Below are 68,462 nucleotides of genomic sequence, written 5' to 3' on the forward strand. Positions count from 1 at the left end.
GCAATCCCCATCCCGACCACCGCCACCTCAATTTCAATACCGGCGACCTCTGCAGCAGAATTTTCAGGGACAGAATCATGCACCTGCGCAGAGACAGGATTCTCTGGGATTTCCTCCTCAGAGAAATCCAACCGCCCGGCCTCTCAGGGACCTAAACAGGCCCCAGAGAAGACTCAGAGAGATACACCAGGATGAGTCCAGCGCAGGTGAGCGCACTAGAACTTATTCAAAACATACCTGGGAGAAAGATGGGAAATTCTATGCAGATTTTAATGGTAACACATACAGACTAGACACAGGAGCAGATCGCTCGATCCAACCGAATGGAATCGAAACAGGTAATGAAATCTTCTCAGAATTAGCAGATGGCAGATTACATTTTTTGAAAGAAATTGACAACGAAGGCCTTTGTAGGCATACGCGGCCCAGACCAACTAAATGCGGTAAAAGACTTCCCCCTCTGTGAGTACATCAGTAATCATATCCCAAGAATGAGTGAAAAAGCTTCTCCACTGAACAAATTAAAAGGTAAACTCAGAAGAAAAGATGCCCCTAAAACCATTTTGTTGACCAATGAAGATCTGGCACACTATAAAACTATGAAAGATTATGTTGTTCAATCAGCCCAGCAGTTGGAAAAGCGAGAAATGGAGAAGCCTCTCGAGGTTCACCTTGAGATAGGGAACAAAAGGGGGGAGTTGAAGCTAGAAATTTCATTTCCAAGCATCCCACCATATTTTTCTCCAATGTGTGGTCCACAACAGAGGAAAAGTACTCAATTGAGGAAAAATATCTCTGTCTTGCGTATTGATTCTGGCCCACACTAAAAGAAATAGCAGGCATTGAAAATGTAATCTTTTATACCCCTCTCCCTTCAATAAAAGAAACAACAAAACAAACAGCAGATGATGATAATTGATAATTGAAAAGGTGGAGTTTCAAAATGGAGATCAGCCAAAAAAGATGCAGAAAAGAGAAGACAGATTTGCAAAAGAAACCACAAGCAAAACCAGAAATAACCCTGTTCACGGACAGCAGTTTTCAAAGTAAAAGCAAAAGGGCAGCATGGGCGTTTATTTTGAAAGGGGTGTGGCGTGATAGCTAAGAAATCAGGGATGTGTGAAGGAACGGCACAGACAGCTGAGGTTATTCTGGAGGGTCTTCTAATAGCACAAAAGAAACACATTTCTAGGCTTAAAGTTGTGACTGACAGTGATTACTCTTACAAAGCTGGTATTCAAGAGTTGGAATATTGGAGACAGAGAGAGTTTACGAATGTTAAAGGAGAGCTCATGCTCATCTGTGGGGGTTGATTTCTGAAGCAATCGGCCCTATGTATATAGAATGGATTCATGTAAATAGTCACACTGATATCAGAGATTTTGATTATGATGGAAATAGAGTTGATGTTATGGCTCAAGCCAGGCCAAAACTGACTAAACTTTCCCTGATATTTTCTCAAGAATGGATGGGAGAGGATGCACACACCCATGTGCCTCTTGAACAAGCTTCTCAAGTGGTCACTAAGGTGCAAGATGGGTTGGGTCATGTCGGACATGAAAAGATCCAGAGGTTTGTTTATGAAGCAGAACCTAGTTCGCATTCCCAACCTTAAAACACTCGAGGTGTCAACAATGTGCAATGGTCGACGGTTTTAAGAAAGCTCCACCAGAACAGCTAAAGATAGTGTGTAAAGAAGTGGGTGAGCACTTCAGTGCAGACACTGCAGGTCCTTTTCCCCATAGAACAAAATCAGGAAATAAATATTTTTTGATAATAGCAGATAATGGGTCCAGCTATAAACATGTTTACCCAGTCAGAGCCATCACAAGTAGGACAATAGCAACCCGGCTGGTGACCACCTGTGCAGATGGCCTGAAATGAAATCATTACGAATGGATAACACCACTTCATTTAAGAACAGATGGGTGGAGCAGGTGTTGACAGATCACTCAGTACAACAGTTGTGGTCCATACTATACGCCCCCTATACAAATGGGGTGGCGGAGAGAGCAGTCAGAGCAGCCAAAGAATGGATCATTAAGAACGCTTCCACAGATTGGGATGAACCTTTGGGACTGACTCGGCTGAATCTGTTCCTTAAAGAACCAAAATAAAGGGATCCAGTCATGCAAGATCCTGTAATTAACAAACCCTCTTTCTCTCCAGGAGATCGAGTGTGGGTAACCAGGAGAAGAGTTACTCCAGAGGCAGGTAATTTGAAGACCAAGCTTGAGGGGCAGGACGAGATACTTTTCCCAGGAAGGTAACGTAGTCCACCTTAAACGCTTTGAGCCTGCAGAGGAGGGTGGGTGATTTGCACCCATTTGATGCCGAAAAGTTGGGATGGAGAAGGAGAAAGGGAAGAAGGCGAGATTGGGGGATGTATACATCCACTCCAGATTTGCTGCCACACCTCTCTCCACTGCAAAACATGATTGTGACTCAGTTTCCAGTGTATGGAATAGAGCGACCAAGACTCTCCATTGGCCTAAAATGCAGCTCGGCGGTTACCCTGTATCCGAGCTTGTCCTGTGATAAATTGTTTCCACACATGCCACCAAAGAAACCACAGGAACACAAACCCATGTTAAAATTAACTCTCAACTCAGCTCTCTATTGAATCACACAAATTGTAGCTCCTCATGGTATAATATTGTCCATCTTCTTCCTCCTATCACTATGGGGACACTCACTTTACCTCAATTTACGGTTGGTTCTCTCCTGATTTTACTAATCTAATTGGTCTACTTACCATTCCCGCAGCGATATGTACACATTACGACCTCTTGAAATATTAAACAATTGCTCATTTTCAAATTACCTGAATTACACACTGCTTACAAGAACAAATCCCTTGCAATCAACGCATGTAGCGGACCAAGACATTAGTTCATTTATTAAAAAAGCACCTCAAGGCTCAAGGAGACTTGTGACCTTAGCAATGCCGGCGTCAGGAGGAATTCATGCTCAGACTCTCTGGGATGAGTTATTCCCAACCGATAGATCTGACCCAGAGCCAGAGGTAGCAATCTCTAACGCAACAGCTAATACCTGGACTGCCTTTGTCCCAGTTCCTTCGCCGGATGACCCTAATCCTATTTCCAGTGACAACAATGTCCTGCGTCGCCGTAAAAGAGTACCTATGAAAAGCAAAAGGGGCTCATCTGAAGTAAGGTGTATTTTTAAACATATTTTTGGAGGTTCAGACATACACCTACGCTATAAGAGATTCTTTCCCTGGGGTTTGCAAGTTTATTCTCACAGATATAAGCTAGTAAACTACCCACACGGCTTAGACTGGCTGCATAATATTACAGATCAGGAGTCAATAGCATACTATATGAATATTCCAAATTTTGAAACCATGAGAACAAAGACTGGCTGAATGAAAATGGGACGTTGGCCATGACTAAGTTTCTCCAGTGTGTGAATAAAACCTTGAATAATGCTAATTTAGCATGGGAAGAAAAATTGGCAGCGGCCGGTCAAGGTAGATCCTGACTAGTATCCTGGTCAGTGGCTGTTGCATTTTTGTCGGATGAAGGGGGAGGGAGGGGAATGAGGGGAAATGGGGATGGATATGGATATATCTCAAGCTTGTTAAAAAAATTAGTTATTGGGCTTGTTAACATTTTCTAATGTTAGAATCTGTATTCGACTGAATTTATTGAAAAATCGAGCTTATTAACATGAATACTTTGTAACATATTTTTTAACTCGCCTATAATGGGAACAGCGTTGCACTCAGTGGAAGCAGTGATGCTGCGCTTTGGACTGAAGGATGTTGCAGGTCAGGAGTAAGTTTGGTGTTTGAGATACGAAGGACATCACAGAGATGCTGTCGGTCATTTTATTTCTCAATCTGCTTTTGTTCAGAGTTAAGAGAGAAAATGTTTGCTCACATATTTGAGTGTGGAAGTGCGCAACATTGAAGTTGCGTAGTTGTGTTTCAAAGAGACGGAGCTTCACACAGAATGCTTTCATGTGCACAGTAGGCTCTTGTTCAGTGTTGAGATGAACAGTAAGATCAACTAAAAATGGCAGGTCTGCCAAACATGGAGGGTCACTCAGCTCATGAAGAGGTCGGTCCTTCTCTTTCAAAAACAGATCGGTTTCTGATCTCAGGGAATAAAACCGCTCCAGAACGGAGCCGCGACTCAGCCAGCGCACATCAGAACGGTGGAGTGCGTCCCCGTATTCAGCATCGACATCAGACAGGAAAGCTTGAAATTCTCTGTGGTAAAGTCCTCGTGCTCAAATTATGTTGTGCCCTTTAGACTCATAAGACCAAGCAGCTCTTCCGTAACGCAAAAGTTATCGTCAACTCCCTGCAAAAAAATGAACAGCTGTGCGGTGTCTGTCGCATGTGTGCTCTCATCACATGCAATCGAGTAAAAATGTTTTAATTAGGAACTTCGTCATCAATTGGAATAGTTTGGGGCGGTTCAGTTCTAGGAATTTGGGGAGGCGTTAAAAATTGGGTAAGTACAACTTGGGGGACAGTCAGTGGAGCTATTACAGGCCAATTCTGGTGGGCAAAGTATTTAATACCAGTAATAGTATTGATCTTGATCATTTCCATTTTGGGGGTATTGTATAGATTAGGATTACTGCCCCTAGCCCGATACTTTATGGGGATTTTGTGTACTGATAAAATGAATCTTGATTGTCAGTTTTGTTGGGTTTTGAAGCCCAAAGGGTGCTGTGATTGCCTTTCAAATGAATCCAGTAAACTTCTAGTTGATCAAGATACTTATTTATTTAAAGTGATGATGACAGCATTTCAAAAATACCCTCAGCAGCCAAGGACACTTTCACACACCAAGTCCACAGTCCGAATCAATAAAGAGCCAGTTAGCTGTCTGTTGGTAAAAGTGAAAGTGGTACAAAAACATCATAAACATTTTGCTATATTCTCTACAGAAGGGTGTCGTCGTTCCTCATTGGTCCATGTTGGCGCGGTGATGCCCCTTGGTGGGCAGTCTTGTTGTGACGAGATGGAGGTAGACCTGAAACTCTTTGAAGAGAACCTACAGTGCTTCACATTCATAACTAATATAGTGCTCATTATACATTTGTGCAGAAATACATGTTGTGCAATAATACATTTTGATTGAGGTGGACGAGTACATGTGATAATCATTAAATGTGACACAATACAATCAGGAGTTTATTTACTTCACAAAGTGTGTATATCATTCAGTAAATATAAAGCACCAATTGGTGCAAGAATACAGCATATGGTATGAAATAATACATTCTTAGTTGTTTGGTTTTTATTTCAATCAAAAACATACCTGAATTAGAGAACAATGACTATAAAATAGAGAATACCTCAGTCAAATAACATACCTGAATTTAGAGAACAATGACTTATAAAAATAAGAATAAAAATACCTTCGGTAATGTGGCTTTGTCTTTGATAGAAAATACCTTTAGTTTCACCTTTTATTCTAGTATAAAAATCTCTTTTAGCTTCACCTTTTATTCCAGTATAAAAATCTCTTTTAGCTTCACCTTTTATTCCAGTATAAAAATCCCTTTTAGCTTCACTTTTTATAAAAACACTTTTGGTATAAGACTGTAAATTTCAGTACACTTATAACCTCAATAAAAAACAGTAGAAAAACAGTAAATCTCAGTATACCTGGAACATCAGTAAAACACTGTAAATATAGGTAACTTGCAATGTCTATGTAAGACTCGCTTTTCTCGCTAAAATCCTTGAGAAAGCAGTCGCAAAACAGTTGTGTGACTTTTTACATAATAATAGTTTATTTGAGGTTTTTCAATCTGGATTTAGAGTACATCATAGCACAGAGACGGCACTGGTGAAAGTTACCAATGACCTTCTATTGGCATCAGACAAAGGACTTGTCTCTGTTCTTGTCTTGTTAGACCTCAGTGCTGCTTTCGACACTGTTGATCATGACATTCTACTACAGAGACTGGAACATTGTGTTGGCATAAAAGGAACCGCACTAAGCTGGTTCAAGTCCTATTTATCTGAGCGATCTCAATTTGTACTTGTTAACGATAAATCCTCCATGACAGCCAAAGTCAGTCTTGGAGTTCCGCAGGGTTCTGTACTTGGACCGATTCTATTCACCTTATATATGCTTCCTTTGGGCAATATTATAAGGAACCACTCTATAAACTTTCATTGTTATGCGGATGATACCCAATTATATCTATCAATTAAACCAGATGAAACCAATCAATTGGCTAAACTTCAAGCATGCCTTAAGGACATAAAAACTTGGATGTCTAGCAACTTTTTGATGTTAAACACAGACAAAACTGAAGTTATTATACTTGGCCCTAAACGCCTCCGAAACGCATTTTCTAATGACATAGAAGCTCTGGATGGCATTAACTTGGCCTCCAGCACCACTGTAAGGAATCTTGGCGTCATCTTTGATCAAGATCTGTCGTTTAACTCCCACATAAAACAAATCTCAAGGACTGCCTTCTTTCATCTACGTAACATTGCAAAAATAAGACACATCCTGTCTCAAAATGATGCAGAAAAACTAGTCCATGCATTTGTTACTTCAAGGCTGGATTACTGCAACTCATTGTTATCAGGTTGTCCCAAAAAGTCGCTTAAGACTCTTCAGTTGATCCAAAATGCAGCGGCACGTGTATTGACTAGAACAAGGAAACGGGATCATATTACTCCTGTATTAGCTGCTCTGCACTGGCTCCCGGTAAAATACAGAATAGAATTCAAAATCCTTCTCCTGACTTACAAATCAATTAAAGGTCAGGCTCCAGCATATCTTAAAGATCTATAGTACCTTATAAACCAACTAGAGCATTACGCTCCCAGACTGCAGGGTTACTTGTGGTTCCTAGAGTCTCTAAGAGTACAATGGGAGCCAGAGCCTTCAGCTATCAAGCTCCTCTCCAGTGGAACCAGCTTCCAGTTTGTGTTCGGGAGGCAGACACACTCTCCACATTTAAGAGTAGGCTAAAGACTTTCCTTTTTGATAAAGCTTATAGTTAGGGCTGGCTCAGGTTTGCCCTGGATCAGCCCCTAGTTATGCTGCTATAGGCTTAGACTGCCGGGGGACACCTCCCTGCTCTCTTCCTTCTCTCCCTCTCTCTTCTTCTCCCTCTCTATCTGTATGCATTTATGTAAATGTATGTTACTAACTCACCATCCTGGGGTATGATCCCCGGAGTGTCTGTCTCTCATGTGGCAGGTTGCCACTGATAAAGTTTACGTCAGGATCATGAATCGTGACAGCGCCTGCTGACCTGGTCCTGCTGGACACCGGGAAGCCTTATTGACATTTTCCTGGATTCATCCAAACTTTCTATTTCTTTTTTTCCAACACAACATAATTTCTGTCAAATGTTGTATTTGTACTATGTTGTTTATCCTGTACACACGACATCTATTGCACGTCTGTCCGTCCTGGGAGAGGGATCCCTCCTCAGTTGCTCTCCCTGAGGTTTCTTCCATTTTTTCCCCTTTAATTTTGGGGTTTCTTTTAGGAAGTTTTTCCTTGTGCGATGTGAGGGTCTAAGGACAGAGGATGTCGTAACCTGTACAGTCTGTAAAGCACACTGAGACAAATGTATAATTTGTGATATTGGGCTATACAAATAAATTTGATTTGATTTGATTTGAAGACTGAGGTAGCTGTATTAGACTGTACCTACAGTGTGAGACTAACTACAGTAAAATCAGTAGCTGAGGCATGGCAGGAGTGATCATTTAGTGGAATTTATTCACACGAAAGCATCTACCTGCAGGCTTTGTAGTTCCTCCTCTGTGAGATGATCTAAGAGGAACTCGCCTTCTCCGTGCATCAAAAACTGACCTGCTTCAGCTCTCTCTTTGGTCAGGGCGGTGGTGATCAGCTTAGTGGTTAGGGTGCGGATGCATGGGATGCAGCAACATCCACACAGGATTAGTATACCTATCATTATCGGTACGATCAACAGAATGCTCAACACCATCATCTTATACTGACCAAACCAACACTCCATGGAGCTTGTGAAGTAATTCTCTACCCCACTGTTTGAGGCTAGCTTTTTGCTGAGTGCGCTGAGTCCTTCCAAGGCTCTGGTAATGGATCCATCAGGGGCTGTGTTATTTGGGATGAAAGTACAACACATAGATCCAAACAATTTGCAGACACCCCCTTTTTCAGCCAACAACATGTCTAATGCAATTCTGTTCTGATATGACATCAGGCTAGTCATCCCTAATTGCTCATGCACTCCAGTGAAAGCATCTACGGTGTTGTTTACGAATCTCTGCTGGTTGTAATAAAGGTAATTAATCCAATCTACATTTTTGTTGACAGTCACTCGAACGAAAATGGACTTAAAACCCGCTGCAATTTCATTTCTAGCTTTGAATTCGTCAGGGACACCACGTGGTACTCCCATGGAGTCCATGTAAATTGAGGAGCTGAAACTTCCACTGGGAATAGAACGTTTAGCTCGACTCAGGAGCTCATTCCCACTAGACAGACCGGAGAGTTCTTCAGTAGAGATTGGCAGGATGTAGAAAGGCATTACCAACTGTACCAATGCACAGGTACCTACCCAGTCTGGCGGTAGGGCTGGATACAAAGTGTTTGTTCCACAGTACCACCATACGTCAGCTCTGGCAAATTCCATGACAGACATCTTTGCTCCAAACAACATCCCTCCGTGGGAAACCCTTAGAGTGAAATTACACCATTTCAAATGTCCTACCTGAGTGCCTGCGCCACTGGTCTTGGTGATACACTCATAATCGCCTTCATAGGCCGAAAAATGAGGTGGAATGAAGTCAATTCTGGTCACTGGATACAACAGGGCCAGAGAAGTGCATCCTGCGGGACTGACAAGAGTGTACAAAGCATACATACACTGGAGACCTGCTGGGTCATTACTCAGATTCAATGGAAATGGAATAGTAGCTAAACTAGGTCTAGCAGCGGCGCATGCAACACAGTTTGCTTGATTACTCTGTTCAACGGAGTATCTCACCCAATCCATCCATGCATTTCTGTCCTGATATCCTGTCTCCACTGCCATTGTTTCTTTAAGATTAGTGATGTTCAGATAAGTCACATTCATTTTCTTCCTTGCTAGTCCGGTGTACGTTTTCTGGGTCTTTTTCTCAAGAGGGATTAAGCTTGGCTCTATTACCTTCAACCAAAAGATGAACAGTGGGTCTTTGGGATTCTTTGATATCTCTAAATAGTACAGGCCAGAATCAGAGAGTTCAGGGTGGAAAACTGTGATGACCACAGGGTTACAATTTGTCGGATGCCCATTACCGGGCAGAGTTCTTGGATCAGGATTAGGATTAGGTGGTTCACTTTCACTGCATTTACATGGGCTTCATTTAATGATTCTCCATTTTTCAACCAAGGGGTGGTCTAGATTAATCCATCCCCCGTTTGAGTGTGCAAACACATTGTGATAATGACAGGGAGGCGTACACAGATACTTGGCTTTGTTGGAATCGCAATGTGTGTTCCATATTTCACCGTTAGCAGACATCATGGTGTTTACATCAAATTCAAACGAGGTGATCTTGTCTCTCTCTACTGTAACGGTAATCCCACCTTCCTTAATATCTACGGCTTCGTTGTTTTTCATGCGTCTCATGCGTCTCACTCATCGCGTTAGTATGGTGTTAGGGGGTGCAGTCTCATTAGGGAATCGTTCAGTCACATCTTGGATTTGTTTAGTTGTCAGATTGTCTGGTGTGTAGTAAGCTTCATTTGGGCAAAGATTAGCTACTCTATTGCTTGGTTCCTTACTTCCTACGCTCAGGCAAAACTCCCACCATGTCAAGGGGAGCACTATAACAATTGTGAGCAGTGCTAACCCAGCTATCATCCGAGGGTCTCCCCACAGAGATTTTCTGGTACACTATTACCTTCGCTTTTTTTGTCTTTTATTGGTGGTATTTTTAACTGGTTTTATCTGCTCACTTAGACGGACAAACAAATAATTGTGACAAGTGAAACTTAGATTAATCTAAGGACAATTTATCCTCTAGTGCTGATTCTAGATTCATAAATCAATTAGTCAGTACTGTTTTGTTCCAGCAGGTTCAAATCTTGACTAACTTCTGCTAAACAGCGAGAAGGCGCCAGTGCAGGTACACAATGTGTGAGGTGGTGCCAATTAGCTCCTGTTTTACCTTTTACCCGGAACGCGTGTGAAGTACGTTCTGTCACCTCCCACGGTCCAGTCCACCTAGGTTCAGACCACTTTCTTTTGTGGGCCTTGACCCTTACCCAATCACCTGGTCCAACAGGAGTCTCTGGTGGTTCGTCAGGTTTTTCTGCTGCTGCTTCCACCTGTGTAGACAAAACTTCGATGATTTTAGCCAAAGCCCTGACATATTCATCTGCCTCAATCTGCCATAGATCTAAACAGGACCGTGCCCTCCTTCGCGTGGAGGGCCAGGCATTGGTCTACCGGTTAACAGTTCATGTGGAGACAAATGTGTTTGACTGCTTTGTGAGGATCTCATTGACATGAGTGCCAAAGGTAGGGCATCTACTCACTTGTTACCATAACATGTTTTAGCAAGTTTTCTTTTGAGTGTTTGATTAGCTCGTTCTACCAAACCCTGTGATGCCGGATAATATACTGACCCAAATTTGTGTGTTGTGCCAAAATACTTTTCTACTTCTTCAAGCTTATGGCTCGTGAAGTGTGTCCCATTATCTGATCGTATGCAACGTGGAACTCCATACCTTGGTATGAGTTAATTTTTTAACCATTTGATTACAGAATTGGCATCTTCTTTTTTGCAGGGAATTGCTTCAATCCACTTAGTGAAACGATCGACCATTACCAAAACATATCTGTACCCTCTTACCACATTTTCTGCTCCCATGTCTGTATAGTCAATACATATCTCTTTGAATGGTGCATCTGGCACTGGAAAACGACCCATAGGACACTTGTATGTTCTTTTATTGTTAAATTTACAACAGGTATCACATTCTGTTACAAAGTTTTCAACCATCTCTTTCATAAATGGGTGCCACCATTCTACCTCTATGTCCCTTGTTGTTCTTAGTTTTCCAACATGCGTGGGGCCATGGGCTTGTTTGATCAACAGGTGACATAGTTTAGCTGGTGCCACGAGTCTGCCATCATGAGCTCTCCAGATTCCTTCAGTCTTGGTGGCTCCCTTATGAGCCCATTGATTATGCTCATAGACTCCTGCTTGTGCTTGCATTTCTTTGATGCTCTCCAAAGTGAGTCGCTCTTGATTTTCACTGTTCAAACAAATCATTTGCTGAGTGTAGCCGCCTGCTACTTTAGCTGCCTTGTCTGCTGCATCATTTCCTTTTGCCACTGCTGTATCAGTTTTCTGATGACCTTTGCATTTCATTATAGCAACATGTGATGGCAGCAGTGCCGCTTTCAGTAGGGCTCTTAATGCTTCAGCATGTTTGACAGGATTTTTGGATGAAGTCAGGAAACCTCTTCTCATCCACTGGGGGCCGTCAATATGGACAGCGCCATATGCATAAGCAGAGTTTGTGTATACATTTATTCTCTGGCCTTCTCCGTGTTTCAATGCTTGTGTTAACGCGACTATTTCTGCAAGTTGCATAGGCTGGCTGTGGAATGATGTGTGCTTCCAAAGTATGTGTGTTTTCTCCACTTTGTTGCACTACAGCATAGGAAGCTACATTTCCTTCATCTCCTTTGTAGCAGCAGCCATCCTGTATAGAATTTTATCTGGATTATTCAATGGTTCGGTTTCCAAATCTGATCTAATTTTTAGATCTTGTTGTGAGACAAATGCACAGTCATGTGGATCGTGGTTTTCTGAATTCAGTCCTGTTGCCATGTTGATTGTCCCTGCCACATATGTGATGTGGGGCTTAGTTAGTGTTTCTTCTATCTTTACTTTTCTGACTGGAGAAAAAGTGAACGCTTGTGAGTTTAGAAACGCCACTACACCATGTGTAGTGTTTACTTTGAGAGGGTGGCACATCACCACGTGTGCAGTCTTTTGAATTGTCTTTGCTAGAGCAGCCAGGTGTCTTGCACAACCTGTTTGTCCTTGTTCAACATTGTCCAATTTTGAGCTGTGGTACATCAGTATATGTCTTTCTCCCCCTTTTTTCTGAAACAGGACTCCATTTACCATCCCTCCTGTTTCAGAAACATCCAAATGAAAATCATCATTGTAGTCTGGGGAGCATAGATGTGCAGCTTGTCCCAAGGCTTGTTTAGTCTTAGTGAAAGCTTCTTCGCCTTCTGTAGTCCAGATGAGCTCAGCAGTGAGGTTTCTGTTTCCTGCTTCTGAGAGCATATCTCTGAGTGGTTGAGTCAGAGTTCCATAATCTGGTACATGAGTCCTACTGTAACTCGTCAATCCAAGAAATGCCAACATGTGTTGTACTGTCTTTGGTTTTCCATGTATTAGGATTGAGGTCCTTTGTGCATTGGTTAGAGTCAGGCTGTTTGCAGAAATGAGTCTTCCCAAGAAAGTGACTGATCTTCTTGCAACTTGAGTTTTTTCTTTCTTGACTTTGTATCCTTCTTCTGCAAGTAGTGTGAGGAGATTTGCTGTGGCTTCCAGGCAGGATTCAGCACTAGTGCCTGCGAGCAGCAAATCATCAACGTACTGTATCAGAGTTACACCTGGTGGCAGTTGTAAGCTGCTTAAGTTTTTTTTCAGAGCTTGATTGAACAGTCCTGGGCTGTCTTTGTAGCCTTGTGGCATTCTGTTGTAGGTGTATTTCTGTCCTTTATATGTGAAAGAAAATATGTCTTGTACTTCAGGGTCCAATGGTAGACAAAAGAAAGCATTAGCCAGATCTATGACTGTGAAGTATTGGTGTTCAGGATTCAGATTTTGAAGTGCCACATATGGGTCTGGAACAGGTATATTTTGTGACACCGTAGCAGAGTTGATTTTTCTTAGATCATGAACCATTCTCCAGCCTTTGTTGCCAGCTTTTGGGACTGGCAAAATGGGTGTGTTCCAGATGGAGTTTGAGTGTCTGATTACTCCAGCTTCTAGGAGTCTATTGATTGTTGCTCCTATTCCTTCAACCTGCTCTCTTTTTAGGTTATATTGCGGTAACCAACATGATGATTGTTCTGTTTTGAGAGTCACTGAGACCTCATGATGAGGCACAAAACCTACATCATAGTCTCCAGTTGTCCACAAATATGATGGGATATCTTTGAGTGTTTCTTCTGTGTCAGGATGGTTGGTGTGTTCTCTTCCATGGTCTCTTTCCAATTCTTGTTCTTCCAAGATGCCAACATCCATACTGTGGTGAGTGATTTTCCACATTGTCTCATCTTCTGCTCTCCATACGCAGGCAATATTGGTTGGGAGCCAGTTGATTGACAAGGCTCTCTTTATCATGGGACCTAGGGACCTTGCTTCAGATCCTATTGCCAATGCCAGTGTGATATGTGGCACTGCTTCAGCTGATAATGCATACCATTGCAGTTGTTCTTTAGTGAGAGCACAGAATGCAGCTACACCTTGAGGTCCCACGTAGATGTCCTTGACTTCTATTTGCTCCTTTTTCATGTTTCTTTCTTCCTCCCAGGCTTGTTGATACTCTTCGTCAGGTTGACGCAAGTAGTTATAGGTGCAGTGTAAAGGATCAAGTGGAGGTCCATATGGAGCTAATGTGTTGATCCAAGGCTTCCATTCCATGTAAGTCTTCTGGACTCCTGGAGTGTCTTGACCTTCTGTCAACAGGCGGCTCCAATACACTGTTGTGGTAGTTTCTTCAATGTCTTGGGTAGGGCTTGATGTCATCACCAAGATCCTTTGATCTGTTTGATACTGTCCATGCAGAGGTATTTGTCCAGGAAACTGTAGAATCTGTCCATCACTGGAACATAAAATTCGTGCTCCAGTTTTAACCAGCAGGTCTCTACCCATCAGGTTTACAGGACACTTTGGGGAGAAGAGGAAAGGGTGTAGCAGGGATTGTTTACCAAGTACAGTGACCAATGGCATGGTGTACTTTTGTTCTTCTGTTCTTCCCGAGTATCCAACGGTTCGAAGGGTCTTTGTAGAGAGAGGTGGTGTTTTTCCTTTCAAGGAAGTTATACAGGACGCTGTTGCTCCTGTGTCCACCATCAGTTCCATTTTTTCTCCTTCTATCGTACAGGTGACTATTGGTTAATTCTGAGCTGGAATAGCTTCACCTGCAGTTGGATCCTCTGGGCATCCTCATTGTGAGGAGCCATCCCATTCCTGGGAATGTTCCCATGCAGAGAGAGGCATTTGGTGAGTGTTGGGAGGATTTCTTCCTCTTCCTCTACCAAAACTTTGCTGTCCTCTTCCTCCTGCAGGACCTTGCTGTCCTCTTCCTCCTCTTCCATAGGTGGGATATCCTCCTCCTCTACTGTTAGGGAATCCTCCTCCTCCTTGGTAGGAGTTTCCTCCTCCTTGTTGCCCATACTGGTAGCAATCTTTGACCCAGTGAGATGCGCTTCCACAATTAAAGCATCCCTGTAGCGGAGCTCTTTCATAATTTCTGTAGCGGTTGTTACCCCCTCTCCATGCTCCTCTGTTTGGTACTTGCCATGGAGGTCCATTCTGAGGAACTTGTTGCTGTGTATGAGTCTGTATTGTTGTTTCTGGGAATTCTTCAGCATCATACTGTCCCATTAAAATCTGTCTCTTCTCTTTCTTATTTCTTGAAGCATCAGTGTCTTTCTCAGCCATTTGAGCCTTTGCCAATCTTCTGGTGATTGTCAGATGTTCTTCTTCCTTCTGCACTTCTGTTTACCTGTGTTGCTCGTCATGATGCACAAGGTGCTCTCTCCAAAGTGCATTAGGCATTGTGTCTAGTCCCACCACACTCTTCAGACAGTTTTGGACATGAGTAGATAGGGCCTTTATCACTGCATTTCTCCACAACATGGTAGCTGATGCAGAGGAGTCATATCTTTCTCCAGTGCTGTCTAACCAGACGCCTTCGCTTCTCTTCAGGAAAGCATGCATTTCTTCATCATTTCCTTTCTTTAGGCCTGTCACTGCTGTTATGCTGCGGGTGGTGGGAAAAGCGTCTCTCATAGCATCCCAGTAATGATTCCTGTGAGGATTGAAGGATTTTTCATCGTCCTCGTTATTGTATCCAGCGGTGAGATCCATGTCTAGCATCCTCTTTTTTCCTTCCAGTCTGCCCATGAGAATCCTCAAATCTCCCACACACACACGGTCTCCTGCTGTGTATTTCTCAAATTCATTAATCCATTTCTGTCCTCCTGAGGTGAGGGGAAGCAATTTGGCCGCCAAACTCTCCAAATCACGATGACTCCAAGCGTGGTATATCATGTGTCCTCCTGTTCTTTCATCTTCAGTCGTCCTTCTACAAAGTATGTATTGAAGTCACTCTTTTCTTCTGGGGAAATCGTGCTGAGACTCCTTTCAGAATTCCTTAAGCTTCTTCCAGCTTGTTCAAATTCTTCTTCATCCTCATCAGTTTTATCTTCTTCATACTCTGGTCCCTCCTCGCTTGTTGCTTCTTCCTCCAGTTTTTCCAGGCTGTCATAGCCTGTTCTTTGGCGTGTACCATCATGTTTGATGATTTCTCCCCCTTCTTATTGCATCTTCTTTGCGTCTTTTATCCATTTGTACTGCTTCAGCTACCAGTATTTGCTGTTTGTTTGAAATGGTGTAATCATGGGAAACTGAGTATGAATCTGGGGTGCGTAGTACCTCTTTATGTGGATTTGGAGCAGGGTGAGCAGCAAAATGAGAGGGAGAGTGGGCGTTGAGTAGCTTTTCCTCAAATTTTTCCTCGAGTAGTTGGACATGTTTCATCAGGTGCTCTAGTCGTTTCTCTGTTTCTCCCTCCTCTACTTCCAGACATCCTCCCTTTATGCCCATCATGGGTACCTGTATTGGAGTGGGATTAACATCATTGTGACTGGGTGCGTATGCTGGAGGGGCGGAGGCTTGTGTCAAATCTGGGTAGAGTTGAGGTGTAGGCTGGATAGGTGTAGTTTCTTCATGTTTGGTGCCTTTTTCTTCTTCTTTTGCTTCCCTGATTACACAAATTGTCTCAGGTGCGGTCTGAGGTATGTTCTTGAAGAGTAGAAGATATGATACTGAAATTGCTCTCAGACGCCCTTGAGCTTTTTCTATTTAGTAACTGTTCTTTCTCTTCATGGTATCTTTCTTAATTTTTGCTGTCTGTCTTGTTTATTTTTTCTTTCTCAAGTATTTCCTGGACCATCACGATTCATTGCTCTGGATTTTCTGTTTCCAGCTTCCATTGCTGCTTTCTTTGCAGTTCCAAATCTTTGTTTTTCTCCTGTCTTCTCCCATGCTGCCATCTTTTGTTGATATTCGCCATTTTCAAAGTCGTAAACTGCCCTTCTTTGGTCCTCACTTGGACCTGGTTGATCATCAGTTGGAAACAATCCTCTTTCTTGCCATGCGAGTAGTAGCTTTTCTGTCTTTGCTCGAACCTTCTTTCTTTCACTCAGTTTGGTGCAGGCATCCAATCGTTGGTACATTTGTTCTTTGTACCGTGCTGTGGACACAACTTTGACTTGCTTTGAGCTTTCAGATGGATCCATCATGTTGAAAATTTGAAATTCCTCAAATGTTGTTCAGTCAGTGGAGATACTCAAAATTCAAATTAATTGAGCGAGAAATAAAATTAAAAATCAAAAAATGTTTACGTTTAAATCTGAAATAGAAAATAAAAATTGGAAGTGTAAATCTCCCAAGTTTAAATCTGAAATCAGAAATAAAAAGAAAACATGGAAATCAAAACCATAAAATGTAAATCTGAAATATAAGTATAATCAAAGGTAAATCAAAGGCAGGACTTATTCAAACTTTTTCTCTAATGGGCAATTTATGACAATTATTATAATTATAACTCTTAGTAGTTATTTGAATTTTGGGTGTAAATTCAATTTTGTCCACCAGATGGAGGCATATATCCACAACAAGAGATTCAAAGTTCAACTTAAGTTTACTCGGTCAAAGGTCAATAGTACAGGAAACCAAAAAACATTTTACTCCTTGTGGAGAACTTACGGAATTACAAAAACAGGAAATGGACTACAAGTCAAATCAATGAAACTACAAATTTTTCTTGCGGCTTTGTCCCTTTGGAACTCCTAGTGGAGAACTTACTGTATTACAAAAACAGGAAATGGACTTCAAATCAATGAAACTACTTTTGCAGGGAGCACATTCCTTAGTAGGAGTACATTCCCTGGAGCTGGAGCTTTGTATTTGTTACTTTTTATCAATACACAAATTCTTCGTTTTAATTCCCACCCCCAAATGTTTTCAGCGTGAGACTCAAGGTTCTGTTTGTTCCAGCTTCTTGCCGTTTTTACACGCTCGAGTTGCTGGCCTTGTTAAGCACTCGTACCAACTAGTTCCTTCTGGTGAGACTTTTTCAACTTTTAATAACACCAACACCTTCCCGTGATTCCCCTTTATCTATCGATAGTCAAACAGTCAGTTTGCATGGTTAATTCTTCCGCTACAAACGTAAATGTATCACAAAACAAGCGTTAGCTCCACCTTAGCTTCAGGCGGGCGCCCGGAGCTGTATAGCCGTTAGCTCTAAAATAGCTTGACTTTAACGTCTCAATTCATTCACTTACAAACAACATTGCTTTTCAACAACTCACACACACATTCATCAATATATAGTTTCCAAACCACACTGCATTGATACTCGTTTTATGCCGTTATCGTTGGATTAAATAGGGTTTTTATAGCCCCCGCTAAGAGAAGCTCACTCTTCTCTCACACAGCCGAATTCCGCAATCTTTTTAAACCACTTCAAAATCCTTTACTTACTTTAATTATGTGTCTATGGTCGTCTACGGAAGATGAATAAATATATAGTGAGACAATGGGGAATTCGTCAACCTCCACCACGCAGTCACATCAAAATATTCACTGTTAAGGCTCTCTCTTTTTAGCCAGAACAGGCCGCTTTGGTCTTTTCCTCCACAGACTCCCATCAGTCACTCAGACTGCGCTTTCTCCCAAAGACTTGATATTTTAACTTACACTATTAAATCGAGCGCTACTCGAAAACCTTATTTCTTACACCGGAGTCACTTTTAAAACCTTTTCTGTGCACAGTTTCATGTAGTATTTTTCAAAACTTTGTCACCATCACTTTATTATATGCAAACTTAGCATGGATAGTATATTTTATGAGACAGCGTTCAGAGTGTGTTCTTTGATACTTACAAGTACTATTATCCTACAGTAAACTAATGCAATTTCGTTTAAAACAGGTTTGCTTACCTTATCTTTTGTTTTCAGGCCTGTTATAAGTATCATTAAACGCTCTCCTCTGGCTTCTCTTCCAGTCGCCCTCGTGTCCAGAACTTTCAGATCATCACGTCAGGGTCACCAGGTTTTGTTGGGTTTTGAAGCCCAAAGGGCGCTGTGATTGCCTTTCAAATGAATCCAGTAAACTTCTAGTTGATCAAGATACTTATTTATTTAAAATGATGATGACAGCATTTCAAAAATACCCTCAGCTTTTTCAACACTTTCACACACCAAGTCCACAGTCCGAATCAATAAAGAGCCAGTTAGCTGTCTGTTGGTAAAAGTGAAAGTGGTACAAAAACATCATAAACATTTTGCTATATTTTCTACAGAAGGGTGTCGTCGTCCCTCATTGGTCCATGTTGGCGCGGTTATGCCCCTTGGTGGGCAGTCTTGTTGTGACGAGATGGAGGTAGACCTGAAACTCTTTGAAGAGAACCTACAGTGCTTCACATTCATAACTAATATAGTGCTCATTATACATTTGTGCAGAAATACATGTTGTGCAATAATACATTTTGATTGAGGTGGACGAGTACATGTGATAATCATTAAATGTGACACAATACAATCAGGAGTTTATTTACTTCACAGTTTCAAGTTTGTGTAGTGGCCCTGTTTAAATTGTTGACCGCAGGTAACAAACCTAGAGGCCGCACCGCTGCAACAAAAAGGAAAAGGACCAGGGCGTGACTACTTGTGATTCTAAACAAGTATGGCTGAGGGACCGTCCATGACCGTCCATGATGGAAGTAGGAGGGGAGTCACCTCCAGTTAAGTGGTGCTGTCTCCCCAAGAGTCTTGACACCTCGAACCCGTTTGCAGAACTGGTAGGATCATTATCAGACTAAACTTTAACTTTAGCTCCGCTTAGACTTTGACTTTGACTTGTGTTTTACTTTACTTTTGACTTTGAATTCAAAACATTTTAATTCTTTTATCCTTTTTATTTTTGTTGTTTGTTGAGACTATTGATCATTGTTTGGTGCTCATGTTAATATAAGTATATTTATTTTGCTTTATTTTGAACTTTTATTATAAAAGCAGTTTATTTTACTACCTTACTCTTAGTTTATTCCCACCCAAAGGGGTAGACCTGCTTTGCAGAAATGATCCTTTTTGTAATCTTTGAAACTTTAAATTTAAATTGTTGGTAACTTCTAAAGTTTTTATTTAACAAACTTTAATTACTTCACGATTGAGTGGAAGTTTATGACTTTGACCGTTTTGGTCTTGGGTCTCTTTGAGGTATTGTCCATATACCCTCTGTTAAAGGTTTTAATCCCAACCGAGAACTTTATATTTTGATCGTTTTTTATTCTTGTTATACCTTAGTTGAAAATGTTTCTGGTTATTTTTTAAAAGCCTTTTATCGAGGCTTTTAGCGCTCAAGAGAGGGTGGAGTCACCTTCAAGAATTTGGGTTTTATTTTAAGGATTTTAAATATTTTTTCTCAAATACCTTACCTATACTCTTATTATCAAGTTTTTATTAATATTTCTGTGTGCAAAACTTGAGTGTGACGCCGTTTTCTTTTAGTATTTAGTATTTTACGTTAAATATGAGTTATGTCAGAAAATAATAGCTCACACCCCACGGACGAAGATGTTTGTATTTCCATAATTATGTTATTGTGGCTTACTCAGAGATGGGGCTACCCCCTTAGTAGTGGATTAATATTGGGTTTTTTGTACACTTTACTGAATATAAAAAGGGGATTCCATGGGATTGCGACTTCCTCTGGGTGGATTTTACCTGTCTACCTGGCAATTTTTTTATTTACTGCATAAACAACAGTTGGCAGTCTTGCAGGTATAGTGGCCTCGGTAGCCGTTTCATGGATACCTAGTTCATACGCCGTGGCGCTTTCTTTTACCGACTGTGTGGTCATGTTCGGTGCCTTACTGAAAATGTGGAAAGTAATTTTACATCAGGTTACAGGTGTAGCAAGATAAACATTGCAGGATTTAATTAAAATAATACCTGTCAACATTGGAATTTCAAAATAAGGGATTTTTTTGCCGGACTCCGCCCATACTTTAACAGCTCTCAGCCACCAATGTAAACGTAAACACATAAGGGACGGGTATATACATTCAGGAAATACATGTTAATTTAAAGTATGTATTACTTGTACAGACATGTTTATAAGATTTATGTATTTTATTTGATGAGTTATTAGCAATTTATTTGATGATTGATGAGTTGTGTGGCTTTTGTTTCCCCCGACGAGGACTTCCTTGCAATGGCAGAGTCGGGAAACAATTCCGCTACACTGCGACTGAAATCAACGCAGAAGCTGAAGGCTACATTATTTTTAACGCAAAGCATCAACATCTTTCCCTCAGCTTTGGTCACTTGGTTTGCCTCCAAAACAGTTCTTGTCACAAATGAAGTCATTGACAGTGTATGTTTTTGTGCCTCTTGGCGTGATTGTGCTTGGACGATTTTTCTTGCTGGCGAACATCGCTTATTCCGCCATGTGCGATGCTAACATCTGAATGGCACACTTTACAAAAAGCACGAGTTTGCCCGACTCTGCTTTTAATAAATAAGGGAAGGTATCCTCCCATTTGGCCAGGTACTTACATAAAGTTTTAACTTGTTTGGCAGGTACAACTGCGTCTCCATCTATCTCCCGTTCACTGTGACTCATCCATATGTTTTCGTCTTCTTCTTCTGTGTTATTGTTCCTGTTTTCTTCTTCTGTATATTTACTGGCGGATAACCTTTTTCAGCTAAAGTTAAACATAATACTGCCATCTGCTCTACCGGTGGCCACTTTACACCTTTTTTTAATTAGGCCTATTTTGTTTTTTTGAAAGGTTAATAATACGGAATAATTACGGGAAAATATTTTAACGGGAGAAAAACGGGATAGAAGTAAAAATACGGGATAATCCCGAGAAAAACGGGAGGGTTGAAAGGTATGAATTAAATCCTTAACAGTTTTTTCGGTCGGCATTATCACACTCAGGTTGTTAGAAGGGTTCTTTTCAATAGGCAAACCCAGCATCTTTGTAGTGTGCACCTATATGTGGTACACAAAGGGGATGGGCGGACAAGGCCGAGGAAACATATTTATGCGGGCCAAAAATTTAGAAATGATCAATAGGGATCAGATCCTCGGTATGATCATGAAGCTATCTGCTAGTATTACGAGTTTTTTGCTATACATTTTCGGCATTTACCGTTTACTAGAGCCCCTTTGCATTTTGCGTTTTTCATTTATTTTTAATCCCTTTCATGGATTAGCTGTATAGCGTCTCAACAGAGTTTTCAAAACACAAGTCAGAACCTACCACACACCACATAACAGCTTTCCTGGTACACCCTAAGGTTCTGTGTGTCTCATTGTAGCTGATTCCAATGTTGAGTTACAATTCTAGAATGTGAAGTTGCAGAATGTATAATGCTAATTTACAGTTCTAGAATGTGAAGCTGCAAGTCTATAATGCTAAATTCGAGAATTTTAATGTACAGATCTAGAATGTTGAGTTTAATTTCTAGCGTGTTTAGTTACATTTCAAGAAAGTTAACTTACAATCCTAGAATGTGAAGTTGCAAGTCTACAATCTTAAATTCTAGTTTTAGAATGTTAAGATACAAGTAGGTTAGGTTCCAGTTCTAGAATGTTGAGCTAGCATGTTAAGATACCGTTCTAGAAAGTTAAGTTGTTATTCTAGAATGTGAAGTTGCAGTACTATAATGTTAAGTTCAATTCTAGAAGGTAATGTACATTTCAAGCATGTTTAGTTACTATTCAAGAACGTTAAATTAAGAAAATGATAAGTTACAGTTCTACAATTTTAAGTTGCAAGTCAAGAAGGTTATGTTACAATTCTAGAATGATGAGTTTCAATGCTAGCATGTTAAGTTATAGTTCAAGCATCACACGTTGCAATTTGTGGAAAGGACTATTGCCAAAGAAATGAAAGCCCAGTTGCATTGGCCGGGAATCGGACCCGGGCCTCCCACGTGGCAGGCGGGAATTCTACCACTGAACCACCAATGCTGACATGTTACAACTAGTTACCATTTTGCTGACTTGTCCAATAGCACGGCCAGAACAAATGGTTCCGAATGGGCAAACGCTTCTTTATTTCTTTATTTGCTATCTGTCCTTGCAGCAGGGATACATTCCGGTTAAACTCCCTTACATGGATTTGCTATCTCACCAGAGTTTTCAAAACACAAGGAGTCAGAACCTACCACACACCACATAACATCTTTCCTGGTACACCCTAAGGTTCTGTGTGTCTCATTGTAGCTGATTCCAATGTTGAGTATCATTTCTAGAATGTTGAGTTACAATTCTAGAATGTGAAGTTGCAGAATGTATAATGCTAATTTACATTTCTAGAATGTTGAGTTACAGTTCTAGAAAGTGAAGTTGCAAGTCTATAATGCTAAGTTCTAGAATTTTAATGTACAGATCTAGAATGTTGAGTTTAATTTCTAGCGTGTTTAGTTACATTTCTAAAAAGTTAACTTACAATCCTAGAATGTGAAGTTGCAAGTCTACAATCTTAAATTATAGTTTTAGAATGTTAAGATACAAGTAGGTTAGGTTCCAGTTCTAGAATGTTGAGCTAGCATGTTAAGATACCGTTCTAGAAAGTTAAGTTGTTATTCTAAAATGTGAAGTTGCAGTCTATAATGTTAAGTTACAATTCTAGAAGGTAATGTACATTTCAAGCATGTTTAGTTACTATTCAAGAACGTTAAGTTACAATTCTAGAATTTTAAGTTGCAAGTCAAGAAGGTTATGTTACAATTCTAGAATGATGAGTTTCAATGCTAGCATGTTAAGTTATAGTTCAAGCATCACACGTTGCAATTTGCGGAAAGGACTATTGCCAAAGAAATGAAAGCCCAGTTGCATTGGCCGGGAATCGGACCCGGGCCTCCCGCGTGGCAGGCGAGAATTCTACCACTGAACCACCAATGCTAACATGACACAACTTGTTACCATTTTGCTGACTTGTCCAATAGCATGGCCAGAATAAATGGTTCCGAATGGGCAAACGCTTCTATATTTCTTTATTTGCTATCTGTCCTTGCAGCAGGGATACATTCCGGTTAAACTCCCTTACATGGATTTGCTGTATAGCATCTCACCAGAGTTTTCAAATCACAAGGAGTCAGAACCTACCACACACCACATAACATCTTTCCTGGTACACCCTAAGGTTCTGTGTGTCTCATTGTAGCTGATTCCAATGTTGAGTTACATTTCTAGAATGTTGAGTTACAATTCTAGAATGTGAAGTTGCAAGTCTATAATGCTAAGTTTGAGATTTTTAATGTACAGATCTAGAATGTTGAGTTTAATTTCTAGCGTGTTTAGTTACATTTCTAGAAAGTTAAGTTACAATCCTACAATGTGAAGTTGCAAGTCTACAATCTTAAATTATAGTTTTAGAATGTTAAGATACAAGTAGGTTAGGTTCCAGTTCTAGAATGTTGAGCTAGCATGTTAAGATACCGTTCTAGAAAGTTAAGTTGTTATTCTAGAATGTGAAGTTGCAAGTCTATAATGTTAAGTTACAGTTCTAGAAGGTAATGTACATTTCAAGCATGTTTAGTTACTATTCAAGAACGTTAAATTAAGAAAATGATAAGTTACAGTTCTACAATTTTAAGTTGCAAGTCAAGAAGGTTATGTTACAATTCTAGAATGATGAGTTTCAATGCTAGCATGTTAAGTTATAGTTCAAGCATCACACGTTGCAATTTGTGGAAAGGACTATTGCCAAAGAAATGAAAGCCCAGTTGCATTGGCCGGGAATCGGACCCGGGCCTCCCGCGTGGCAGGCGAGAATTCTACCACTTTTCTAGAAGGTAATGTACATTTCAAGCATGTTTAGTTACTATTCCATCCATCCATCGTCTACCGCTTATCCGGGATCGGGTCGCGGGGGCAGCAGCTCCAGTAAGGAACCCCAATCTTCCCTTCTCCGGGCCACATCCTCCAGCTCCGACTGGGGGATCCTGAGGCGTTCCCAGGCCAGTGAGGAGATATAATCTCTCCACCGAGTCCTTGGTCTTCCCCGGGGTCTCCTCCCAGCTGGACGTGCCTGGAACACCTCCCTAGGGAGGCGCCCAGGTGGCATCCTTACTAGATGCCCGAACCACCTCAACTGGCTCCTTTCAACGTAAAGGAGCAGCGGCTCTACTCCGAGTCTCTCACGGATGGCTGAGCTTCTCACCCTATCTCTAAGGGAGACGCCAGCCACCCGTCTGAGAAAACCCATTTCGGCCGCTTGTACCCGTGATCTCGTTCTTTCGGTCATGACCCAGCCTTCATGACCATAGGTGAGGGTAGGAACGAATATCGACCGGTATATTGAGAGCTTTGCCTTCTGGCTCAGCTCTCTTTTCGTCACAACGGTGCGTATTTTGCGTTATTCAAGAACGTTAAATTAAGAAAATGATAAGTTACAGTTCTAGAATTTTAAGTTGCAAGTCAAGAAGGTTATGTTACAATTCTAGAATGATGAGTTTCAATGCTAGCATGTTAAGTTATAGTTCAAGCATCACACGTTGCAATTTGCGGAAAGGACTATTGCCAAAGAAATGAAAGCCCAGTTGCATTGGCCGGGAATCGGACACGGGCCTCCCGCGTGGCAGGCGAGAATTCTACCACTGAACCACCAATGCTAACATGACACAACTAGTTACCATTTTGCTGACTTGTCCAATAGCATGGCCAGAATAAATGGTTCCGAATGGGCAAACGCTTCTTTATTTCTTTATTTGCTATCTGTCCTTGCAGCAGGGATACATTCCGGTTAAACTCCCTTACATGGATTTGCTATATCCAAGTAGGTTAGGTTCCAGTTCTAGAATGTTGAGCTAGCATGTTAAGGTACCGTTCTAGAAAGTTAAGTTGTTATTCTAGAATGTGAAGTTGCAAGTCTATAATGTTAAGTTACAGTTCTAGAATGTAATGTACATTTCAAGCATGTTTAGTTACTATTCAAGAACGTTAAATTAAGAAAATGTTAAGTTACAGTTCTACAATTTTAAGTTGCAAGTCAAGAAGGTTATGTTACAATTCTAGAATGTTGAGTTACAATGCTAGCATGTTAAGTTATAGTTCAAGCATCATCTCATTGTAGCTGATTCCAATGTTGAGTTACATTTCTAGAATATTGAGAAGACCCAGGACTCGATGGAGAGATTATATCTCATCACTGGCCTGGGAACGCCTCGGGATCCCCCAGTTGAAGCTGCCGGATGTGTCCCGGAGAAGGGAAGTTTGGGGTTCCTTACTGGAGCTTCCGCCCCCGCGACCCGACCCCAGATAAGTGGTAGACGATGAATGGATGGATGGAATGTTAAGATACAAGTCAAGTAGGTTAGGTTCCAGTTCTAGAATGTTGAGTTACAATGCTAGCATGTTAAGATACCGTACTAGAAAGTTAAGTTATTATTCTAGAATGTGAAGTTGCAAGTCTATAATGTTAAGTTTCAGTTCTATAAGGTAATGTACATTTCAAGCATGTTTAGTTACTATTCAAGAACATTAAATTATAATTAAAAAAATGTTAAGTTGCTGAGTTGTCCAATAGCACGGCCAAATTAAATGGTTCCGAATAGGAAAACACTTCTTTATTTGCAATCTGTCCTTGCAGCAGGGATACATTCCGGTTAAACTCCCTTACTGGCTTTTAGTCCGGATTTTTCTATTTCAATTATATTGTCTTTTGGTTGTTATTAATTTTATTCAATATCATTATTTTAATTTTACATTTTAATTAAAAAAAAATTCTTTAATTTTGGTTACAATTTTAATTTTTTTTTTATTATTATAATTTTTATTTTTTTTTATTTTTTATTGAGACGTTGGAGAACATCACCCTTACCAGTAGTAGTGTTTAACCTTAACCCTGACACATCGTTACAGATCGAAGCTAATGCAAAATACGTTGTATGAGACGTATTCAGAGTCGAGTTCGACCTTCCCGACTACGGGTTGGGGGAAGCAGTGTCCCCGGAGTGGTGAGTCCAGAATTACAGGCAGGTAATGGCGAAGAGCTTCCTAGCTCCTTGACCGACCTGGCTTCCTTAGCCAACCAGTTGGGTGAATCTTCCAGGTCTCCAGATGAGTTCAACTGGGCGACCTTGTCCACCAAAGACAAGAGTGACCAACCTGGCTCAGACGATGGCAGTGATCTGGATGGCAGGGCGATGTCCGGATGGGAGAGTCCTCAGCTACCGGTAGTGTCCCCACAGACGAATTTCCCTGCTGACGACACCCCTGTGAACATCAATCAATGTGCAATTCCGCATGGTGAGGATCCAGAGTATGAATCTACCCTATCATCGCCTCTAGGAGACGACTCGCCTAAAATGGAGTCTCCTGGTTCAGAGACGTTGGACCGCCCTGACCAGCCAGAGACCCCAGGCCCCTTGTTCACCGCTTTGGGGTATGTGGACCCCTGTGGGGACAAAAGGAGACACTATTGCTGCGGTGGGGGGCCCACTCATCGAGGGGGTAAGTCCCTCACCTTTTACAACACTGAGGGCCACAGAATGAAATTCAGGTTCCTGAGATATGGCGGACTTTGAGCTTGGTGAGAATGGGCATTAACCTTTACCAAATAGATTGAACTTTGGGACTGGGCAGTGCGGGGTGTGGTTGCCATGCCCTGGATGCTGCCCACAAGTACTTTGTTGGACCATTTCCGTCCTATCGAATATGAGACTTTGATTATTCACCGGAAGCATGGGGGTACTCAAACCCGATGCACAGTGGGGATTTATGGTCATATTCATGGCAAGTGGGCGTGGATTCGATGCCTGAGCAGAAATAACGAGTGGGCTGGGGAGTTCATAATATGGGAAGCTGCAGCCCCAATATTCAGCACATAAACTGACTTAGAGGGTATCTGGGTGGACCTGGGATGTGTTACTAAGGTGATTTGATGCAATGTGGTGTGAAATTTTAAATCTGTGACATTGAGAGGATTCTTCAAATCCTATCTTTCCTTTAGTAGGACAGGGTTAATTATATTCAAGATGTGTGTGTCTGTAGGCTTCTCCTGCAAAAAGGGTGATGGTTTGTTTCTCAGTTCTTTGGATATCTCTGGGATTTAGTTTTTGTTTATTTCTTATTATTTTATTTTGGTTTTTATCTTTGGGCATTTCTTCTGTTTCTTTCAGTTAAGTATTTGTCTGTGTTTTTCGTCCATACTGTATGTATTGTCCTGATACATTAATGCTATGTGGTGTATTCAGTGGCGGGTCATATTCAGGGCCAGCAAGGCCTTCTCTGCTGGCTTAAACATCATCAGAATATAAATTTAATTTAGAAATATTTCTTTCCACAAATATGTATTAAATTATTCCCCATAGTCTATTCTCTTCATTTCATAGCTTTCCTCTTGGTTGCGCTGCTTCCAGCCTCAGATCGAGATTTGGAGGTCTGGCCTTTATGTTAGAGCTTTTATCCAATCATATTTCAGCCATAATATGTTGCCATGGTCCACGAAATCTGCCCTTAGGCCTTCAGAATCAACAGTGCGGGCGCCTGTAGCTTAAAGTGAATGGAGACAAAACTGTGCCGTTAACCAATCAGACTTTGAGTTGGCGACATCGTGGCCAGCTAGAAGGCGTACGATAACGTCAGTACATCCACGTCTTTTGATTGGATACGCACTATTGAGAGGCAGAACTATGCAGAGCTAGCAACTGACCTTGAACGAGCTAGTTTGTGTAGATTTCTATAAGCTGTTTTTTCAACCCCCAATGGCTGAAGGAGGAGAAGATATCTATTTGGTCGCAGATATAATTACAACGCCATTTTCGAGACAAACTTTTCAAGAAAAGCTAGATATCGTTAGAAGAGAAAGGCCAACTCCGACGCTAGAGAGTCTATCCCTGTGTCCACGGCTTCTGCCGAGCGGTCATTTTCGGCCTTAAAGCAAATTAAAACTTATGGCAGAAATGCTACTGGACAGACTCAGCTTTCAGCATTAGCCTCCATGTCTATAGAAAAGGACTTATTGGTGGAACTGAAACGCACAGATAAACTGTACAACAGAGTCATTGAAGTCTTCTTGAGGAAAGAAAGGAGGATGGATTTTGTGTTCAAATAATCAGTTGTTTTGGTGAGTAACAAGCATTTTGTTTTTTGACAAATATATAAAATGTTTGATGCTTCTGCAAGAGATGTAGAGATGTGTGTGGCGCACTGGCTCAGCTGTGCAGTAAAAGTACTCAAGGAGACTTGTTGAATTATTTTGGTTTAACCTTTATCAAAGTGGACTTTCAAGACTTGGAATACACTTTCACCACTGTCGCAAATATATCCTCATGAACAAATGCAAATTATTTGTTTGTTTTATTTTATTATTTATTGCTTTAGGTGCGACAATGCGCTGTTTAGTGAACACACTTGTTAAATCACACATACTTGGACTTAATAAAACTTTGCAGACTAATCCCTTAAAAGCGCCTTTTATTTTTAAGTTTTGACAGTATCCTAGCGATCTTAAAGCTGGTAGTTTAACACTCTTAATTGTAAATGCGGATTTATTGATTATAAAGGCTTCGGAAATATTAATATAACTCTGTTGTACTTGACTAATTTAAGGTGATGCAACGCCCGGTTATACTACGTTTCTGTCTAAATGTATAGTTTTTATAGCCATGGCGTCATAATGATGGTATTAAGAGGGGGAATAATTCAGGTAGGACTGTGTATGACATCACTGAAGGCCTAGGTGTGAAATGCACGGCCCTCCACTGGGTGTATTACATTTACACGGCATGTATCTTTATGATTGTATGATGGTGTGGGTTCCAGGTTCTCATGAAATGTATTCTGTGATAACTGGAGCTTACAATTTTTTTGTTGTTATCTGCTCTCACTGCACAAGAGAGGGTGTTGGGGCAGTTTGGCTCCAGTTAGGTAAACTTATTTGAGTATGTGTGTCCAGTGGAGCAGGTAATTTAGTGCTGCCTTCGGGTGGCAGGTTGCGACGTAAAACGAATGACGTGCAGAATTGCATGAGAGGGTGTAGAGAGAAGTGGATAATGGTGCAATTCACATATTCATGCGTTTATTCTTTACGCTGTTGTGACGGCATGATCCGTCGATGAGTGTTAGGGTGTACAGGCACTCCAAAAATAGGCACAAAAATTTAAGAAAAAAATGAGAAAAACAAAAAGGCTAGTACAGCCTAAGGAGAGGTTTTACCCACTGTAAGATATAGGTGCAGACTATATTTATATTAATATATTTATGGTCAGGATAACATATGGATGAAGTATTTTTCATTACCGCAGAAGAAGTGTGTCACTTACATAGAATGAACTTAAATAATCTATGGGTTATCTTAAAGTAAAATATGTTATCTTTTACCGTTTATTTGCTTGCTGAAGTACTGATATATAGTAGTACTTGTGTTAAAGTTAAATTAGAGTACAGGAATCTTTAGTACTCATAGTCGCCTTATTATAACCATTATTTTCTTCCATCGATTGGAACTGTGTGTGTGAAGGGGAGGTACAGGTTAATTTGAACAACTCCTAAGAGAAAATAAAATAAATATTGTATTTGTATCTGTTATAATTGTGATTATGTTTTATGCATTGTAATGACATGGGTTTAAAGTCTTCTTCTTTTTATGAGTTTACAAAGTTCATGCCTTATGAATAGGGGACATAACAGGTTTATGGTCAACTGAGATCTACTGCATTGCTGAGGCCGGTAAGACACCACTTCCTCTGTCAATAGGGGCTACTTTCGGTGACAGCTGATGGAAGGGATGTATGTAGAACAAGATAAGCGTTACGTAAACTTTTGACCTCTGATATATGGTTTAACTGCTACTCACAGGTTTTGGTTTTTGGAAGAAACAATATAAAAAATGTTCGAGAACGCGCTTGCATGTTCTGTGCAAGATGTGCAAGAATGAGCCTAATGTAACGGTACGATCAAGACAGAAGGGAGGTGGCACTCAATTGCACGACACAGAGGCAGATAAATGTTGAATGGAAATGGTCTTTACTGAAAACTTTGCAGTTGCTATGGTACACGCATAGACAGTTGAACATACAAAGTATCAAGGGGTAATCCAGGAGCAGAGTCGGGTCACGGAAACAGGTTTGGTACACGGGCAGATACTCAGCGTAACAGCACAGAAGACAAGGATCAGGCAAGGGCAGAATCGAGTCACGGAAACAAGGTTGAGGAAGCTGGGGAATCAAACGCTTGGGAAACAGGAAGACGGGACTAATACTGGAACTCTTGATATCGAAATACGAAGACAAACTGGCAACGAGAGACAAACAAAACAGACTCTATATACACACCAAGAAGTGAGAGGGAACGAGACACAGGTGAGGACACTAACGAACAGATTGGGAACACCTGGGGCTAGGAAGTAACAACTAGGAAACAACAGAGAATAGGTAATTAACAAAATAAAACAGGAAGTACAAACACAACACAAAACATCTAACGAACAGGCCGAGACCTAATAGTACCCCCCCCCCCTCTAGGGATGGCACCTGACATCAGCATGCTGGCGGTGGAAATCCTGGATCAGAGTATGGTCCACAATGTTCTTGGTAGCCACCCACTGTCTCTCCTCAGGACCATACCCCTCCCAATCCACCAGGTATTGATGACCCCTGCCCCTCTTTCTCACCGCCAGGAGACGCTTGACCGTGTAGACGTTCCCCCCCTCAAAGAACCGGGGGGGAGGTGGGGGTTTGGTTGTGGAAACCAAATTACTCTCCTTCACAGGTTTTATTCTAGACACATGAAAGGTGGGGTCTCACTGCTACAGGGTTGATGACCCTGGAGATCGGGAACGGGCCCACAAACCGTGGAGCCATTTTGCGTGACTCCACCCGTAGAGGAAGGTCCTTGGTGGACAACCACACCCTCTGTCCTGGAGCATAACTGGGTGCAGGGATAGGTTAGTGTGAACTTGAAGCGGGTGAAAAACAAAGCCCATCGGGCTTGCCGGGAATTCAGTCTCTTCGCCGACTGAATGTACTGCAAGTTCTTGTGGTCCGTAAGAACCAGGAATGGCTGCTCTGCTGCTTCCAGCCAGTGTCGCCACTCCTCGAGCGCCACCTTAATGGCAAGTAACTCCCTGTTGCCGACTTCGTAATTTCTTTCTGCTGGTGACAGCTTCTTGGACAAAAATGCACATGGATGGAATTTATTGTCCGAAACAGATCGTTGGGACAGAACTGCTCCCACCCCCACATCTGACGCGTCCACCTCCACCACAAACTGTCTCTGGGGGTCTGGCAAGGTCAGGATGGGAGCGGAAACGAAGCTTGTCTTCAGTCGTTGAAATGCCTTCTCAGCCCCCTCTTTCCAACAGAACTTGACAGAAAGCGAGGTTTAGACGTGTAGAGGCGCTGCGACAGTGCTGTAATTCCTAATGAATCTTCGATAAAAGTTTGAAAACCCCGGGAACCTTTGCACCAGCTTCCGACTGGTGGGGGTAGGCCACTGAGTGACCGCACTGACCTTCGCCTCATCCATTCGAATGCTATCCTCAGCGATGATAAATCCCAGAAACGAAACAGTCTTAACGTGGAACTCACATTTCTCCGCCTTGACAAACAGCAGGTTGTCGAAAAGGCATCGTAACACTTGACCGACGTGCTGTATGAGGGTTTCCTCATCTGGTGAAAAAATGAGGATGTCATCCAGATACACGAACACAAATCGATTAAGCATATCCCGGAGAACGTCATTAACCAGGGCCTGGAACACCGCTGGAGCATTGGTCAATCCAAAAGGCATTACAAGGTATTCGTAGTGTCCACTGGGAGTATTGAATGCGGTCTTCCACTCATCACCCTCCCTTATCCTCACCAAATGATACGCGTTGCGTAGGTCCAGTTTGGTGAATATCTTGGCCCCTTGTAACAGCTCAAATGCCGAAGAAATAAGTGGAAGGGGATACCGATTCTTCACAGTGATTTTGTTCAAACCTTGATAGTCAATACAGGGTCGTAGGGACTTGTCCTTCTTCTCCACGAAAAAGAATCCCGCACCAGCGGGTGAAGACGAAGGACGAATAATCCCAGCTTTCAAGGCTCCCTCGATGTACTCCCTCATAGTCTCTCTCTCTGGCGCAGACAGGGAATACAAATGACCCTTCGGAGGTGCAGCACCCGGAAGTAGGCCAACCGGGCAGTCAGACTCTCGGTGAGGTGGCAGAGCAGTGGCCCGGGTCTTACTGAAGACCTCTTTAAGCCCCAAGTAGCACGCCGGAACCTTGGCCAAATCTGGAAAGTCCCTCTCCAGACTTCCACTGGGTCTTTTGTCCAAAGTAGTCATTCCCAGACCTCGTTCCTTGCAGCCTGGAAAACACGTGGTTGAACACCTCTGGTGCCATCCCAATACCTCTCCTCCGGCCCAGTCCATGTGAGGGTTGTGCTGGACTAGTCACTGATACCCCAGAATTATCGGGTGTGTGGGAGCTTCAAACACATGGAACTCAATCTGTTCCGAATGTCCATTAGCCATGACCAGTTGCACAGGTTGAGTGATATGGGAAACTCGACACAGTACTCTGTCGTCTAGATCCTTGGCTTCCAACACCTCGGGTAATGAGTGCAACTTCAAACCCAACCTCTTAGCCATTCCCTCATTCATAAAACTCTCGTCTGCTCCGGAATCGATCAACACGGGATGAATCATGGTCTCTGACGACGAGATGAGTGTGGCAGATGTCAGCGCTCGAGAGGGTCTTCCTCCAGAAACTGCTTGGCTCACCAGTGCCCTCTTTACTGGTGAGCCTTGGCTTTTACTGGACATTTATTAACAAAATGTCCAAACTCAGCGCAATAGATGCAACGACCCTCTCTCATCCGGTGCTGTCTCTCCGCTTGAGACAGTCTGGTGCGGCCCAACTGCATCTCCTCGTCTGATGAGGTTACTGTCGCCGAATAAGGTGGTCTCTGAATCCGAGAATACCCTGGACCTTGGGCGAAAGTGTGACCGGAACCAGAGCTGCGAGTACCAACAAGCCTGGGAGGAAGAAAAGAACATGAAAAAGGAGCAAATATAAGTCAAAGACATCTACGTGGAACCTCAAGGTGTAGCTGCACTCTGTGCTCTCACCGAAGAACAACAGAAATGGTATGCATTATCAGCTGAAACAGTGCCACATGTCACACTGGCATTGGCAGTAGAGTCTGAAGCAAGATCCCTAGGTCCCATGATCAAGAGAGCTCTGTCAATCAACTGGCTCCCAACCAATATTTCTTGTGTATGGAGAGCAGAAGATGAGACAACGTGGAAACTCACTCACCACAGTATGGATGTTGGCATCTTGGAAGAACAAGAACTGGAAAGAGACCATGGAAGAGAACACACCAACCATCCTGACACAGAAGAAACACTCAACGCAATACCATCATATTTGTGGACAACTGGAGACTGTGATGTAGGGTTTGTGCCTCATCATCTGTTCTCAGTCACCCTAAAAACAGAACAACCACCATGTTGGTTACCTCAATATAAGCTCAAGAATGAACAGGTTGAAGAAATAGGAGCAACAATCACGGGACTCCTAGAAGCTTACCATCCGCTCTCTCCTCTCCAACTCCGCTGCTCTGCCAGTCCCGACTGTCAACCCCCAGCACGGACCTACCCAGCCTCTTTGCCGCTTCACTGACATCTCGCAGCAAGAGGTTGAGGCCATCATCAAAAAGATGAAACCCTCCACCTGTGCCCTGGACCCTTTCCCACAGCCCTGGTCAAATTTAACATTTGTGCCATAAGTCCCCTCATCACTACAGTGATAAACCACTCCCTCCATTTCTATCCAAGGTGCTGGAAAAAGTAGTTGCCACTCAGATTCAGGACCATCTCAACTTCAATAACCTCTTTAAAAAATTCCAGTCTGGTTTTCGCCCTGGCCACAGTACAGAAACTGCCCTGGTTAGGGTCACCAACGATCTGCTGATGACAGCTGACGCTGGATCTCCATCTCTCCTCATCCTCCTTGATCTAACTGCAGCATTTGATACCGTTGATCATGACATCCTCCTCAACCTCAATCGGACACACAACTCTACATCAGAACTAACCCAACCCCGTCTGCACCTCTGCCATCATCCACATTAACCACCTGCCTAGAGGAGATAGAGGCGTGGATGAAGCACAATTTCCTCCAAATAAACAACACTAAAACTGAAGCCCTTCTAGTTGGCAAACCACATCAGGTTCAGTCCTCCTCCATAACCTGCATCACCTTCTCCGGTCAGGACATTCCACTCTCATCAACAGTCACCAATCTGGTTGTTAAAATGGATCCTCACCTGACCTTTGAGGCCCACATCAGACAGACATGCAAGAACTCCTTCTACCACCTTAAAAATATTGCCAAACTCCGCTCTGTCAGATGCTGAAAAGCTCTTCCATGCCTTTGTCTCCTCAAGACTTGACTACTGCAATGCACTTCTCATCGGGATTCCTAGCAAAAACATCCAGAAGCTGAAATACATCCAGAACAGCGCTGCTAGGATCCTGATGAGAGTGCGAAAGTACGAACACATCACACCCATACTCAAATCACAGCACTGGCTCCCGGTCTCACTCAGGATTGATTATAAAATCTCCCTTTACACCCATCAGTGCATTCACGGAAATGCTCCATCCTACCTTAGAGAACTTGCTCACCCCACAAACCTCCACAAGAAATCTCCGTTCTGTAAAGGCTAACCTCCTCCTTCCCCCCAGGACCAAGCTCAAAACCATCGGAGATCGAAGGAAATGCCAGATACTGCTCTCTTATCGTTAGATGCCGAGAAGGCATTCGATAGGGTCGAATGGCCATATCTTTTTGATGTCCTTGAACGCTTTGGATGTGGTAACATTTTTTGTAAATGGGTTAAATTGTTGTACACTAACCCTGTTGCAGAAATACTTACAAATAATACAACCTCGAAACAAATTAAGATCTACAAAGGGTGCCGTCAGGGGTGTCCTCTAACACCACTTTTGTTTATAATGGCAATAGAACCGCTGGCCATAGCTGTTCGGTCTCATCCAAAGATCTATGGTATAACTATAGGTCAAACAGACCACCGCTTAGCTTTAAATGCTGATGATGTCATAGTGTTTCTCAGGGAGTTGGAGAGATCAATTCCAGTATTATTAGAAGTGATTGGAAAGTTTGGTGAATTTTCCGGTTACAAAATGAATCATTCCAAATCTTCCATAATGTTATTAAATTCCAAAAAGAGAAGTAGACCGACTGCACCAGTCTCCCAGTTTAAAGTTGCAGATAACTTTACATATTTGGGTGTCAAAATAGTGCCCAATATAACAGATGTGGTGAATTCTAATTACGATCCTATTATGGAGTCAATTACCAGTACAATTGATAGATGGAAGCCTATGTCGATCTCCTTAATTGGGAGAATTAATATATTAAAAATGAACATACTCCCCAAGTTGCTGTATCTATTCCAAAACATCCCCCTGCCTCCTCCAAACTTATTTTCAAAGTTAAGGAAATTATTTTTAAATTTTTTGTGCCTTGCGCTTAGCTCTCCTGTCTATGATAGAGGGGGCCTTGCGTGTCCTAATCCTCTCTGGTACTACCGGGCAACTCAGTTAAGGACTACTATGTTTTATTTTGCAAACGACAACCTCCCTGCCTGGAGAGAGATGGAGTCCCAATTCTTAGAGCTACCTCTTCCCATGTATTTGTACTCAACTAGTCTTAAGAAACTTACAAAAAAAAACACTAACCCTATTACTAGGAACATGATTAGATTCTGGCATGAAGTGAGGAAGTACTTCTCTCTCACGTTTTAGTTCCAATTTGGGGAAATGATGACTTCACTCCAGGCAGAGCTGATAGTGGGTTTACGGTTTGGTCAGATAAGGGTGTACAGAAAATTCAGGATCTATATAGGCTCAATGATGATAAACTGATGTCGTTTAAGGTGCTTGCAAGTAAACACAACATTCTACAGAAACATTTTTTCACATTTTTACAAATTAGAAGCTTTATTGGAGCAGACCAAAAACAATTATTATCTATACCTCCATAATCACCATTAGAGAAAATAATATTAAAGGACTGTAGGGGGAAAAACTTAATTTCTGCACTTTATAACTTGCTTATATCTGCATCCCCTAAGTCCTCCGAAGCGAAACTTAAAAATTGGAGGGAGGATTTGCAAGAAGACCTTTCAATTGATGAGTGGGAAGGTGCCTGCAAGAAAGCGCAATCACAAACTGCGAATACCCGTCTTAAGCTCTTACAATATAACTGGCTAATGCGTACATATATTACTCCAGAAATGCTAAACAAATTTAATGGCAATATCCCAGACTTATGTTTTAAATGCGGAATTTCCAAGGGAACGTTCTTCCATTGTGTTTGGGAGTGTACCAAGATAAAAATGTTTTGGGAAGAGGTTAAATGTATGATAGAAGAGATTTTATCATTGCAGTTAAGCATGGAGCCCAGGCTTTTTTTGTTAGGGTGTTACCCAAAAGAACACAACATAAGGAAGAAAGAACAAATCTTTTTTAATTTATGTCTGCTACAGGCAAAACGCATGATAGCACTGGAAAAATGTAAACAGTCCAAGTATTGGTAAATGGCTAAAAGAACTGTCTGCATGTGTCTCATTAGAGAAAATAACCTATTCAATTAAAGGAAAACAAGAACTATTTTAAAAAGTATGGGCCCGTTCCTTAACTATCTGGAACATGCGGATCTAGAGGGCACTCTGGGTCAGCAACTTGGAGATTATTAATGTTCCTATGCTGGGAGAAGGATTGAAGCCTTTCATATCTGCCTACATGTTTGTATATTTCCTTACATAGCCTACCCACATGTTTGTGTAGTTAATTTAATTTAATTACGTTATTTGTGCGACTTTTAATGTACTTCATTTTGTTATGTATTGGATGTGGAAGTTTGTGTACTGTCTTATGTAGTGTCTATATATGCTAAAAAACAATAAAGAAAATCAGATATCTTCTCATTTTCTCTTTTTTTTTTCCATGTTCAGATGTCACTGAAAAGTCTATATCCTTGATCTGTTCTGTTTGTTGCCCACACCTATGAGTCAGATTCTTTTCTTGGGGTTTATTCAATACCTGCAGTATTGAAAGAGTGGTGTGCGCATTTACGCACATAGCACAGCAGTGCAGTGTTTAATTACAGCAGGGGTGTCCAAACTCTTTTCACTGAGGGCCGCATACAGAAAAATATACGAAGGGCTGGGCCACTCATACTTTTGAGGTATATTGCCTATTGGGTCGGTCATTTTTGTTCTCAATCTGCTTTTGTTCAGAGTTAACAGAAAATGTTTGCTCACATATTTGAGTGGGGAAGTGCGCAACATTGAAGTTGCGTAGTTGTGTCTCAAAGAGACGGAGCTTCACACAGAATGCTTTCATGTGCACAGTAGGCTCTTGTTCAGTGTTGAGATGACCAGTAAGATCAACTAAAAATGCCATGTCTGCCAAACATGGAGGACCACTGAGCTCATGAAGAGGTCAGTCCTTCTCTTTCAAAAACAGATCGGCTTCTGATCTCAGGGAATAAAACCGCTGCAGCACGGAGCCGCGACTCAGCCAGCGCACATCAGAACTGTGGAGCACGTCTCCATATTCAGCATCGACATCAAACAGGAAAGCTTGAAATCCTCTATGGTAAAGTCCTCGTGCTCGAATTATGTTGTGCCCTTTAGACTCATAAGACCAAGCAGCTCTTCCATAATGCAAAAGTTATCGTCAACTCCCTGCAAAAAAAATGAACAGCTGTGCGGCGCTCATCACATGCAATCAAGTAAAAGTGTTTTAATAAGTTGACAAGTCAAAACTGTGTTTGAACAAAGACGTTCAAGCGCAAGTTTCTATCTGGGCCATATTCCATTATACTTTTAGAATTTGCTGCGAGCAAATTAAAAATGGACCGAGGGCCGCAGTTGGCCCGCGGGTCGTAGTTTGGACACCTCTGAATTACAGCTTTGAAAGTAAAGTCAAGAAGGTGTTTTACAGATGAAGTGTTATAAAATTAAAAGAAAACTGTTAGCAAGACAAGACATTCACCTAGACCAGTGTTACTCATTGCGCGGCTCGCAAGCCTCCTGCGGCTCGCCAAGCTTTAATTGGTGGCTCGCATGGCAGGAGGCTAAATAAAGGGGTGATATATATGATTATGGAGTCAATACAGATATTTCATAAAAACAAGCAGGGCTATTACATATAACCCATTAAAACACAGTGTCTGCTCTATTAGCCTACAAATAATTGATAATAATAATTGATAAAAGATGCAAATATAGACTAGAAACAAGATATTTAAACTTGCTAGGCACTACACTGACTCACTGCAGAGTTGTCAGTTTTGGCGGTCTATCCAGCACTGCAATAGCAAATGTGCTCTTGGACAGGTGGATACGTGGTGGGCTAGTATATAAATAAATAAACTTAAGGTCATTAAAAATATGTTAACATAAGCATGCTTATAAATATGGACATTTGCTAAAATATAATTTATATCGCTAAATTTGAACATTTAAATTGGAGGATACTACGACCAACCTGGCACTTCATACTTGTGTTAGCTTGGCTCCGGTCGACTCGTTTCACCATTACATGCTAGTTAGCGCGTGTTTCTACAGACGTAAAATGGATCAATTTCTTATTAAAAAATAGTTGCACACCAGTTGGACAGAAACAAAGCATGACAAACGAGGGAAATTAAGATTTGGCTTTGGAGCATCAAACCACAGCGGAATCGAGCGGAAGATGCTGGAGATGTGATTTGTGGACAGACAACAGGTGCTCCCGTTAAAAAAAGAAAGGTACGAGCCATACAAAACGAGCATAGGAAATTTCAAGACAAGTGGACAGAGGAATTTGTATTTGTCCTCCACGAGTCAAACCCTTCGTTCTTAATGTGCAAACAAACCCGCTCTGGTTTCAAGCGAAGTCATTTGGAGCGGCTTTTCCAAACGACGCATCCAAAATTCAACGAAATTTACGCACCTGGAAGAGAAATTAGTAAAAGGAAATAGAGCAGCTTTATTCTGTTTCTGGACAACAAAGGCTGTCCAGAAACTAACCCTAACAACAGCTGAACAATTAACTGAGGCATCTTTTGAGATCGCATGGATTTTGGCTGGGGCAAAAAAACCTTCTCAGACTCAATAATTGTGAAAGACTGATTTTGGCTTCAGCAGAAATATTGTTTGCAGAGTTTGACAACATCATCCCAGTATTAAGGTAATCCTGCTTTTAATGAATGCATTGGTTGGCTGTAAAGGGTAGGAAAAAGCTGAAGAACTCGGAGCTTAAAGGTCGAATCAAAACAGCAATCTCCTGATGTAATCTATATATTTATTTAACGCAATAAGTCAAACAAAGAAAATATTCTCAGCTGAGGACACATTTCGCGTCGCCGTTTCCATAGACCGCATGGCTCAAAAAGCCCCATCGTTACGGTCTCACGGCTCCGCTCCAGGTGTGCCCAAACATTTGAAAATTCGCATCTAATACATGGAGTAGGCGTTGACCTTCTCCTCATTGGTCCCAGTTTGGCGCCTACACGCTCCTCCGTCAGCAGTCCGGAAGTGATGGTTTGTTGACCTGTTACTCTTAAAGGGGAAGTGCCCCTATTATGTTTGTAATACATAGTTGTGCAGAAAATACATAATTGTGCAGAAAATACATAATAGTGCAGAAACATCTTCGTAGTGTCGTAATACATATTGATTGAGGTAGGACAAATACATGTGATAGTCTTTCCAGTGTGGATTAATGAAGATCAGGATTAATTTACCTGACAGCTGCATTGCATATTGTATGTTCTGGGTGGGATTACAGATTAATAAACAGACGTGCTTTTTATGACTGGATGTAGATTTTCATACTTTGCGGTAAAAGTGGCTCTCCTATTGACTTTGTCCTATCAATGTGGCTCTCACGTAAAAAATAGTGAAGACCACTGATCTAGACACAGAGTAGGCCTTCTTTCATCAAAGTGCAAATAGTAAAATCATTTGGAACGACAGTGTAAAATTGTGTGTTGGCAAAGGAAACGCACAGTGTGCACCCTCTATGTAACAGTGTGCCATTCTTACAGTAACTTAGCCTTTTGTTGTCCTTTTTTATTGTTTCTAGTTTCATCTGGTATAAAACAAACAAAATGCTATTTAAAAATCTTCTCGGTTTTTTGGGGGGGTGGTTGAGGATCAAATAAAATGTATTTACATAACCCAATACCACAAATTACACATTTGTCTCAGTGGGCTTTACAGACTGTACAGCATGTTAAACACGGACAAAACTAAAGTTATCATACTTGGTCCTAAACGCTTTTTCTAATGGCATTTCTGGATGGCATTAACTTGGCCTCCTGCACCACCGCAAGGAATCTCGGCATTATCTTTGATCAGGATTTGTCTTTTAACTCCATAGAACAAATCTCAAGGACTGCCTTCTTTCATCTACGTAATATTGCAAAACACATCCTGTCTCAAAACGATGCAGAAAAACTAGTCCATGTTGCGGCACGTGTATTGACAAGAACTAGGAAACAGGATCATATTACTCCTGTATTAGCTGCTCTGCACTTGCTCCCTGTAAAATACAGAATAGAATTCAAAATCCTTCTCCTGACCAACAAAACAATTAATGGTCAGGCACCAGCTTATCTTAAAGATCTCATAGTAAACCAACTAAAGCATTGTGCTCCCAGAATGCAGGGTTACTTGTGGTTCCTGGAGTCTCTAAATGTACAATGGGAGCCAGAGCCTTCAGCTATTAAGCTCCTCTCCTGTGGAACCAGCTCACAGTTTGTGTTCAGGAGGAAGACACCCTCTCTACATTTAAGAGCAGGCTAAAGACATTCCTCTGTGTTAAAGCTTATAGTTAGGGCTGGCTCAGGCTTGCCTTGGACCAGCCCCTAGTTATGCTGCTATAGGCTTAGACTGCCGGGGAAATGACACCTCTCTCCTCTCTCCTTCTCTTCCTCTGTCCTCTGCAAATGTAAATTCCTCTGTCCTTCTCCTCCCCCCTTTGCATGTTACTAAATCAGCATCCGGGGCATCATCCCCTGAGTTTCTGTGTCTCTCATGTGGCAGGATGCCACTGTTAAAATGTACGTCAGGATCATGAATCCTGGCTGTGCCTGCTGCCCTGGTCCTGCCTGACGCCCATGCTTATATTTATTTGGAGACACCGGGAAGCCTTTTTTTTATAACACCATCCTGGATTCATCCTTTTTTTAAACATTTGACCACACCATCACTTCTGTCACATGAATGTTGTATTTTTACTATGTTGTTTATCCTAGGAGTGTGAATGTCCCACTTAATCATGCAGGAGTAGAGATTCAGCTTGTCAGCTAGGTCTTTGTAGCCTCAGTCAGGATAGATGGATATGACACCCTCTGACCAAAAAGCTCTCCAATAAAAAACAATTAACCGGGGAAAAAGTGGAAACGGGGGATGGGGGATCTATCTCCCAGGACAGATAGACATGCAATAGATGTTTTTTGTACAGAATAAGCAACATAATTAAACAATATAATAAAATCCAACATAGGAAATTGAGAATACAAAAACTATAAAGTACAACGATGGATCCAGGAGAATGTTTCCAGGTGTCACTAACAGCTTTGCCCTACCTCCAACACTGTGATTTATTTCAAAGCGATTAAGATAAATTAAGCTACCTCCAGATTGTCGGACTCTTTCTATCTTCTAACAACATCGATCTGTACGATCGATGCATTTCAAAATCCTTCTCCGCTGTTAGCTTGCAGGGTTTGATTAATCCATTAAATAAAATAGTTTTATTGGGTTAGGGTTCCCGTCACGAAAAGATCTGCTCTGTTACATTAAATTACCAGTTACTGTACTGCAGGGGTGTCCGCGTTGGCTTGGTCGCCCTCAGGGACTACGTGAGTCGCCCGCAGAGCATGTTCTAAAAATAACACTAGTCACCATGGAGCTCCGTCTAAAATTTGTATTTAATTGTTTTGCAATTTAAAAAAAATCAATAACACTTGAATTATTCTTTATTTTAAAATGACAATATTTAATATAGGATTTAAAAAACAAAAATGTTTTATGTATATATGAACTCTGACCCTGTAGGACGCAAGCCAAAGCTCCATTTCCATTTTCGCTGAGACAAGCTAGCGGGAGCAGCTACGATGGGGCGCTAGGTGCGTTTTTCACGCTAAATATGGCAGAAAAGCGAAAGAAAACAAACTATTTTCGCAATGATTGGGAGGAAGAATGATTATTATTATTATTATTATTATTATTATTATTATTATTATTATTATTATTATTATTATTATAACAGTGAAAGAAAAGTGTGTATGTCTCATTTGCGGGGCGATGGCAAAGCAGCACATTGTGGAGAAACACTTCGGTACGTGTCACGGAAGCTACCATGCTAACTAACTAACTACCACCTGCAGCACAAGCCGTGAATTAAAGGCAGCTTTGGACAGCAGCATCTCTTTTCACGAGGCCGGTGAACAAGTCACAGAAAGCTACGGAAGCTTCATTTAGAGCTGCACATTATTTTTAAATAAAGAACAAGAAAGCCTTTTCGGACGGAGAGGTCTTGAAAGGTGCAATGATGTTATTGAAAACACTGTTCTAAGAAGAGAAGAAAGGTTCTGATGTGATCTCCACTCTCTGATGTTACAAAGTTAGTGTTTGTACAAACAGGATATGATTTGAAGATGTGACAGTTAATGATTTCCTTAATGTTTTTACAGAAGTGATACTTTGTACTAAAATATAGCTGGTGTGATTTTGAACAAAATGCTACAAATGTGCTCATTCATACAAAACTTTCAATAAAGATATTTACAAAAATATCAGAGATGTGATAACTCTGACTTTCAAATGTTGAAATAGATTGAGAACATAAATAAATAATGTTGCATGTTTAAATATATCTGTGTTTCCTACCATAAATCATTGTTAATAATCATTGTGAGGAATAATTAACATTAACATGTGATCAGACAGTCTCTTCACATAGATGAATATTTATTATTATTAATGATAATATTATCATTAAAGGTGAACTGTACAACTATGTTATTCAGGAAGTTTGTATCAAAGAAGTAGCCCTTCGTATTATTCAGTACGTGAGAAGTAGCTCTCAGTATCAAAAACGTTGGTGACCCCTGGTGTACTGTATGAGGAACAGAAGTGTAGGGCTTGGCTTTTACTCGCTCTCAAAGCTGCTGTGTTAAGGTTAGGGTTACTGACTGCTCACATGGGCCACCTGGTGGTTATTGGTGTACACTGCAGTTGGTGCTGGAATCAGCTGGATAAAATATAAATTGTGGCAATAGCAGCAGTTGAAGGGGGTAACATCTGTTGAACATGACTGACATACTGTGCCATGACAAGGGTGCCATAAACTAACTTTGACATTCATCTTGGAATGCCCCTAAAATAAGAGTTGCATACCATCAGCTTCGTTTGATGGCACTGCTGCACATTTTGAAATTTTCATTGCAACAACTTTGTTAGTCAAAACTCATGAAAATAATTGTTCATCATTATTACATTGCAAATGACTATGGTGTATATATTTTTCTGTCAGAGAAGCCCATCAGGGATAGTTGACCTGAGGCAATTTCTATGTGAGACTTCACTTTTTCTGACATCATTTGTAATTACGCAAATAAACACATGTTTATCATTAGATTTTTACTTTGAAGGTCTGGACCAGAAGTGCCAGTTTGTTATCTTGCTAGACATCCACTATTGGCCAAATTCCAGGACAGCCCAGCCTCTCCCTAAACCTCTCACTGTACAGCGCAACCTGGGAGTCTCCACCACTGAATCACCACTCTTACAATGAAGCCTGATTTGAATCTACTTTTTTTCATTTTAAGTATTGTGGAGGTCACTCTTCTTCTGGAATACTGTCCAACTCATTGCCAGTGTAACTGGGACATCTACAGTGTGTCATGTTTTGGAGCTGAGGTCATGCCTGTTTTCCATTCCAGCACACAGGAGGTGTAAGTACCCACATTCTTACAACTCTGATTTAAGCTTGTGATTTTTTGTATTAAGACTGAAATTCCCAATCGTGTTTATTTCTGTTTCAGGTGGCTGGTGGAGACCAAACTTTCTTCTATTCCTCAGAATGCATTCGCCAACTTGGCCAACATTTCTCACATGTAAGATTCTCTTTTTTCCTCAACACTAACCCTTTTCTTTCAAACCGACATAATTAGCAAGAACAGAGAAAGTCACTTGTCACGAAAATTGAACAATATTAAAAGTAGCAAAGAGCTCACTCAAAAACCTCCACCAAGAAAGTACAACATGTTAATCAACACAGTGGAAGTCTTGACAGAATGTAGACAAAAAATACAATTACTGTAGAAAGACAAAAAGCCTCCTAGAAACATAGTAGTGGCCCGCTACCTCTTCGAATATATTTTCCGTATGCTTCAGAAAAGAAAAAGGGACAGGGGGGGGCTGGTGCCGGTGCGTAGTTCACTCCTCTCCTTTCCTCCGGGGGCGAAACAGAGGGGAGGAGGGAATGTGAATGCGCAAGGCAAGAAAAAAACAAAAAACTTGAATTTCAGGGGGCACGGGGTTCCGTTGGGGGAATATATATGTATATATTTATTTTAACGGTGCGCAATCGACCTTTTGGGCACCCCTGCTCTATAACAGCGTCCCTTGAGTTCCTCCTTTGCTCTCATAATAACTAAAGCTACTAGATGGCGCTTTAACTCGAATGTATGGTTTGAAAGTTGTTAATCGAACTCTGGCTCTTAAGTAAAGAACAGGACAATTCTTATTGGGGGAGGGCTGAATCATATATGTTTGATCTTATAGACCAGGGGTATTCAACTAAAATTCTAAGAGGTCCAGTTAGAGAAAATTGGGGAAAATCCTGGGTTAAACTGTTCTCTGTGGCTGATGATGCTGACAGGTGGCCTATTTGCTTTATTTTGTCAGAAATCAAAATCATATTGCTTATTTTCTGTGCCCTCAGTTCAGACTTGGGTGGGTATGTTTGTGCTGTGCCTCATAGTGGCGTTTCACATCACCACTTTTAATGAGCACCACGGTCTCTGAGCACGAGACACTGGTGTTGTGTTCCCAGTGGGAAGGATGAACATGAATGAGTCCATTCTGGGTTGAAAGCTCTGTTGACTTTTCTCTTCTTGGAGAGCGCCATGAGTAGTTATTGTTCTCTCCCTGTCTGCCGCTCACTCGTATCTTCGTCTGTGTTTCTCTCCCTTTCTCCGTCTTCTCCCCCTGTATCGCTAACTCATCTTTCCGTCTGTCACACGCCTCTCGCCTCTGATCTGTCGCAATGTTTGCCGCTTGGAATGCACAGATTTGATTGGCTGAGTAGCATCACGTGGGATGGCTTAACTCGCATGTAATTGGTCTGTGAGTTTCCTGAACCGCTAAACCAGTGCCTTAAAAACGAGAAAAGCTGCGCCGGTTAAAATAGAAGCGCCCCGTCAAAATTGAAAATCCCTTAATAATTGATTGATTATAGGTCCGGGTCCGGATACGTCGGCGTCTGGTCCAGACTCGGACCGCGGTCCACCTGTTAGTGACCCCTGTTATAGACCCTCCATAGTGTTACATACATTTTCCTTTGACCTGGCCATTGAAAAATAAATGTAACTCCCTCCCTCCAAACCAAAACAATATAATTATGGCAAACATAACAAAGATGTGAAAACACAATTACTCTAATTTTGATTAAAGAGCTTTAAAATACACAGACACAAGCTCTGTGAAGAGTCTGAGTAGGCCTACTGCAATATGTTCATCCTACCCCAAATAACTAATAGCGTAAAATTGATTGATAAATTAGATCAGATGATGTATAACCCTAATGTGTATGAGATCAGATGTCTGACTGTCTGATGGTTTTTAATGTCCCCAAAGGGACATTCATTTTGCTCAGGTCATATTAACAGACAATACAACATATATTATATATATATATATATATATATATATATATATATATATATAGACAACACAGTACAAAACATGATTATAAAATACAAGATGCCTTCTAATAATTATGTGAATATATGTGTGTGTGTGTGTGTGTGTGTGTGTGTGTGTGTGTGTGTGTGTGTGTGTGTGTGTGTGTACACACTCACTCGATTGACTGGTGAGCTCTTACTGTAACTGAATTAGCTAAATAGGCCCAGGCACTCCGTATTTCTTTTTGCCCTCCAGTCACATATTTGAATGTTTGTTGTTACGTGCTGTGGTGTGTATCTCTGTCTCTCCCTCTAACTCTCTTCCTCCAGGTACCGCCCTGGAGATAAAAGACTTGGGAGAGCTGCAGCATGTCCCAATGGGCCAGTTGTCAGCGTGTTACCTGCGTGTAGGTTTGTCTCTGTACGAGACGCAGTGGTTTGTTTTTTGGCTACCTTTTGAGACTGTGACTTTTAGTTTTTGGATTTATTTAATTTAACTTTAACTTCTTAACTGGTTGTGTTGTTTTTTATTTACAGTGCCGCTTTCTTCCATTTATAAAAAGGTGTTTTCAGTTGGTGTTTGGAAATGAATATATTGTGTATATCATCCAACATGGGTGATTTACAGGTTGGGACGTAAGCGTGACGTCACATGCACACGATCTATAGTCATTTTTGTGTCCCTGGCATATATATATATATTTTGTCATACTTGACATCAAAAGAAACATATAAAGATGATCTACTCCTAACTCTAGGCGTGCTTTCTTAGGTACAGAAACCAGGCCAGATGTCTTCCACAGCACAGGGACCCTCTCCACACTCAGGCTGAAGTGTTTTCTGTTTTAGCACTGTGTGCAGATTGTACATAAAGAAAACAATTTTGTGGGCTTTTATTCTTTTTGCTGTTGTATCGAAAGAGGTATTAAGTATTGTTTTTTTATACTAGTATTGTATCGCAGTTTAAAATTCTTGTATCTTGACAACCATAGTGAGTAGTACCTGGTACTTTTTTCCACCAGGTAAGAAAGAAAGCAAGCTGAGCCCAAACCAAAAAGTGGAGTTATAACACTGCAGACCATTGATTGGTCAGAGAGAATCGTCACCAGTGTGATGCAGGATATCCTTCACAAATCCTTGACTTTTAGATAGCCAAAAAGTGTTCGCAGGGGATCGAGGAGGTTAGTTGGCTGAAGAGCTAAGGGAGAGGTGAATAGGACCCCCGTAGTACCTTGGCTACCCGTCTACTTGTAGTACCCACATTGCGATGAAGCTATTTGGGTGCTGCGTCTGTAGTCATGCGAGGTGTGTGATTGCAAACGTGAGTAAGATGTTTGGCGATTGCAGACTGTAAACAACCAGGACAATGGCATGGGAAAAGTCTCTTGGCAAATAATATGGACGTAGGCTCAGAAATAGGGACTCAGGAGGTAGAGTGGTCATCCACCAGTAGAAGGGTTAGTGGCTCTAACTGATCTCTATATGAAATCCAGCCAATGATGGTATTGTCATCCGCCAACTTCACAACATAGTTCTCTTCATGTCTAAGGATGCAGTCATTTGTGTACAGTTTGAGCAGGAGAGGGCTGAGCACACAGACCTGGGAGGATCCGGTTTTTCAGCAGTAAAGTGGAGGAAGTGTGACCACCAATCTAAACTGCCTGAGGTCTATTTTTTAGGCTGTTGCAGAGTGTGATACTCAAGCCAAGTGTGCTAAGTTTGTCAATTAGTTTCATAGGTGACATTGTGTTGAATGCTAAGCTGAAATCAACAAACAGCTTTCTGATGTAGGTATTGTTATTTCCCAGAGGGTGAGGGATCAGTGGAAGGCACTCTGTTGACTCTTGATGCAAATTGGTGAGAGTCCAGTCTGGCTGGGATGTTGTTTTTCATGTGCTAGAGAAGCAGTTTCTCAAAGCACTTCATCAGAATGGGGCTGCCACAGGGCGGTGGTCGTTAAGACTAGACACTGCAGACTTTAGGTACAGGGACAATGGTGGCTGTCATGAAGCAGTCACTCTCCTAATATGTTGAAAATGTTTTTTTGTTTGCTGTACCAGCTGTATTTGTATTTTCTCGATCTGAGGTTCACCCACTCACAGAAGGGATTGGCCGTCTGAAATAAATTACAAAAGCAAATCTTCATCTTTGTTGGTGCACCTCCTGCCTACCCACCATTTGTGTTTTATGACTTCCTTTAGAACTTCTGCTACAACTTCCATCTTTTGGATATTTATTACAATTTATTCTACGGAGGACAAATTATATCACAATCCATCCAATAGTCGTCAAGACAATTAACTCAAAAACACAAATGTCAACTTCATGGTGGCGCTGTAGGAAAAGTCAGAGAATCACCGATGTCATTAGGATACATTGTCTATGAGACATAGACCATGAAGGTCTACTCTGTACCAAACGTTGTGCAAATCAATAAAGTAGCTTAGATATTGAGATATTTCACTGTTTATGATTACTCCAAATGAATTACTGAGATCACTGGGTACAAAGACATGGTTAACTGGAGACCATCTTGAAACCCCAAATCGGGCCATGGTCGTAAAGCGAGGTAGCCAATGGCCCCGTTCCCACTTTCAGTGACAGACAGAAATATAGACACCTGGCACAATATTTAAAACATATTCTGTGGTAGTTCCCGCTACAGTCGGAGTCTCTAGGAGGCCATTTTGCCACACACAAACAAACTCATGAAGGGAAAACAACACCAGCGTCGCTGTTGCTGTTGTTGATCAGACAGGTGTAGACAAACTCCATAGGTCAGTAAAATGCATTCATGTCAATGAGCCACTTCCACTGTAGTGTTCAGCACTGTTTGCAGTGAAACTTCAATCAAGAACATTTTTATTATATTCCATCTGTTAGTTTTATACAGTGCTTGCTGGGCAACTTTGGTGTTCTAACTCTGATATTTAGATATTGACATGTGGCTTTCTAATTTGTAATTACTCACAAATAATATTAAACTATTTAACTATTCATTATTGTAACAATTGTGAATGATTTATTCACTTCTTTTTTTTTTTACTGAAAAACACAATTGGCCTCATGCAAGACCAGTTATGTATTCTTATCCTAAAACTATTTTACCTTTTATCAATGAGGTTCGCTCACACAAGTGCACGCTCTCTTAAATCCAAACATTTGTTTGTACAAGTTGTTCTAAATAATAAAGTTCTAGTCTTTTATTAATTTTGTTTGTTTGTGTGTTTTTACAGATACATCTCTCATGATGATAATATACGATATCTTGAGAGGCATTCTTTCCACAACCTGTCCAGGGTCACCCACATGTATGTAATCTTCAAGCAGTGCAACTTCATGTTGATTAAAATGAAGCCTCCCCATGGATGTATACACACACATAATGGATTGCCGCCACTGATAGCACTATCACTAGCAATTCCTATCTGCTCCATCTCAATGTTAGATTCACAAGAGATATTACACCAATGACATTACGGTGCAAAAAGGCCGATAAAGTTTTGCAGTTGAGTGAAATTACCCATGTTGCAAAGTATAAAGTATTAGTACTTATCTTTGTGAATTTCACTGTTTTTGCAATGACGCTAATCTGCAATGGTGAATTGCAATCAGGTTCTAGACACGTTTCAAGCATAATTAAAGCAAACAGGATGCACCTGTCCACAATTTGGAGTACAGCTAAAGGGGTAAATACTTAAGTAAACGGGAGATAGTTTTTAATTTCTTTCTGAAAACATGTTTTCACTTTGTCATTATGGGTTATTGAGTGTACATTGATCGGTAACAACTGTATCCATGTAAAATTGCATCTACTACACAATTGTGTGCAAAAGCTGAAGGGGTCTGAATACTATCTGAAGCCACTGTATATGAGAAAGTGACATTTTGAATTACGAAATAGTATGTCAATTTAGTATGTTAAAATGATGAGATAGTAAAGTGTGTGCGTGTGTGTGTGTGTGTGTGTGTGTGTGTGTGTGTGTGTGTGTGTGTGTGTGTGTGTGTGTGTCTGTCTGTCTGTCTGTCTGTCTGTCTGTCTGTCTGTCTGTATCTGTGTCCAATAGACAACTAACTGGTATCAAAACACTGTCATACATAGACCAAGAGGCATTTAAAGATCTGCCTAATTTAAAGTACCTGTAAGTAAAATTTAATTTGCTCATTTATGGTCTTGTCTCATGCATATCATATTTTCACAAGAAAACAATGTAAATGTTCTATAAGTAGTAGTAGCCAACATTTATGCAATGCTGTTCCCCTATAACCATTAACTGAGATGTGTCTCCACACAGTGGGATCACTAACACTGGGCTAACCTCCTTTCCTGGGTTACAATATATCCAGTCCAACCAAGATGATTTTATTTTGTATGTATCATTTAAATATACCTAACTGGAATGTCTTTTGTTTACTAAGATTCATTAGTTTTTAACGGGTGTAAAATATGTAATGTTCATACCTTTCTTGCAGGGAGATCGTAGAGAATGTCTTCATAGAAGTTATACCTGCTAATTCTTTCACTGGAATATCTAAGAACACTATGACCATGTAAGTAAGATGTAGAGTTGAACAATGACTCAAATCTCATTTTCAGACTCATTGCTACTGACTCACTGACATTGAAATGACAGTTCTGTGGTGCTAATTTCCTTTTACAGTTTTCAGCAGTGTGATTTGATCTCTCCTAATTTGATCGCACTTACTATTATAAAAAAATAATAATTTGAATTTCAAGGCATAACTATATAAAATCTAGCTTTTTGCTTTTGAAGTATGAAATAATAAAGAATGAAAATTATGTGGGCAAAAGTTCAACTTTACGGAAAAATCCAAACTCCAATCTCAAGCCCGTTGAAGTCATCCGGGGGGACGGACACACACGCCTGATCAGGCCGGCATAAATCGCCACAGACACCACAACCCTGGTCAAGCTTTCCCTGCCGGGGACAGGAATAATCAGCAGTGTGGAAACTCGTTCGGCAAAGGCTTGAATGTAATGAACGTTCATTTATATTTAAAAGCCCTTCCAGCTTTAAATAATGTCTAAAATAATCAAAATCTTCTGCCAGGAAGAAGATGATATAACAGAAAATATTTATAACAGATGGAAGACTGTAAATACTCTGCAAGTATGTCTCTTCAGTTATGTGACATCAGGAGATTGTGTTGCACACTTTCACAAATAAACATGGAAATCATTTTCCACTTCCAAATAGGAGATATTTGAAGGTTCATCGTATATTTTCTTTTTTCCCCTCTTTTTTTTTTAGCATGCTGAATAACAATGGTGTGAAAGAGATCCAGCGCTATGCCTTCAATGGGAGCAAACTGGAGGAAGTGTATGCCATTTTGAATTATTGCAGTGAAACAAAAACAAAAGCTCACACACAGGATTGAACTCGCTAATATTTTAATTACATGTAAACCTGACTGGCAGGCAGGCTGAGTTACGATTGTGTCGTACAAAATGGTTGTATACAGATAAGTTTTAGCCACATTACTTTGCCCCTAATCTATTCTCCATTCTTCAGGTATCTTCATAGGAATGTGCATTTGGAACGAATAGATGAATTGGCATTTTATGGTGTGATTCGCGGCCCAACGCATTTGTGAGTGAATGTTCAGAATATGCAAAATAATAAAAGAAAAGTAATTTATGTTTTGGGGAAAATAGAGAAAATAAGTTTTTCTTACATCTCATAATGTTTTTATTTTGCAATTGCAGCTCATGCTGATGTTGGACACAGGAACAGCCTCAGCTTTGTGTCCAAATGAATAATCTGAACCTTTTGTCTTTCCAGAGACCTTTCAGAAACCAAAGTTAGTTCTTTGCCTTCAATAGGTATGGAGACCATTGAAATGCTCCAAGCTAAAGACACTCAGGCCCTCAAAGTACCTCCCCCCTTTAGAGCCTTTCTCCATTTACAGAGTGCTGAATTGACCTTCCCAAGCCATTGTTGTGGTCTCAAAATGTTGAAAAGATGGAGAGGGTAAGTAAGAAAATTCTAAGTGTTGGGAAGTATTTTCCCACTGTGGCGTCTTCTCTTTTCTTTGTTTTACCTTCAGGCCCACGCTACAGTGTACAGTATGTATTGGGGTACTCGGAAAAGATGGGCCAGTCTAGAGTGATTTCAAAGAATTTAGTGAATAATTGAGTAATTTTTCATTATTGTAATGATTTTTATATTTAAACATGTTACTGTGAAAAGAACCTGTGCACTGTTGACCACTTGTAGTCACTTTACAATGTTCTGCTCCTCAGACCTTTACCAGGTGACTGTACATTAACAAAACCTGCATCTCCAGGCAACCATACAAATGAAGGTCAACGAGCTCTGCTAATTGTAATATCAAACCCTAGCTTTAAGATCATCAAATATTTGTTTCGATATTTTTGTGATTGGTGATCTTTCACTATTGTGATTATTATGAGCTTACATTATTATTATTTTTCCAACGATGAGATTTTTAGGCAATATTGGCCTGTTTTAAAAAGAAATCATAATATGATAGATTCTGCTTGTTTCTACTTTTAAACAAACAATCATTTATTCATTTATGTATTTGCTTCATGCTTTGACATTGATATTCTGCATTGTATTTGTACCTGGTTGTCCCTTGTGTTTGATTGATATGTGTAAATGTACTATGTGTCATTAACAAAGTGACTGCAAGTAAGCGACAGAGTGCATTTTTACTTTTTTTCCCCAGTCAGGAGTTTTTGATCCTGTGAAGACTTTCTGGTGTGGAATAACTCTGTAGTATATAATATTTTATCATTTTCATGCATCTAAAAAAATGTTGTAGTTCATTCTCTGATTAATAATCCGTATTATCTGTGTTCAAGACACTCTGAGGCCGTTATTTGCAATCTGACCCGGACTGCTTTGGGAAAGCTGCAGGAATCCTCAACGGCTCTCTCTCATAGGAATCTGGAACACAAGAGCTACCAACATCTAAAAGACAGCTCTGGTCTTCCAACTGCCGACAGCAGAAGTCACAATCATTACTACGACAGCCCCATTTGCCCAACGGAAGAGTCTCAAAATGAGGGTTTGTTTTATGTGGAATTACCTACAGAGCATCTCAATGAAGGTTTTGACTTTGCACTGTGTGATGAACATAACACAGATAATCATGGACTCTCGTGCACCCCGCTGCCTGATGCCCTGAACCCCTGTGAGGATGTGATGAGTCAAGGCTTCCTGAGGGTGCTGGTCTGGGTGGTCAGTCTGTTAGCCATTTCAGCCAACTTCCTGGTGATGTTCATCCTGCTGACCAGCCGACAGAAGTTGTCCGTTACCCGTTTCCTCATGGGTCACCTGGCGTTTGCAGACTTTTTTATGGGGATATACTTACTGCTCATTGCATCTGTCGACCTCTACACACGCTCCCGTTACTATCACTATGCTATTGCCTGGCAAACAGGTGGAGGCTGCAATCTAGCAGGAACATTATCAGTGTTTGCCAGCGAGCTATCTGTGTACACATTAACTTTAATCAGCCTTCAGCGCTGGCATGCAATCTTCTACGCAATGAGGCCAGACAGAAAAATGAGGTTACGCCATGCAGCTGTGTTGATGCTCCTCGGCTGGTTGCTGTGTGTGATCCTAGCACTGCTGCCGGTGGTTGGTGTGAGCAGTTACCAGAAAGTGAGCATCTGTTTGCCCATGGACACTGAGACAACTGCTGCTCAGGCCTATGTGGTCTCTGTGCTAATGATTAATGTTGTTGCTTTTATGGTGGTATGTTTATGTTACCTCCACATCTACTGTATGGTGCACAATCCCCAGCACCAGTCAAGCAGATATGATACAAGCATGGCCAAACGCATGGCTGTTCTAATTTTCACCAACTTCCTGTGTCTGGCTCCCATTTGCTTCTATGGCTTGTCTGCAGCTCTCCTCCAACCATTGATGACTATCACAGATTCCAAGGTGTGACTTCCTCTTGAGCTTTAATCCAATTATTTTCTTTGTTTAATATTAAGGCTGATCTAGTTTTTTCTCCACAGGTGCTGCTGGTGCTTTTCTACCCTCTCAACTCTTGTACGCACCCATTTTTTTACGCTATTCTCACAAAGGCATTTCACCGAGACATCCTGATGTTGCTGAGCCGGATGGGGCTGTGCCAGCGGCAAGCACACCTCTATCGAAGTCAACTTGTCAGTATATGCAGAGAGACAATGTCTGCCCCACAGTCCAGCTCCCATATCCCAAAATGTTCAAGTACAGGAATCACCGGACTACAAGGTGCCCTAAAGTTGTCTTGCAGCAGTAGATTTAAAAAACATTAAATTGTACCAATATATAAATGTCCTTGTATATACCAATGAACAGAACCTAACGATTACACAGTATTACGTGGCCTCTTACAATATGTTGTCCATTAATTTCTTGTATGAGAATACCTCCGGTTGATTTCTGTTCCAAAATAATGATCCAAATATTAATCTGAAGGTAACGACAGCAACAGTTTAGGCTTCGGCGGTGAGGGAAAGATGAGTGGAAATGTGTCTAAAGCTGCATAGAAAATATCAAGATAAGGAGAACTCAGAGATAAGAGCACGAGAAAGTGAAGGTTGTCAGGTAACAGCGTCTGAATACCCCGACCTTACCTGATCATTCTTGTGACTTTTACAAACAGGCACACCCATGATCACACCCACTTTATGTTGTGATTGGTCAGGTGTGTGGCGGTGGGAAGGTAAGCAGCGGCGCTTGTCGTCTGTACAACCAAGTGCAATGCGATGAATAGCTTCAAGAAGAGACAATCTGAAATTGTGCACAGTCATCCCCATTTGCACAATTCATCGCATTCATGGAGAGCTGTTGGAGAGAGATCAGGTAGACAGTGAGAAGCCACCAGGAAGAGGCTATGACCGCAGGGTAGGACCCCACCTTCTATTGTGGTCAGCGCCGTTTCTGGACATGTTGGTGCCCGAGGCCGGATGTAACCGGCGCCTCACAGGGCATTGATCTTTTCTTTGTTATTATTTGCTCTGCCTCCATATTTGTAAAGCATTCTTGGGTCCCCTGAAAGGCACTATAAAAATGCAAGCTATTATTATTTATCAACAGCTTCACTCAACTTCTGTTCTGTATCATGTCATCAACATGCTCTGTATATAAGTAGCTTTAACTGCACACTAGTCCTTATAAAGTCTTGTCCTGGTTTATTAATATACAACATAACCTGGTCGTTAATATTCCTGTATGATGTTATCCAGGTTACTGATCAGTGTCTTCCCTATTATTAGACATTATGGTTGTCCTGACCATGTTTCTCATCTAATATTCATTTTAATTATATTTTTTCTTTCATTATGAAACATACAGTGCACACTTTAGGCCCGCATCAAACTTAGTAATGACATTTTGATATGTTTTACAGTTTAATAGCTCTGCATTAAGAAAATATAGCATGCTTGTTTACTATAATATTTTCTATAGTATCCTACAGTCATTTATATAATGTCCATAGAGAGAGGTCAGTGTGAAGGTCTAACACAGAATTTACTGACAGCTTTTTATATTTTGTGACTCCGCAGCTCCCTCGTTTAGAACTTTAGCCTTTAGTGTTTTAATAGAGCACAGTGTGGCGACTTTGACTGTTGTCTTTCTAGGAGCAAATGTCTGGATTTAGTTAGTAACCAGATAGGTAAATAGGTAAAATTTGCTAGGATTTGCCTGCTCCACGACATCAATTACTTTAAAGCTATTGTAGACAAGCCTCTCTCCAGAGCCACTCCCCCAGCTGGAGGACGGGTCTACGAGATGCCAGTAAAATTAATTGCCTACCATTGCTTTAGTTTCAGAGGGTAGATCATTGTTTATTATTATAAGCTTTATTTATTTAAACCTACTGACTAAATGACCTGAGTTGAAGGTGCTCCTGCGAATTACCAGAATTATCCATTTATGAGTTGTATCCCAGTGTGGATCATATCTTTATGGTCACAGTGAACATAAGTAACCTGGTATTCATACATGATTCTTGTATAGTTGTGTAAGCAATTTGTGGCAACAGCCAGCATGCTAATGATATGACAGTGAATGCTTGTCCTACAGTCTCTAGTCTTCTCTCAGTATCAGGTGCTATATATATTATATATATATATATATATATATATAAATATTTTTATATATATATCGCTAGCATGTTGTCATGTTTAAAACTTCCTCACTCCACATGTTCTTGCTTTAATCTTAGGATTACTTGTTTCTCTATGAATTGATTGGACTGATTAGATAAATGTGTATGTTCCAACACAGATACAGTTTTTACAGTTGGACTATTATTGAGTAATAGTGTATAAGTACACCCTCTATATACTATACTGTATTGTTTCAGTACATTTTGATTGCAAATATTTTGAGGTTTTAAAAAGGCTTGAGGTAAGGGCAAAAAAACACCCTGTTTGACGTCAATGTTTGTGAAGGATTTATGTGCCAACAAATTGTGTACTCAACTTGAACATTGTAATTTTGCTGTGATAAATATGGTATAAAAAAATGGACTGTAATTACTTCTATGGTACCTATAAGCATACCGTCATTCATTTTACAGTATGCTAAAAACTACTGTATTTAGTTCTACAGTAACTTTACTGTGTCTCATAGCAACTTAGTGGATAATTGTTGACAGTGAGTTACTGTAATTGCAGCGATAAACCTTACAGTTTTCACACTATCTCTGCTTTGTGTTACGATTCCTCTGCTGCAGCTCAGCCCTCTTTCCCTCATTCTGAAAAGAAAGATTTTAATAGCAGCAGCAGCTTCAGTTAAACTTGAGAATGCACAGGAAGAGGACTCTGGATTAGTCCCCCATCTCTTTTTCTGTATTCATTCATACATACACAAAGTAGTTGGCATAATGAAGCTGTAGCACTGTGTGTGTGTTGCACTGAGCATGTCATTTACATATTCCACTCCAACTGTTTTCTGTAGCCGCTACACACAAGGAAGTTGTTAATTTCCCGAATAAGTCTTTTTTTTGTACCTAACTGTATGCATTGTTGAAACTGTTTTAATACAATGGTGGCCGAGCAGCAAGACTGATCAGCATTGCGAACCTCACCACTCTTGTGGAATGGAGAAGTAAATAACTGAAAACACAAGCATGACTGGCTCTCGGCTGCCTCTCAGCTTTCCCCTGTACTGCTGTTGGGCACAATTTAAAGTGACAAAATGTTTGCTTTACTCATCATTTTAAAGTAAATGTTGATGGCACAATGTAAAGGCTGTAGAATAATAATATCATCGTTGTTTAGATTGGTTCTGTATAAGCCTCACTTTCACTATGCAATTCCGATAGACTCCCCTTCACAATAAAAGCCTGAGACATATACAAAACAACTTAACAAAAAAGCTTACAGTAGCTATCCCCAAGTAGCATGAATGTTCACTGTAGAAAATCTACCTGGCTTTACCTGAGCCCCATTGACCTAGGAGGAAAAAATAAGACAAAGAGGGAGAGTGATAAAACCTGGACAGGGTTATTGGATTGATGTTCTTGATTAAAGGTCTGTTTTCCCTTTAAGTCCCTGTGCTCAAGTCCCATTCACAATGAACAGCAGCCTTTTGCTGTCCCGACATTTGAGTCCATATGAGTGATTACAGCAAACCAATCCCCCCTTTAGTGTACACATGGGCATGTAAGTATTAGTATTGGCTTGAAAAAATGTGAAACGCTTAATTAATGTTAAGTTAAGTTGTTAAATTAAAATGTTCCCTTTGTTTTTTTAAATATCCTGCCTATGGTGTGGCTTTCTTTAACACCCTTTTCCAAAGTTTCCCAGTGCCACAAATCTACTGCCCTTTATAAGCGGCACTACCTGTCATTTAATTAATTAACAGGAGAGCAAAAGCAATACTCTAAGTTTTTGCATCTTTTTAAAAGACATTAGCATACATAAAGTCCCAGTCTGAGATGCTTTGGCTGTCAGCCAGTGTGTCCTGCTTGCAAACATTCTACAGCCAGTCTCTGATAACCACTGCTCATTTTGGACCAACTTAAAGTGCAATCAGGTCAGATTTCGCCAGGCAAAATGTACTTGCATGCAAGCAGGGCAGAAAATAGCATGGGTCAAACATAAACAGAAGGAGCTAGCAGGCCAACAAAGGCCATGGTCCCACGTCACCGTGGACATGCCTCAATCTGAAGGTAACACGCTCATCCTCACAGTGGATTATTTCTCCAAAACGACTAACTTTGTTCTGCTGCCTAAACTGCCCACTGACAAATAAACTGCTGAAATCACTATGTGTTGAAACTGCATGGCCTCCCCACATACACAGTCTCTGATCAGGGGCCCAAATTCACCTCTCTCTTTTGGGTGGAGTTTTGCAGCCTTTTGGCAGACACGGTCAGCCTGTCCAGTGGCGGTTCTGAGGGGGGGCCAACAGGGGCCAGTGCCCCTGTAACACTGAGCCTGGACCCACCTGTAGCCCCCCCCTCTGAACGAAGCTTGTACAATAATAAAAAGTACTGATTTTCTGCATGATCCAGGCGGGGGCGGGAATTTATTTTGATGGACACACCATGCAGCCAATCAAATGCAAGGACAGACTAAGATCATACCATTATGTGAAAGAAGGAAGGGGGGCAGACGCTCCAAAAACAGCGAGTGTAGTGGTACAGGCCAGGTGCACACAGAGAGACGGGGGATTTAAATGCAAGCACGTCGGGAGAAAGTGAAGAAATTAGCGAAAACCGAAAAGGAAGCACTGCACTAAAGACTTTTATCTAAAGTGTCATAATATTAAGATTTTGGCCTTTATTTATTTGATTTATTTGATTTGTTTGCTGTGGTTCTGTGTTAAGTTGTTCATTTAAAGGTTTGATTAAAATATTAAACAATAGTAACTGTGTATTCTTTTTTGTAACGAAAAAAATGCATAAAAATAAAGCTTTTATGAAAACACTGAATGAAAAATTGCTTACCAACACACAAACCATTTGTAATTGCTAAATTAGGCTAAAATAGAAGGCTCCGATTGATACTAGATGAAGAGCCATTTGGGAGCGTAAGAGCGGCTCTTCTAAGAGAAAAGAGCTGAATCTTTGAAAAGAGCTGGACCTCCCATCACTCGTATGAACAGTCTGACTCGTTACCATGGGAACCTAAATAAATGCCATGATTGGTCACTGGAGAGATGCTGTAATCAGTCAGGAACATACCAATCATGGTATTGTTTTTGTTGTGCGCTATAATTTATACCTAACTAAAAGTATTGAAGGTTTGAACACTGCTTCGTCTCTTTTGTCCCGGGTTGAATGCACCTTGGGTTGAATGTGCCCCTCTAACAAAACACTTGGCTCCAGCCAGTCCCCCCAAGTGATATTGGTCTAGAACCGCCACTGGATTTCACCCCCGATCCAACGGCCAATCAGAACGGATGAACCAGGAGTTGGAGACAGCTCTCAGGTGCATGACCTCTCACAACCCTGCCTCGAGGTCCAAGCAGCTCCTGTAGGTGGAGTATGCACACAACACCTGGCCTTGTCCTGCTACTGGTTTGTTCCCTTTCCAGTGTTCTTAGTGTTATCAACCTCCCCTTTTCGCAGCATAGGAACGAGAGGTCAGTGTTCTGTCTGTCCAAAGCTTCATCCGTCACTGTCACTCGTTCAACCTTGCTTCACACCTCCAAACAGTACCAGATGCCACTGTACCCTTGTACCAGCCTATGTTCCGGGACAAAAGGTTTCGCTGCCCACTCGGGAGCTACCACTGCGGGTGGAATTAACAAAGCTAGCTACACAGTTTGTGGGGCCAATCCCCATCTCAAATGATTCACCTCACCACATGTCCTTAAACTCAAGCATGTGAAGGGGAGCAAGTCACTATGTCACTGTTGGTAATTGTGGACGTGCATGTGTGTGTGTGCCATGTAGAGGTGTGTGTGTGTGTGTGTGTGTGTGTGTGTGTGTGTGTGTGTGTGTGTGTGTGTGTGTGTGTGTGTACGTCACCAGGTCCTAGGGGTAACTTAAAATCAGCTGCTTTAGCCCTTTCAGCAGCTAATTGATGTTTTTTGATAGTTGCGACAACGCCCTCGCAATTATCAAATTGCAATATCAGACAAAATAATGGCGAGATTTTTTAAATGTATTTGTTCAGCCCTACAAACCTGCCTACTCTGTTATAACATATCGCTTCAGCTGTGGATTCAAACATGCTGACAGTGTGTCGACCGAGCACCTTTAGCCTGTACAACAGTTAAGACAAATGTGTAATCAATTGTGTAATTTGTGATTTTGGGCTAAATAAATCAATTTGATTTGATTTGATTTTACTTCACTACACTTGTTAAATATTGTTTCATTACAGTTTCTTTCTGTTGATTGGTATTTGTTGTCGCTGGGTGATCGTGGTTGAAAATGAATCAATGAATATAGAAAGAGACGGTTTAGAAAGGGTACAGCACACACAGTCAGTCTCCTGTAACTGAGTCACGCGGGTGTCCCCACTGCCCCGCCGCTCTCTAGCAGCAGGTCATTGGAGTCTATTAACTCCACTTGGAGAAAAGAATCTGAACAAAGATTATTACCAATTTGTTCACTCCATCGTCCCCAATGTAAATATTGGACCCATTTTTCACAAATCACATATGTTCTGCACATTCTGACAATACAATTACATTTTTCTGACGTACAAATCAGGAGAAAATGTATCTTGTTAGAGATCAATTTGTCTCAGCAACACACTCGTGTGAGATCTGGCAACACAGTAAATATCTAATGTTAGCGACATATGTAAATACATTAGACCGCGGCAATTTAGACGACAGGAAGTGTAGAGGAACTTACAAGTGCATACTGTTTCATACCATTGCCGCTGCTTGTAATGTGTTAGCTATAGAGCATCTTTGATGGAAACAACGAGGGGTGACCTAAAACATGGCAACCACTACCCAAATCAAATCAAATGTATTTATATAGCCCAATAATATGTGCTTTACAGACTGTACAGGTTACGATACCCTCTGTCCTTAGACCCTCGCATCGCACAAGGAAAAACTTCCTAAAAGAAACCAACAATTAAAGGGGGGAAATGGAAGAAACCTGAGGGAGAGCAACTGAGGAGGGATCCCTCTCCCAGGACGGACAGACGTGCAATAGATGTCGTGTGTACAGGATAAACAACATAGTACAAATACAACATTTGACACAAATGATGTTGAAAAAGAGAAAGTATGGATGAATCCAGGAAAATGTCAAAAAGGCTTCCCGGTGTCCAGCAGGACCAGGGCAGCAGGCGCTGCCACGATTCATGATCCAGACGTAAACTTTATCAGTGGCAACCTGCCACATGATAGACACAGAAACTCCGGGGATGATACCCCGGATGATGAGTTAGTAACAAACATTTACATAAATGCATACAGATAGAGAGGGAGAGGTGGGGAGAGGGAGGGAGGGGAGGAGAGAGGAAGAGAAGGAGAGCAGGTGTCCCCCGGCAGTCTAAGCCTATAGCAGCATAACTAGGGGCTGATCCAAGGCAAACCTAACTAAAAGCTTTATCAAAAAGGAAAGTCTTTAGCCTGCTCTCAAATGTGGAGAGGGTGTCTGCCTCCCGAACACCAACTGGAAGCTGGTTCCACTGGAGAGGAGCTTGATAGCTGAAGGCTCTGGCTCCCATTGTACTCTTAGAGACTCTAGGAACTACAAGTAACCCTGCAGTCTGGGAGCGCAATGCTCTAGTTGCTCTAAGGTACTATGAGATCTACCCAGAATGCAATGCACGTTTCTCTCCTAAATGGAATGTTTTGAAAATGGATTGGGTGTTTTCCTTGCACACATGGTGCTGCAGTTTCAGTATCAAAGGCTCTTCTGAGAGAAATTATCCCAAGATTGGGGCTCCCAAAGCTAACCAGTGAAAATGGTAGCCATTTTGTAAATATTGTAATTCAGATCATCTCAGAAAACTACCAAATTATTCTAAAAACACACTGTTACTAATGCCCATCTAGTGGAGATGCAGTTGAAAGAGCAATCCAAAAAACAAAGCTTACAAAGCTTGTGGCTGAAACATGTTCTGCCTTTAGCACCACATGAGAGGTCATCCACACAAAGTCAATGGACTCCCCTTGTGAGATACATAAGCCCCTTTCCCACTGGACACACCAGAAGAAGAACAGAAAGGCTATTGAGTAGAGTCTATTGCCTATTTTAATCAGGTATCCTGTGATTAAAGAAGCTGCATATAAGCGCTAATTTTGGTGGAAAAAGGGTGTTATTTGATGCCACACCCTTCCCCTAGAGCAAGTCAAAGAATCTATGACGCTCATCAATATAAACATATTGTAATTTAATGTGTGTCTATATCATTTAAATGTAACTGCTACTATATTCAAGCCAATCCAGGTCTGCTGCTGCTGTCTCTGTGGGTCGTCAGCCCTAAGAATCAATGCCTAGAACATATTTGATTTATGTCCAGTTTCTGACAATTTGTGGTGGCACCATAAGAAAGAATTACAATCCTACAATTCCCGAGTACAGAGCCATCCCCAAAATGCATGTTCCACTGCAAAAAACACGTAGGGATTAGTTACTAAGGAGAAAACAAGCAAAGCCTAAATACACCATGGATATTATTAAACCACCCAAACATATTCATCAGAATTATTCTCCCTAAACCATGTCAGAGAAGCAGAGGGCTAAAATCAGCTGCTACACACTGAAAGGTGTTTGAAATAATTGCATTGTATGCCAGCAGTTGTATTTTGCAATGTCACCAAAGCAAGGAAGGGTGTGGCTGCAGAGGCCTCAGTGTCAATTGGATATTATATGTGCCCTCATTATAGCCTCTCAGGAGATTATCCTCTAAAGTATGCAGCCGGTTCTTAAGCAACTCTGACAATGTCTAGACTGGCCATACGGTTGCCTAACATCAATAACCAATTACCTAAAAGATTTGATTGTAAGAGTAGTCTACACATGGTGGGAGAATGCAATGCCTGTAAGACTTGAGTCAGGGGAAATTCCCTGGCGTCGCCATAATTGTTGTGCTGCAGCTGCATCAAGCTAGCCACAGTTAGTAGCTGTATGAGAACACATGTACTTCCACCTACCTTCACAATAAATACACACACTTATTTGGGGCGGGATTTCCAGAATTCTTTGTGTGCAATCACGTGACAAAACTGTGTAACGTATGCGTGCGATGCCATGTTGGATGATATACAAATAAAAAATGCAACAATACAACTCCGACTTCTTCAAAGTATTTTGACTCTCTGGAGTCCTCTGCAAAGGCAAGATTCAAAGAAAAAGTCAAAATTTGCGGCCTTGACCCGTGAAGCTAAAGCCGTTTAATTATATTGAGGATGTAGATTCATTACCGCCGATTGAATATCCTGATATTGTGAACTACCTTGTGCTACAAACCTTGTGGGCAACCAACGCACAAATGAAGGAATACAAGCTTAGATGCTTATAATTTCTTTGTTTCTGGCTGGGTTGGTAGTCTTCTTACCAAACCAGTGAAAGATGACAGGGTGCTCGTCCATGCCCGTGTAACTCACTCTCAAAGATCTCAAGCCGTGGTTTGTGAGTGAGAAGAGCGGCGATGTTATCCTCGCTAACGTAAACGTAAACATAGCTTTAGCATGAGCTTTTACCAGATATAAAGTGGTCGCCACACACACACGGGTGAATTGTGCTTTTTCTTCTGTTAAATCCTCACGAGTTATGTTGCTAAACCACAGCTTACGGCGTTCGGTAGACAGCAATTCATCCCTCTTTTGTGGATCGTTGTTTTTGATGATTGTAGGAAATCTAAAGAACCGTTTCTCTGGGTCACGAGTAGCGTTATTACCACAATTATACACTGCGCACATTTGACATTTTCTTTCAATCTTAGACGTTTAAATACAAAGAAAATTACGAAGCGTTGCAGCAACTCACAGGTGAACGGCCGCCGTCTTGGTTGTGTATACATCCAACATGGCTGAATTCCGGGTTGGGAAATAAGCGTGACGTCACATGCACACGAAGAAATGTGCTGCTTTTCTTACTTACAAGTCTACGCAGGATGGATTCACTTAAATTTTAAATTACAACTGAAAACGCTATTTATACCAAAATTAAGCAGATATTCAAAACCTCTATTTAAATAAAAATTCCCATACATAATTGAGTGGAAGTTCTCTTGGAGAAACACAAATCCGCTTCAGTCTATTTACTAGCTTTTTCCAGAGCTTTTAACTGCAGATTAAGTTTGGCTCTAGCGAGACCAAATCACAAATGTGCATTAATCTGGAACCTCTCAGTTCATTTTTGATTTCCAAGGATATCATCGGGATATCATGTGACGTAGCGCTGAGACCCAGTGACCAGGTCTGCCTGGTGTAAATGGCCAAAGTAGTATCACATTCGGGCAATATTTGGCAAAAAGTGGGTGAGAAATACTGAGTGATGGAAATATATAAACAGACAACAAATCAAATCAAATCAAATCAAATTTATTTGTATAGCCCAATATCACAAATTATACATTTGTCTCAGTGTGCTTTACAGACTGTACAGGTTACGACATCCTCTGTCCTTAGACCCTCGCATCGCACAAGGAAAAACTTCCTAAAAGAAACCCCAAAATAAAAGGGGAAAAAATGGAAGAAACCTCAGGGAGAGCAACTGAGGAGGGATCCCTCTCCCAGGACGGACAGACGTGCAATAGATGTCGTGTGTACAGGATAAACAACATAGTACAAATACAACATTTGACAGAAATTATGTTGTGTTGGAAAAAAAAGAGTGTGCAGGGATGAGCTGCTATATCATGTGTCTGTAGGCCTATATTAAACTTTTGCCAAACCCTTTTTGGCTCATATGATTATATTGTAAATTGACAGAAAAAGGTGGATACAATCCGTACACCTGCGTGTATCCACCAAACCACTGGCTGCAGCCGTCTTGGTTGCTTTCAAAAATTCTCTTCTCATTCTCCTCATTTCAAACACGCCCTAGATTATATATTATGATTGGTCTGGCACGTCTCAAGCCGCTGGAAATGTGTCCAAAGTGGAGGGGAACTACATGCATCCAGCCAGAGCAAATAAAACCCAAGCAGATTTTGTTTGGTTCTGAGGCTAAGTTTGCTGAGTTGTCATAGAGATACTGGATAAACTCCATCTGCTGAGGAAGAATGCAAAATAATCTGGAAAAAGGAAGTAACATAACATCCTGATCCGGTAAGGGATGGCGTCTCAACTTTTCTATGAATTTCCTATAGAAGGAGAAGCAGTCTGCAGTGCATGGTGGGAGTGTTGCGGTGAGTTGGAGGGGGGCTGTATTTGCATAAAGGTAAGACATCTCTACTTTATGTAAATGATCCGTCCAGCGCGACAAGGCTGGTTCAGGAAACTTCGAAACTAGATGATGCAGATCTAAAATGAAACAAGATTCAGAGGTGGCATAGCCTATTTCTTGCCTGAAATTTTTTCAGAAACAGATTTAGGTGGAACAACAGAAAATGTATTAGTGGGTCGCCATGTTAGATTCCTAATTAAAACGGCGAGCAGAGAACCAAGGTCAAATCAAGTGCATTCCACGATAGGGTATGTCACTTCTTGAACGGCCAGTTGAGTGGAGCAGCGTGTACTATAGCGCCCTCGTCAGATCTGGTGTGGTGAACATAATATATATATATACCAGTATTGCCGATTACCGTGATATTTAAAAATATATATATATATTGATCTCATGTTAATAATACACACATGATAATACTGTATAATTGTATTGATGGCAGATTCTATGCTTTTCACTATTTATTAGTGTAATTGTTCTTTTTATGTGCTTTTGTACAGTTGGGGTTACAGACTATCTCTCCACCTCCCTACACTTGTATTTTGAGTGTAATTCATATTCAAAAAAGGGACAAACCGCACATTAAACAAAGTTAAAGATGAATTTGATATATATTAATTTTTTTCTATAGATATCGCAATAATATAGTTATCATGAATTCTTTTGGCCCCGATAATCGTGTAGTGAAAATCTGATATTGTGCCCTAAATGCAATATTGTTTTCTTTTTATTCTGACACAGAATATACCCATAACTGCCCTAGTTAGTTAGTGCCACTATTTCCCCCACTATGACTACTTTGAGATTAACATGAATGTAAATGACATAGAAGTCTTTAATAATACATCCCTAATTCACAACCAATTGATTTTTGATAAATGCTTATTCCATTAGCCTATGTCATTCAAGCCATTTATCAGGTCAAATTACTAAATATTTTCTAGATGTGGGCCAAAGAAAACGATGTTCAGATATTAACCTGGGCTCTAATATACACGACATTGTGTATGTTTTTACTGATTAAAATGATTATCACTTCAACTTCGTGCTTTTATTTTGAAGCTTGTAGTTGGAGGCTGTATTGTACATCCTGTGTGACTTGACGCCTCTGAGCAGACAACAGCGTGTGTTGGTGTGCAGGGCTGTCGCAGTTTGATTCAGAACTCTTCCGTAATCAGCATCGATAAAGAAGGAAGTGCAGCCATGGCGCAGGGGCTCAAAGAAAGATTTGAGAAGTTTCTAAATGAGAAGAATCTAATGACAGATAGTCTGGCCAAAATCGAGGCAAGAACTGGCGTAAGCAGGACGTACATCGCTGTGGGTGAGTGTTGATAGGGAACCAGAAAGATCCAATGCATCACAGAGGAAGAGATACGTGAAGGACGGAGTCAGCGCGTGGCAGATTCAGCGTCATTTACCTTTCGACATAATATATTATATTTATTGTAATAAGCAGTGCAGTATTATATGTTAAGTAAAGTGTGCTATATTTGTGAAAAAGGCGTGACAAACATCTGGTGTGATTTGTTCCAGCTGTCATCGCTATCATCGCAGTTTACTTGGTCATCGGTTACGGAGCCTCCCTACTGTGTAACCTCATCGGCTTTCTTTATCCGGCCTACATATCGTAAGTGTATTATTCTTAGAGCACTTCTATCAAGGAGGGGCCTGCAGCACCCCACCCAACACACACACACACACACACACACACACACACACACACACACACACACACACACACACACACACAGTAGTAGCAGCATTGTCTTGATTATATTTTCAACTAAATGTATGTATGTAGGATACTGTAGTCAAATAGACGAATGTCTTTGGGCCCATTATTTCAATACAATGCTGGGTGATTTTTATCCATGTGGTTTCAACATTTGATCTACAACAAATGAGGTATACATAACATTTTTGCTTTTCATCTCTCGAGTGAATGCTGTACAGTTACATTTTTGGAGGACATTTTTCTATCCATTGCAGCTACCTCATAATCAGGATTATTTCATCAGGCTTGCCTAAACTCCTCCACAGCCACAGGTACATATTAATGGTAAACTGATCCTTATCTATAACATTAGTTGAGGTTCCTTCTGATAATCTTGTGATCACGACTTGATTATAAAATTTCCCCAAAAGAAACCCTGTTATGATGACGTAATTATTGCACAACTTGTGTTACGGGGGCTTCATGTAGTCGACAAAATATCACATGTTGCCCTACTTGTTCTCCTCGGTCACTTTGACTCCTTGTTCCTCTTGGTCCTCTTTGTCTCAAGGCTGTGAGGAAGGATCCGTGAGGAGACCGAGAGAGAATGAGCAGGATTATCTGCAGCTAACGAGAGACGTTCATTTTGTAATTACAAAAATATAACATTTGGTATCTTTAGTTAATGTTATGATCAGATCATTCTGTTGGGAGGTTGAGTTAAACATTTGAATATGAGAACACCTACTGATCTCAAAAGAACGTCAGTCCGATGAGTCTGAGAGTCAGTAACCACAAGCACTCAGCTTCCTTCCGTGTTTATACTTTATACTGTCATACTGCTTCAGACATTATGTAGCAGTGACATGATGGCTACATTAAATCAATGTGGTTTCATCTTTTATAATAATACAATAACCAATAACTTGGAGTTAGAAGGAATCAAGTTGTAAAGTAGAGTTACAATACATACCAAGTTACAAACAAATAAGAGTTTAGCAATTAAATGAATAGTTTAGTTAGATTTGATTGACGACACGTCTCTCAGGCAACCACAGCAAACAACCCAACCTAGTTTGGGGTATTTAGTTTGAAAAAGATTATTCCCACTCGAGATCCACTTTGAAGCCTGTTTTGGGAGCTTTGAACTGTATAT

The 68,462-nt window shown here is 41.0% G+C and overlaps 2 protein-coding genes and 3 non-coding genes across 5 annotated transcripts in view; 2 read left to right on the forward strand and 3 right to left on the reverse strand.

The window, feature by feature from the left end:
• Positions 1-22,242: 22,242 nt before the first annotated feature.
• trnag-gcc (transfer RNA glycine (anticodon GCC)) lies at positions 22,243-22,313 on the reverse strand. Its single transcript has one exon. It is a non-coding gene; the product is annotated as a tRNA-Gly (tRNA).
• An 865-nt stretch (positions 22,314-23,178) lies between these two features.
• trnag-gcc (transfer RNA glycine (anticodon GCC)) lies at positions 23,179-23,249 on the reverse strand. Its single transcript has one exon. It is a non-coding gene; the product is annotated as a tRNA-Gly (tRNA).
• Positions 23,250-24,890: 1,641 nt separating this feature from the next.
• trnag-gcc (transfer RNA glycine (anticodon GCC)) lies at positions 24,891-24,961 on the reverse strand. The gene has a single exon. It is a non-coding gene; the product is annotated as a tRNA-Gly (tRNA).
• Positions 24,962-44,161: 19,200 nt separating this feature from the next.
• LOC115016552 (thyrotropin receptor-like) lies at positions 44,162-56,257 on the forward strand. The gene is made up of 11 exons (XM_029444358.1): positions 44,162-44,325; positions 44,416-44,487; positions 49,515-49,589; positions 50,346-50,420; positions 50,574-50,648; positions 50,752-50,829; positions 51,552-51,620; positions 51,813-51,890; positions 52,083-52,271; positions 53,129-54,218; positions 54,296-56,257. Exons 1-11 carry the CDS (start codon positions 44,162-44,164, stop codon positions 54,575-54,577), a joined length of 2,247 nt encoding a protein of 748 aa, XP_029300218.1. The 3' UTR covers positions 54,578-56,257.
• Positions 56,258-66,691: 10,434 nt separating this feature from the next.
• reep5 (receptor accessory protein 5) overlaps positions 66,692-68,462 on the forward strand; it is a 10,557-nt gene continuing 8,786 nt past the window's right edge. The window contains exons 1-2 of the mRNA XM_029444829.1: positions 66,692-66,913; positions 67,126-67,219. Coding sequence (XP_029300689.1) covers positions 66,796-66,913; positions 67,126-67,219 — 212 coding nt within the window. The 5' untranslated portion in view covers positions 66,692-66,795. The remainder of the gene's footprint in view (positions 66,914-67,125; positions 67,220-68,462) is intronic.

This window comes from Cottoperca gobio, chromosome 12, assembly GCF_900634415.1.
Source record: "Cottoperca gobio chromosome 12, fCotGob3.1, whole genome shotgun sequence".
In the NCBI taxonomy this organism is placed as follows: Eukaryota; Metazoa; Chordata; class Actinopteri; order Perciformes; family Bovichtidae; genus Cottoperca; species Cottoperca gobio.

Coding starts and splice junctions, on each gene's coding strand:
- LOC115016552 (XM_029444358.1), top strand. CDS start 44,162: ATGAAGCCTGATTTGAATCTACTTTTTTTCATTTTAAGTATTGTGGAG. Junction 44,488..49,514: donor TTGGCCAACATTTCTCACAT/GTAAGATTCTCT, acceptor GTGTTTTTACAG/ATACATCTCTCATGATGATA. Junction 50,649..50,751: donor AACCAAGATGATTTTATTTT/GTATGTATCATT, acceptor CCTTTCTTGCAG/GGAGATCGTAGAGAATGTCT.